The following is a 58,261-nucleotide window of genomic DNA, read 5'->3' as shown; positions in this document are numbered from 1 at the left end:
GTGTGTGTGTGTGTGTGTGTGTGTGTGTGTGTGTGTGTGTGTGTGTGTGTGTGTGTGTGTGTGTGTGTGTGGGGAGAGGGGGCACGCCCTACAGCTTGTCAGTGCTCACATATGGAGGATGAGGAGGAGGAGGAGGGGGAATGAGTGTGTGCATATGAGCTCGGAGAAAAGAGGAAATGGAAGAGTGAGAAATGGAATAAATTGAAAGGAGGGAGAGAGAAGAAAAGGACACTGAAAGAGAAACGTACAGCTCGTTCTTGTCACCACCATTTTCCCTCGCAGACTGTGCAGTTTGGACACGGAAAGCTTCATTTTTTGGGGAGGATATGGATGACTCAGATCTTACGATGTATAGAATAGCACTGAGTGACAGCCCACGCCTGTCATGCAATTAATAAACCCCCATCTGTTTAACTTCGATGCATCGTTCCTTGTGTTCAGAATATGGGTCCCGTGCACTTGTGTGTCACGGGTCTGAGCCCGGTTCTTCCACCCTCGTAGACCCTTAACTTTCTTGTCTCACCCACACTGCGCGAACCACCACAAACCTGATGTGGGAAAAAGATGGAATAGTCTCTTCTTACGTAAGAGATATTTTTGTCCAAAGTAAACGGGTCCTTCTGAATGCAAAAACCTTCATTAATTCAAGCGTCCAACTGTCTGATACAGCATCCCCCCCCTTTTTTTAAAATAAAAGCCCATAAAATGCTAATCAAGAGGACTATAAACTTCCCCAGACTGCACTCCCTCCACAAAGATCTGCAGTCACATGGGCAGAATTTAACAAAGGCCACCTAAGGATATGAGAACATCTATTACAGTAGCTGACACAAAGAGAGGATTGATAATTTAGTGTCATATGGACGGGGTTGAACCAGTTCACAGCCTTGTTAGAGGGAGGCTCTGCTGCTGGTGCCGCTGCTGCTGCAAGACGGCGGAGGGTTAGGGTGGGATGACGACCGGCTGTCAAATGGGACGGGTTGAACGAGGGTGTCAGAGAGGACCACGCGCACAGCGGCGCAATGCAACTCACACGTGTGATCTTCGGGAGACGAACAACACCATACTCATACGTGGCGCTCACGCGTTACAGTTTGCAGGCGTTTATGGAGCGTATACCATTCAATGTACGGACCCAACCCCCATCACCCCCACCCACACATCCACCCACGACACGAGACTGCACATATGATCCAACGCCCCTTTGTCTGGGATCATCGGTCAGTAACGGATTGGCACATTTATGTTCCTCATCTCTCTCTCTGTTCTATTTTTTTCCCTGCCTGCTCGAACTCTGTCACATGCATGCATGTAGTCATGTGAACGGCTGATAACCCACTGCCCCAGCCCGGACACACAGATTTTAACCCCGTTCTGTACGTCTATTACACATTACAGTAGTGTCATGACCGCCAACCACCCTCCCTCCCCCTTCCTCTCAGCCTCCGTGTCCTCAGAGCGCACCCCCACCCCCACCGACCGGCTGATCATCTGCTGTGACCGTGTCCTCCTATCACCGTGAGTCAGGAGTGTTCGACGAGGATGGGGTGGGAGGTGGTGGTGGTGGGCATCCTATTTGACTTCTTTTTTTTTGGGGCTTTTTCTGATCACATATGATTGCTGACAGGGAGAACTTTCCCACCCATTGGCGGAGGTGTGAGCAGTGGTGCTACAGCGCCAGACAGAGGGGACCCTTTGTCTCCCACCACCACAGGGAGGGATGGCGTACGTACGCACACACACACATATACGCATATACTGTACATTCTGGCATGGCTACAAACACACACAAATCCACACACTCCACTCAGCTCCACTATTGTGTTAACAGCATCCCAAAAAGTGACACATGCCAGAGCACATCAGCAGCTGAACACCTGTGCATGTAACTCTGCCAATTCAACACATTCCTGCATGTGCAGTCACTTCATGTGTACAGCATGTGTATCAAAGTGTGTGTGTGTCCTCAGACTCACCTGGAGGCACCCCCGGAGTTGGTTGTCGTGGTAATGCAGCTTCAACTGGGGTTGCAGATCTGTGACACCTGATGTCCCTCCTCCTCCTCCCTTTCACTCTCTCTCTCTCTCGCTGCTGTACCATGGGATCAGCAGCTACACCCTAGCACTGACAGAAGAGGGGGAGACAGAGAGGAGGGGGTTCTTATCGAGCCACTGGTGGATCGTACCACCAGCCGCACCGAGCCAAGGGGACGTAAGGGGCCAGAGCTGACAGGGAGGGCCCGGCCGACTGCCTCCAAACCTCCCTGCTGTCTGCTCCGAGATGGTCTCTCCCCGCTCTGATTGGACGACGTGCTTCCTCCTTCATCAAAATGTAAAATTCCAAGACAGAGAGAGTAGTGCATCGTTTGTGTGTGTGTCTGTGTGTGTGTGAGAAAGAGAAAAAGAGAGAGTGTGCATGTGAGAGAGAGACAGACAATGCAAGAGAAAAGAAGATGTGCATTTGAGAAATACTTGTCATGCAGACTAGTATGACTGTGGGCATGAATTTAAGTGTGTGTGTGTGTGTTGATTCGAATGTGTGTGTGCGAGTGTTTGCGCCTTTGCGTCAGGGAGACAATATACAGGATGCCATTGTCTGTGTGGGCGTGTGATAGAGGAAGAGGTAGTCGAGGGAGAGAGACACAAGACAAAGAGAGTGAGGGATAGGAAGACATCGTGAGTGTGAGTGTTTCAGTGTGTGTGTGTGTGTGTGTGAGAGATGGAGGGGGAGAAAAAGAAAGCAGTGTGTACGGCCTGAGAGATGTCATCATTAGTCTCTCTGCAGTGGTTGGTGTTGAGCTGCAAAGAGCTTGTCAGTCAGTTTCTGTCACAACATGTCACTGAGTGGACGCGTGTACACACACACACTTTCCCAGAGGGAGATCATGTCAAGATGGGGGCCAGGCTGCTCTGACAAGCACATCCAAAACCTCCCCGGTAACCTTTCACCCCCCCACTCCTCTGCCACACGCAGGATCAATCCCCAGATTCATATTCATATGAAGTGCAAACATCTGATTTTTGCAGGGGGGAGGGGGGCAGGTAGAGGCAGTAAAAAGGGCGAGAGAGTGGCAAGAGGCAGATGGCAGCCGGCGCTCACATACAGCCGAGTCTCATGAGAACTAACCGCTGAAATAGTGCTGACTCACTGCGCTCTGAAGGCCCTGAAACACACGCAGTCCAACCGCCATATCTCGTGTGTGTGCGTGCACGCAAATCTACCCCGAAAATGACAAAATCGACAGAGCGAGTTTGAGGAAAATGAGGCCACACAACGAATGGCGTTTTGCTGGCGTTCAATCGATCCTCGCGATCCCCTGCAGAGGGGAGTTTTACCCTCGCACATAAAGCAGACCTTTCCTTTTTCCCTGGCTTTTCTCTGCCTCTTTCTCCTGCTGCCGATTTAATTACCTTCTATATTTATCGGAGCTCAAGATGCTATTTTGGTTTCGAGACTCTTGTCACTGATATCGGGAGGCTACATTATTCAGAGTGAGAGCACTGGGGGCCATCAGACAGAGCAAGAGCACTGCTGTTAACCCTATGGAGAAGGATGTGTCGCACGATGTGTGTGTTTGCGTGTTTGTTCCCTTTTGCTCATAACATAAGGTGTGGTCTGTGTTTCTCCTGTCTCCATTTTGTGACTGCTTCATCTCAGATCTCTGCTTCAACCAGAGCATCGAGAGAAAGAAGACGACTGTTTCACACGGGACGCACTAACACTGTCACCGACGAGTTACCACAGACAAAAACAAAGAGCCGCGTCCATCCTTGTGCACACGCGTGCACACAGACTCGCACGCAGCGACAAACTCAGTAGGTATAGATCGCTGTCCTCCATATTTGGTTGTGATTTATGATTGCTCTTCAGCAGAGGCCACAGTCATCTGGGAGATGATGGCCATATTGATCTGATAAACAGTTTCATTTACTGCCAAAGCCTGCCATTTATACTCACACACACACACACACACACACACACACACACACACACACACACACACACACCGAGCAAAGACACATAGGTTCACAGCAGGAATAACCCAGCTTTCTGCTTCATCAATTCCTCACCTCCTCCTCCACGTCTGCTTTTCTGTTTCTCTGCTCTTCCTCTTCTCCTCCCCCCCAGGCCACCTCGCCCTCTCCTCTGCTCTCAGCACGCTTTAACCCGTTCCACTTCGGCCCTCGCTCTCGCTCTTTCTATCAGCACCGACTGTCGTTCACCTGGCAGCAGATGCCACGCTCCATGGCCTCTTTGTTTCTCCTACAAATTCCACAAGGCTTCACGTTAAGCTTACGTTATGGTTTGCCGATGTTTACCAGCAAACACAAGAAGACCAGACGGTTAAGGTTGGGTTAAGTTTACCATTACACGAAACAATGCACAGAATATGATCACAAATCAAGGAATAGATTTTAAGTCTATTTTACTGCAAAAAAGAGGCAGTGTAACTGTAACCCTTTGCACAGGTCACACAAACACCATAAACCTGAGGATTTTCAAGACACTATATCCAATGCGGATGCATGTAAAGGCACCAATGTCCTTTAATTTGCCACTTTTCCGGTACAGCGTCTGCTGATGATGTCTGATTGCTCCAATTTTTGCAGCGCTGATACTAGTACAGTGTACTGACAGCTACTGAGCAGCCGTCCTGTCTCCTGCACACTCTACCCAGGCAATACCCTCACCTAAACCAAACTAAGTATTCTCGGCATTTCTCTGCATCCACAAAAGCACAACTTCACACAATGTGCTAATCTGACTTTCTGACTCTTTGGTTTGTGTGTCAAAACAATTCTAGTCGCACAGACCAGCAGTGCTATTTAATACAACATGAAATTTATCCTCTAAGTTATGGTCACCATCAGTGTCCAGATCCAGAACATCTGGAACTCAAAATACTCAAAAGCCAACACACCAAGATCTGAATCTTGAACACCAATTGTGAAATCTGTGTTGCTCTATGATGCAGAATTAATAAGATACCGATGTTGATCAACAGCTGGCTGAGGAAAGTTTTAAAGGTCTACTGGCTCAACAAGATCTGCAATTACGACCTGTGGGGAAAAAAGCGAAGCAAGTATCTGTAGAGGGAGAGATGGGAAGAAGATGATGAAGATGGAAAGGAAGAAACCAACCAACAACATCACCACCAGACAAGCCCTGATGTGGAAGCTCCAAGGGAGGAGAAAAAGAGGAAGGCCAAAGAATGCAATGCATCGCAACAAGACCTTCGAAAGAATACAAGAAATTGATACACACCTGACATCAGATTAAGACTATAACTCAAAACTGAACACCTTGGAGGATCCCTTGTTGATGGCCTACACCCCAGGAGGAATGCTGGGCATAAGTAAACTGATTGGTTTGCTTATGTCAAAGTGCCGAGTACGACAAAAGTACAACTTTAGTGTGTAAGTGGCATCCTAACTAGTTAACCTTTATACAGTAAGAAGCTCTGAGAAGAAAGCACACCACGGCCTCCCATCATTACCCACTGAAGTGAAGCGGAGACTCGGCTATGTCTCGGCGTTTTGTAGTCTCTGTTGTTGTGCTAGCTGTTACATTTGGTGCAGAATCACCTGCGTCAGATTTACCTGATTTACATGTCCACGCCTCACCAGCAGCACAGAACCAAGACTCCTTTTTATGTAGGCCTGCCACAACATCCCCAGTTATAACTCCCTGGTGTTTGAGCTGCTGTTTTATGATATTCACTTCATCTTAACCAACTTGACTCGTCTTCATGAATGCATTTCATTTTATAGTACTTTTGCATTAACATAACAGGTTTTGCTGTCTCTGTGACGACTTGCTCTTCTACCTGCTTTCTGAGTGGTGTTTGGAACTACTATTCACACTTTTTATGCACATTAAAGTCTAAAAAGTTGGGTTTTTTTAAAAAAAATTGCATTTGATGTTAAAAACTGCACATGTTCAGTCTGCGTCGCTTTGAACTGAGGCCCGCTGTGAAATGAAATAGGGACTGATCTATCTAATTTAATTTTTTTAAAACTGATGTCAGGAATTAATCCAACATTAGAAGGACTAATGTTTTCCTGAGATTCACCACCATTTAATTGGTGTGAGGGGTCAGGCTGCCTTAATTAGACCTTCTGTTACGGTTAAAATAAGTAGGAGAGTTTAAGTGTCTGATGACAGCCAAAACATTTGTGCTGAGGCTTCGACGCTCTGAAAAGAATAAAACTGTGGCATGAAACTCTGCATATATGTAAACATTATACATCATCACTGAACAGCCTTCATTAAAACTGGTAAAACTCCTTCATTTTTTTATAAATAATGCCAAAACGAGTGGAACTGAAGAAAAAACACCACTGAGTGTACAATATATTCCCCCCACAAGCACATATACACAAGCACTAACCCATACACACACTAGAAGGCTTTCAGTTTCTAAATCAATCCCACATCCGTAGCTAATGCAGTGCTGGGCCCTCTTCAGGAAGCATTAGGCCTATTAGTCAAAGTGTGTACGCATTCCTGTGTGTGTGCGCGCGCGTGTGTGTGTGTGTGTGTGTGTGTGTGTGTGTGTGTGTGTGTGTGTGTGTGTGTATACAAGCCGCACATTCAGCAGTAGCAGATCTCGGTGGATCCTGTGGGGTCAGCAGGTGCAACAGGGAATGAGGGACCATCTTGTTGTGTGTGCGTGTGCGCGTTCCCTCCCCTCGATATCCTCCGGGCTCTTTATCGCTCTAAAATTATCCTCCATTTACTGGAAGACAGTGGACGGACGGAGAGAGAGAGAAAGAGAGATGTGGACACTCTAGTTTGAATGTCTTCCTGGATCACTTATGGGCGCAGAATGAAGAGAATAACAGGCTAGCTGCTTTATCGAATAAACTTATTTCATAAGTGCAGATGAGTTAAGAAGCCAGACTGGAAGGGTGGTAATGCCACAGCTAACCGGGTGAGACATTTCAGCTTCACAGAATAACTCATTTGTCAGATCAGACACAGCAGGGAAGCATGAACCTACTGTAGCTACACTGAAACGTCGTAGCTGCTACAGCTAAGCATACTCCCCACGGAACAACTCTGGCTCTCTTTTCACCAACACGTTGCTAACCCCAGTGGGATTGTTACGATTGAATTGTTTTAAATACCTAAAAATGAGAGTGACAGTACACTCTGCAAAGTGACTTGTGTTGTTGTTCTTCCACTGTAACGCTACAGTGAACAGAAGGAGTGAATACTGAAGTGAAAAGACTGTCAGTAACAGAGATACCACCTTGACCTGCGTAACAAAGCGTGTATATTTGCACAGAATGATGACCGTGGATTTTGTTCCCTGGTCTGTTATTGCTTTAGGGAGGGATCTCCTCACAGTCAGTATGGACAGGAGGAATGATTACAGTGACCTGAAACTGTCACTGTGTATAGGCGTGTGAGTACTGTTAGACAGGCTTGAAAAATGTGAAACCATCCTTTAAAGAAGTGAAACTAAAACTAAGAAGACTTCTAAGTAACAAATTTAAAGGACATTTATTTGATGCTCTGCAAATAATAATCCTATAAACTAATCCTTAATAGTCTCACAAGCAAAAACCACCTATGACTTTTGCTAGTAAGACTAGTAAAAACTGTCTGTAGTAAATTTATCTTTATCTTATTTCTATTTGTTGTATCACTGTATATAACAACAGAATGATCAGAATTATACACACATACACACAAAACCTAAACTGTAAACCTCAGGTCGTACGTATTTAACCTGTAGTTTTAGGAGACATGTAATAAATTATATCTATATATCTTGTTTGTAAGTCTAAATTTACACAGACTGATCGTTTAACCTCAAACTGCTGCCGTTATACCAGTGTTAACTTTGTTGCCCAATAATTTTCATCATTTATTTTTCATCGTTTTTCTTCTTACAAATACAAGATGGAAGCTAAATAAAAACTATGATTAGGTGTATCGGTGCTTTCGTCATTAAATAAAAATGAGATGAAAAAATTCCTGAGAGATGAGATCCAGTCAGAACTGATTAAGTTGTGTAGAAAGGTGCATGATCCAATCAGAAGTAATCTTTTTGTGCAGTAAGGTTAGACACGCACGTTTAATTTGCCCCCCTGGCTTTTTTTGGTTGTTGGTTTTATTTTCTGAGGCGGTACGACGAGCTCGGTGTTTCTCATGAAAATGCAACGAATTGTGAAAGCTTGGGAGGAAGGGAAGAGCAGACGTACGGACACATTTCACACTTGATGTCAAAGAAAATGAGATGCACTGCAAACTGCGTGAAGCAACTCTCACCGGTAAAAACACGACGAGCCTTTACACTTTGTATTTTAACTGAACCCACTCCAGATTTAGTCTGTTATAAAAAAACACATATTAAACATTACATTTAAAAACAGTTTTACATTAAATTTTGCGAAACATGCCGTAGGGTTCATGAAACAAACACAAATGGAGCACAGAACATAATGCAGCATTCATGGGAGAGTGGGATGAAATTAAGATGATAAAACAAAAAATCAAAAGAATTGGGATTTTGTTTTTAAAAGAAAACTTATAGATGCTAATAATCAACGTATGTGTGACGATGTTAGTGCAAAGTCTCGTTCAGATCAGCCCACCCATGAAGGAGGAGCTAGGGCACAGACAGACATATATACTGACGTATGCTGTGGTCGTTACAGTAAGATACTGGGCCTCGTCTCAAGCCCTCAGGTCATCCTGTCTGAAACCAGCTGCTTTAGCTGCGATCCACTCTACTTTAATCACCTCCATCTCTGTGCGCACGCACACACACACATATGGCAAAAATAAAGAAAACAGTATAACAGGTGCCTTATAAACAAGCCATGGCCTGCAGTTGAGATGCCGTGCAATCTGTTGAAATAAAGGACCGACAGCCGCAGTATCTCAAAATAAAACTCATCTAAAGCGAGCTCCAGTTACGCTCGTGTGCAGCTAAATGTTGATTTATATAAGAAATAAAGCAGAAGAATAAACACATGCTTACTGCAAGGATCTTAATTAAAGTGTAACATAATCTGGTTATGTAGAAAACTTGTGTCTAGCCTGGGTGCTCTTTAGGGTTCACAGGAACTACAGCTACCTGCAGCAGGCCTCCCATTAACCCCAGTTCAGATGGTTTGGATGCTCTCGAAGGCTTCATGTTGAATTAATAGAAATTCTGAAAAAATAAAATAAAATAAAATAAAATAAAATAGTGGTCTCTCTCGTAGGGATGCACGGATATATGCGCCTATAGCCCAGCACTGAGCTGAGTACAATTTTGATTGCGGTGCCCCGACCTTTTGAAAAATTCAAGGACAACATGTCTCTGCTGGACTATTCCTAATGGAATGGGAAGCCGTTTCTGGAGAACCACACTGTTGTTGACTTTTTTAATTTTTTTCTTTTCGCTGTGAAGTTTTTGTAATTTGATTGAGGTGCTGTGAGAAATCTGAAAACTTCAGCAGATGAGACGTGCATGAAAATCAAACAGAAATCAGTGTCATCTGCCCCTGATTTAAAAATAAACATCAAAGTCTGTCTGTAAAAACCTGTGTCACTCCACTTGGAGGAGTCACTAAGCAAAGAGTAATCATGTTAGTCTGTGTTTTAGTGGAAACTTGCAGAGCCTGGTGATATGGCTGAATGCTGCTCTGAGGCAAATCCCAAACCAAATGCCTTTTTTTTCCTGAGAAATACGATTTTTTAACAACAAAAATATCTTTCAAGAGCGCTAATTAGACTCAACGTCACAATCGAACACTCAAGATCCATCCTTATGTGCTTTCATCTTACATGCAGACCTCCATTTCCCCTTGTGACCCTCCATCAAGTGTCCTCGTACACCCTCTTCCTCTCTGTATTTGTCCCTGAGGGTTCTACCATCCTGAGCTGGATCAAGTCTCAGTAAAATCAATAGTATCCATGAATGCAGCTTTTGCATGACCACTTGAACATGCACAGACACTAGCGTTGCTTCACCTTCATATATATATAATTAGAAAAGTCTCTAAATGATTATTGTCATTATCCCCAGACAAATTAAAGTTTCTTTACATTATCTCATGATGGACACAGGTGTTAATATCAGGAACATCCATAGTAACCCCTGTGGTGGCTGACGGGGCCAGCACAGAGTTTTTTGATAGTCTGAGGATAGAAATGAGGATGGAAGACGGAGAGTGTCAGTGGAAAAGTGAGCGAGAGGAGAGGAAGAAGGAAACAAGTGCAGAAAGCGAGACAGTCAGACTGGCCATTATAAATCATATCCGCTGTTGGCGCCGGCCACGTATCCTAGCAACCAGACAGACCCTCCGCCTCTCCTCCATCCCCATCTCTTTCTTCTGCTAACAGCCTGGTCACTGTTATTACCCATACTGCACTGGGCTATGGCCCATAAACTCATGGCAGAGTTTGGTTTGTGCTTACAGTTTGCAGACTGATGTAAGGAGGGCTTGTACTGAGCAAAGCTGCACACAGTGCTCTCTCACTCTAACGCACACACAACATGTGACTGAAAATATTACGGTACCTTCAATCACTGTATTCTGTATGGTTTTATTCATTCAATGATTTGCAATATAATCCACAAAAGAGCACAAAACTATGGACAGGTTTAAGAAATAGATGAGAAATGACTCGTAACAAATTACATTAAGAAAAGCATACAATGTCACACACGAGCCTGTGTGGACAATAGCTATGCTGAACGTCAACTCTTTGGCTACATTTATATAAATACAATGTTGCTAACTCTGCCGTCTGTAAAACATGGAGGAGGCTCTGTCGTGGTTTTGGGGGCTACATTTGAACCAGTGGTGAAAATCAAAATTTATGGAATTATGAACACAGGAAAGTACAATCAGATCACTGATCCACCATGCAATGCAATGTGGTCGCATCTGATCAGCAACAGCTTCATGTTTCTGCATAACAATAACCCCAAACACAATGCCCCTGCAGTAAAAGCATACCTGGAAAAACACACAACAGTCATGGATTTTTTCCCCAGAACTCGTACCTCAACATTTTTGAAGCGGTGTGGGATCATCCTAACATAGAACGGAGCAAAACGCACCCAACATCCAAACAAGAGCTTTGAATGTCCTTCAAGAAGCCTGGAGAACTATTCCTGAAGACGACTTAAAGAAATACGAGTAAGCTTGCTTAAAAGAGTTCAGGCTGTGTTAAAGAATAAAGGCGATCCATAACAAATACTTCAAGCTCATCAGAATTGTGCCTTAGATGTTGTATTTCCATGTATGTTTACATATATTTATATGAACTACTGAAATTTCTAAGCACTATATAAAGAAATGGTGGGTGGCTTGAGACTTTTGCAAAGGTCTGTAATTAATAAATCAACATTTAAATTATCCTGCAATAAAAAAAAGCTGTAAAAGAGCAGAATAGCGCTCCTTTTGTATGTAACCTGGTAGTGTATCTTACTGGGACATAATTTAGCCTTTGTGCTCTTTTGTGTGAAAATTCAATAGCCTTTCTAACAGGAAACAATGCCACACATGTAAAGATGACTTTAACCTGAAACGTCATTAAGTCAACTGCAACTGAACAAAAATAATAATCAGAATTGTTCCTTTTATGTTGCTTTTAAAGATTTTTTCACACGTGTCTCAGCACTAAATATTTTACAGTAGTTAGCAACGCTTTGGTGTTTCTCCTGTTTTTGTACATTCTATTTTGGGACAATAGCGCACCTCTACAGCACAGGCTTCTTTATGCTTTAAGTACTCTGTTTTGGGGAAGTACACTTAATTGTATGCCCTTTCCAGTATAAACACATAACATACTCAAAACCTGCTTAGCATTACAATGTCGTATTGATTGGGGACTCAGCTTCAGCGTACCTGACTCCTGTGGTTACTTGACATCTAAATGCAGTGTTTTGGGATTTTTTAGCAGTATTTTTGTCAGGTAATTTAAATAATGGGTGGAAACTGGTGGAATTTTTTTTGCTAAACCTTAACATACAGAATAAAACTTGACTTAAAGACGCATCTAAATATCAGTGTAAAGATCTCTGGGAAACTGTCTAAATCTGATGCATCCACTCTGATGTCACAATAAAGCCGCACACCTGCAGCGATTTTACACTGAATTGTAAAGGTTTTGCCATATTTTCTGAAATTTCCTCTTGATTGTCCCAGGACTGATGAGACTGAACAGACTCTTTGTTTAAGTCAGTCTGGTGCCAGACCACGGGTTACTGATTTTGATCCTCAGATAAAACAAAAGGCTCGAGCTAGCATGACTAGCACTTGGCTGTGATGCTCGACGAGCAGGCCGGCTCTCTGCTGCAGCTTTATGCAGTCTCCTCACTAAAAGCTTCACCCAGTTACTGGTCTCCAGACAGTTACGGGCTTACCTCTTCTCTTTGGGCTTGGCTACTGCCTCATTGTCTACTGGCTTATGAAATTCTGAGTACTCAGCAGAGTGAACGGACAGTAACACACAGGGAGAATGAGTGTGCGCATCTATGGGAGCAAAGGAAATGAAGCACTCAGGAACCACTCAGTCAACCCATAGTCTGAGAGCAATCACAAGTGGGTGGTATGAGAGGAAAATTGTGTTTGAGGAATGAAGGACAAAGTTGCCAGAGAGTGTGTGTCTAACTGTGCATGTGTGTGTGCTCGGACGTATGTGTGTGTAAAGGAAGTACGCCACCTTGTGGACCAGGATTGACAGGACCCTCCTGCTATTGTCCATCTGTGAGAGAGAAAATCAAAGCACAGGTAGTCAAATGTTGGTTTTTCCTTATATAATGTACTGTATTTAACATGGGCAATTTGCTGGTGGGGGATCAGGGGTGGGTTTCCATTCTTTGGTCTACATATCTTTGCCTCAGGCTGCTTAAACAACAGCTAAACCTAAGCTAAAATTACTTTAGCACTGCAATGCTATACTGCAAACAAGGCTAAAATAAGAATTCAGCTTGCACCGAAAATAAAGACAATACTGTCTGGGGACCAAATACACTTCGATCCGTGAGAGAAAAGAAATGAAAACAATCCAGAGCAGAGGACAGCAGTCGACCAGCAAACCAAACTGTTTTCTTACTCTGACACGTAGGAAAATACTGTAATGACCAACTTATTTATTCATTTTACTGGTGATGGCATGTTGCACTGTTGCATTTTAAGATGTATGTTAAATGTTGAAGTGGTATGCGTGGACAAATGGCGCTACAGTAAATAAAGATTTGACATGTTAAAATAGCATTTAACCCTTTTCATTGTGCTTGACTGTGTGTACGAAAGGCCAGTCACACAGGCATAGAGACCACTCCATGACCGTGTGGCAACTGCTGCCTGTGAGGGAAAAATCTCCATTTTTCAACTGGTTGGTGACTGGTTCCTGGAGGTTGCTGGCTGTTGTTAAAACTGCACTCACAGGCCTAGAGACCAGTCAGTGACCCTCCTGGCAGCCATTGTCGCTAGATGAAATCAGACACAAAGAAGGTGTTGCACCAAAAAAACCTTTTGGAATTGCTTTGGTCACTAGCAGATTGATGGAGTTACCTGTAGGTTGCATGTTTGTATGTGAACACTCACAAACTACTCTTGGAGCTGTAGTGAAACTATGAAAACGGGAAACAGAGATCGTTTGCTTTCAAAGTAAAAGTTGTGCCTTTTGAAAAGTGTTGGGTGCTGAGCTGAGGCACAACTTTTACTTGAAAGGTAAACCTTTTCAGTCTCGTTTGCACTTTTCACAGCTTGACTAAAGCTCGGAAAGTAGTTTGCAAGTTTTTGCAGAGAAGTTGGCGTCTTCCATGTAAACTACAGGTAACTGTGGTAACCTTACAGTGACCAAAGCATTTACAAGGAGGTTTTAGGTGCAGCACCCCTTTTTGCAAGTGATTTCACACAGTGACACCCACCTACCTCCAGGAACCATTCACCAATGTTTTAGGGAATCTACAGTTTTTCTCTAGTGACCAGTGGCTATGTAACGTCTGATATAGTGGATAACTCTTGAGCTACGTCGACATGACATTCTGTGTGAAAACTGAGATACCTGAACTATTTTCATTTTTAAAAACTGGTTTTGTATCATTCAGTATTAATGGTGCCCTCGCACATGTGCAAGTTACCCATGCCATGTGCACCAATGCTGCTTCCAAACCATCATGTTGATATCTGCTTGATCATTTTTTAATCTCTTTTTTTTTAAGGTATTCTAGTCTTAACCTTTATTTATGACTGTATTCACAAATTGTGCTTTAGAGGTGTTCCTGAGCCTTTGCAGTGATTTCACATGTAGAATAATGGTGCTACCTGAGGGGCTGAAGATAACGGTCATTCAGTATGCATTTTATGGCTTATCCTTTGCTTGCATGGACCACTCCTGAATCCTTGAATGATATAATGTACTGTAAATAATTAAATCCTTTGTCATTTTACATCCAGAAACTTTGCACTTTAAATACATGCCCACACATGCTTTCACAGAGTGTTGTCCCTCAGTTATCTTTACATGTGAAAGAGTCAGCCTGCCTAGGACACTCTTTTTAAAACCAATTATGTTACTGACTTGCTTCTAATCAAGCCAATTAGTTGAGATGGTATCACACATATATTTCAGTCTTTTTGTTGTCCCTTTAGAACATTTACTTACATTTTACTCAACATCGGATAACATTTTGCTGAATTCATTAGCAGACTGTTACTCGATGAGGCTTTGCAAAACACACAAATAACCTTTAAATGTGCAGCTAGAACACACTAACTGCGGGATAATTTCTTGAAGGACACTCATGAACTTTTCAAGGCTAGCACGCCTATAAATCTATAACGCCCTCCCTTTAAGAATTAATGAGAATAACAGTAAGAGTAGAAAAGATAGTGAAGGGACTATTCCTGCAAAACCATAATCATACTTTACAGTCACATCCTTGAAGATAATGAACTTTTCATGTAATTTGCCTTATCTTAAATTATACTAAGAAAAAGGATTAGAAAAAAGTTCGATAGGGATCCAACGTGACTGATTTTCTCTGTCCATTTTAGCCTGCATGTACGCTTGAAGGGGGAAATAATATCCTTGGGTTTGTCACTACAATACCTAAAAACAGATGTATTTAAATTTTATATACAGATAAAAAAAAGGCCTCTGGCTAAAAGGGGGCCTGCTGTTTGATGTAATTTAAATAAACTACTTTTTACAGGATTACTTTTGTTATAGTAGCGATAATGCAGATAATAGCTTAATATTTAAAACAGGCTTTAACCTCCTAAGACCCGAACTCATCCACGCCATGCATTTTTAATTTGTCTTTGATATTTGGGCTGATTGGGGCCCGATGAATGTAAGAACAAAGAATTACCAGATATTTTTTTAACCTTATTTTTAAAAAAAAAATAAGAGCCACATATGAGGATATTCGTTTAAATTTTTGATAGAACAGTAGCAGTATAATGTCCTCGTAAGTGGATATCAGGCCCTTGTAGAGCAAAATTGAGTATTTTGGTCTAAATAACCCAAAATGTGATGTCCACATATGTGGACGCCAGGTCCTAGGAGGTTAAACAGTTGTTTCTAGAATTTTTTTTACAACCTAATATAATATTATATAATATTATAATATTATGCAAGTGGCATTAGTATAAACTTTTAAGGGAACAATACATATTTTTGGAAATGTATGTAATTAAGGTAAACAGTTTAAACACTCTCGTGCAGGCATCTCATTATTTGCAACTTGTGCTAATTAGCATGCTAATTAGCATGCCAAAGCTAGCTCTAACAAAATCCGAGTGTCGCTGGCAATTCTTTAAAAACGTTTCTTCCTTGGTTTAAGCGTTTTATAGCCTTCATTAGTTCGGTTGTATTAAACTATATGAGATGCTGTGCGAAAGAAGCACATTAACAATATAAGTTACACAAAGTCAAGAAGGTGACGTAGCCAACCTGAGTACAGAGGTTAAAATCATGATGTTACCTTCAATACCGTTGGAAAAAACAAATATGAAGCGCTGAAAATGCCAACTCCAAAGAATTAAATAACCCCAAGAATTAAATGAGCGGAGGGATAGCTGAACTCTAACTTATTATGAAATGTACAGCATTCTAATTAAGCAGCATGTCGTTATTATGTTAGGCAGCTATTTTTATTTTCCGTCCGAATGTACTTGAACGCAGCACCACAGACCGTAGTTTTTCAACAGGTTCGTAAGCTCGGGAGGAGACCCTCACTGCAGGCTACACAATGCGAAGGATGGCGGAGGAGCTACAACCTGCCAAGGAGCAGAGGTGAGTTGTTTTCGTTTCTTTCTTTCTTTCTTTCTTTCTTTCTGCTTCAAGTTGGACATGCTAGTTGTTTTTGTCGTTTTGTTTGTTCTCAGCGTGAATGCTGTTCATTTGTGTGACAACAAACACAACTTTGTTCTCTTCGTGTGAACCCGCATTAGTGTATTCACAGGTAGATTAAAAAAAATAGATCCATCCACACCAAACCTATAGGAAAACGGTGTCGTGTAAATATACAGGCCACCCGCTTGCTGGCAAACGTCCAAAGTGAAAAGTTTTCGAGCCCGAATCTTCCTGTTAATTCTGGCTGCTGTGTGAGTGACTTCCTATACAAAACTTTATTGTAGGAAAAATACTTTTAATCTTAGGGTGACCAAACGTTTTGCACTTGTTGAGTTGTAAAACCCTATATGACTTCTTCTTCTTTTTCTTTTTTTTTAAATTTCACCATTTATTAACCGCACAGAGAAGGCATCGTTAAATATGTCAAAGTTTTCTTTAAGCAAACAGTATTATTAAAGTTCTTCATGACTCGGCCAAGTGTCCTCTGTTTTTTTTAAATCAAAATATGGTCACCCTATCTTATCGGCGTCTGCCTTTGTCCTCCAAATGTTAAAATCGTGCTGATTTAGAATGCATTTGACCATAAGTGACCCAAAATACACAGAACAAAGACATGTTTGGGCTTCTTAATGGACATTGATTGCATGTTGTTGTCAAGTACTGCATACCAGCAGCACTGATTACAAAAATATCATATAGCCAAAGGTCAGTTTATTGTTGGGTTTGCACGTGCTTTATGTGTCCTTCATGCATGTTTTTGTGTATCCTTTCTGTCTGAGTCACAGTTCCTGGATATCAAGTTGGCTTCCCTCCTGGTGTCCCACCTCTCCTTCTCAACTAAAAGATGCCGAGGAAAAAATCCTCAAGAGTGAGTGTGTCTGATGTAGCTGTTTCCGATCTGTAGTTTATGTGTTTCATAAAGTCAGAGTTAAAACAGTTTCTCTATCCCTGCCCTATAATCTTTTCTGTCTGCCGCAGCTGTGAAGCGGCCTTTCTCCAGGCAGCATGTTCGGATATCGAGTGGCAACTACCTGTGGACCTTAGCTTTCTCCACGCAGCAGCAGCAGTCAGCAGCCCCGTGTGTCCCACAGCCCCCAACCCAGCCCACCACTCCTTTGGTTCTGCTGCACGGCTTCGGAGGTGGTGTCGCCCTCTGGGCTCTCAACCTGGATTCTCTCTCCAGCAGTGGACCGGTCTACGCTCTAGACCTGCTGGGCTTTGGCAGGAGCAGCCGTCCCCAGTTCAGCACCGACCCCAGGGAGGCCGAGGATCAGTTTGTGGCAGCCCTGGAGGAGTGGAGGGAGAAGGTGGGGCTTCAGGAGATGGTGCTGCTGGGACACAACCTCGGAGGATACCTGTCTGCAGCCTACACGCTGAAATACCCACACAGGTGGTGTGTGTGTGTGTGTGTGTGTGTGTGTGTGTGTGTGTGTGTGTATATGTGTGTGTGTGTGTGTGTGTGTGTGTGTGTGTGTGTGTGTGTCTGTGTGGTGTGTGTCGGACACAGTTCAGGTGGTTTCCTAGTTTAGCCACTCTCTTTTTTTTTTTCTTTTTTTTTTTGGCACCACTTGCAAACTAAAGTAGCAAGCCCATATATGTAAAAAAAAAAGAAGTAAATGTGTGGAGTTTTAATTTAATTTCTACATTTTAGTTTGTACATTTGATCAGGTAACTGCATGTGTGTGTGTATGCAGGGTAAAGCATCTGCTGCTGGTGGAGCCGTGGGGATTCCCAGCACGCCCAGAGAACCCCAACCACAACTCCATCCCAATGTGGATCAGAGCAATTGGCGCCGTCATGAGCCCCTTCAACCCTCTGGCCGGTCTCAGACTGGCTGGACCTCTAGGTTAGCACACACAAACACACATTGAACACACACTGAACAAACACATATTTGTTTCTCTTACGCATCTGTGTATTTTGAATGTTTTCAACTTCTAAGTGACAAATTATTATCAGCAGCGATGGGGTTGGCTTAAAATGTCCCAGTTATCTAAACCATGCCATACCACTGTTCTTGCATCATTTCAAAATTAATCCCCCAGGAAAGAAAATAATTCCTATAAAAACAATACGCTTTAAAAAAATACAGTAAGTATTTTAAATACTTCCATCCACCATGCACTTCCATCTTTATGCTTACATAAGCTCAGGTCTATTGGTAGAAGGCTACGGAGGTATTGCCAGATGTTCATTTCGCTAGCAGTGTTTTCCAATTCTCGCAGGGAATTCTGAGACAGTTCCAGGCCAGATGAGATGTATAGTCTTAACTTTCGAGTTCTGGGTCTATCCCAGTGTCTTCTGGCTGGGAATGACCCGAAAAAAAGAATTTGCACAGGAGGCATCGTAATTTAAATACACATATACCTTCTTTCACAAGAAGCCCCACCCACCTGCTGTTATATATTGGTAAATATTCTGTCTGTGTGGGGCAGCCAATCAGAAGATAGCTGGGCTAAAGAGAGAGGATCTAAAACTGTTTATGGATGAACTCTGATCAAAATGACATAAATATAGATTACTTTGAACCGTGAATAATGCAGTAATTACTCTGGAAAAGTCAAAGAGCAAAAAATATGAGGATAAAATTGGCAGTAACGCCACCTTAAATGCCTTTAATTAATTCTATGGCAACCCCCCCCCCCCAGCTTCTTCTGAGTCGGGGGAGCACCAAACATCAAACGTCTGCTTGAGGTGCCATTGTTCTATTCAAAGGTCTGAACTGTAACTAAATCTCCTTTTCTTGTGCGTCTCTTTTAGGCCCGATGCTCGTCCAGACCATCAGGTCAGACTTCAAGCAGAAATACTCCTCTGTGTTCAGTGACTACACTGTGTGTGACTACATCTATCATCTGAATGCCCAGACTCCGAGGTGACGAACATTTTAAACCATCCGTGCACAAATATGTCCATTCTCAGAAGATCTTAGGAGCTTGTGCATTTTTCTTTTCTATTTTTTCATTTCAGTGGCGAGACAGCCTTTAAGAACATGACCGTTCCCTACGGCTGGGCTAAGAGGCCCATGCTAGACAGGATCGGCCAGATCCAGGTTGAAATTCCTATTTCTTTCATTTATGGATCCCGGTCCAGTATTGACAGCCACTCTGGATATGCATTCAAGAAAACCAGGCCAGATGTGGAAATCCGAGTAGGTTCTCTATTTTACATTTTGCACCTTTAACTTTGTCAGTACAAGGTTCAAAATACATTTTAAGCAAGATTTTAAGCATTTTTATTGCCTAAATCTGCCTGAATGTATGTCAAGTTACTTTTATTTGCCTTGTGGAACGGTGGCACCTTTATCTCAAAACTATTTCGCATCCACTGTGTGTGCGCTTGTCAGGTGATCAGAGGAGCGGGCCATTATGTTTTCGCAGACCAGCCTGAGGACTTCAACCAGACGGTGCTTCAGATTCTCGCCAGGACGGAGGAGAAATGGAAAGGGGAAGGAACAGAGCAGTGAGAAAACACACAGGAGAGCCAGAGAAGTGTTATACTGTAAGACTCTTCATCAGTGCTGGATTGAGGATTCATCATTATCTATCTAATACTCCATGAAGCCCGGCGTCTGAAGTCAGACGGTGCCACAGGTTTATTTATCCTGCCTCAAGCACATACAACAATTTTGTAAATAATTGTGAAATGCAGCCAGTGTTGCATTTGTTGCTAAATGTTTTTGAGATTGTGGGAAGAGGAGCTGGGTCTAACATTTTTCCTAGAACTTGTTGGGAAACTCTTATCAAAAAAATGAAGAAATGTCATCTCAAGGGAATTAGTTGTTTTCTGTATGGATCTAGACAAAGTAAACAGACTGTTCCTTTTCTGACCCCTCACCCGCTCTGTGAGAGATATGAGGGAGAAGTAAGTGGGGCAAAGGGCTGGATGGGATTTTTAGGAAACCTTTTCACTTCTAAGAAGAGCCGCTGTGACTGTGTGGGAAGTGACCAGCAGGTGGCAGCACAGTAACAGCGTGCGTGCATCAGCGCCTCTCTGTTTTGCACACTCGTGCCAGCGAATCCCACACAAAGTAACCTCACATGCATATTGAGTTGAGTGACCTACTCAGGAGACCTGGACAGTGATGCTCTAAGAGCAGTACGTCGCTCGGCTTGCTGCTAAGTCACAACTGCAGTGACAGAATAGGGTCAGAGATGAGTGCTGGACTAAAAATAGGACTTCTGTTCAAAGACCCATCAGCATGAAGGAAACATGTTACTGTGAGACATTAAATTTGTGAATGTGTGAGTGTGCAAAAATACTATTATCTGTCCTTTTGTTTGCTCTTTTTCCGGTCGTATTGTGCACTCCATTTAAATCCATTTTTAACCCTGTTTATTGTATAACTCAGTAAATTGGAGAAATTCAAGCTTCATCTTCTTTTGTAATTTTCTGCATCAAAATACACACTACACAATTCAAAACACACACATCAGCCGCAACATTAAAACCACTGACAGGCGCAGTGAACAACAATGATTATTTCAGTTTGCCTGGAAACCTTAGGTCCTGGCATATATTTGGATGTTACATGCACAACCTGCCAAAACACTGCTACAGACCCAGCTATGGCAAAGAGATATTCTCCCCAACAGGAAAATACACCCTGCTGCACCTTAAGAGGTATTCAGGAAATGCACTGAGAAACAGCACGAAGTAAAATAAAATTGCACTGAGCTAAATTTATGGATTTTATTTATCAACTTGCTTTATATTGAAACATACAGATCCTACAGTGCAAGGAAGGGAAGATGGGAGAGTGACAGAAGAGAAGAAAAAAAGCACAGCGATCAGAAAAAAATACAAATTATGAGAGAGAAAAGTCATCATTTTGATAGGCAGATGATGGGATACCATATAAATGCACCGAGAGTGGAGTTCAAGTGCTTAGTGCATAATGGGAAGTCCCCAGGAAGCCTGAGTCTATACAAGCATGATTAATCATTCAGTTTTATTTATAATTTATTTAATAGTCACAACAGCAGTCACCTCAGGCTGCTTTATATTGTAAGGTAAAGACCCTACAATAATACAGAGAAAGCCCTATGAGTAAGCACTTGGCAACAGTGGAAAGGAAAAACTCCCTTTTAACAGGAAGAAACCTGCAGCAGAACCAGGCTCAGGGAGGAGCAGCCACCTGCCACCACCAGTTATTTTCAGATAATATGGTTCTGTGAGATCTTTAAGATATAATGATGTCTGGTTATTCAAGACTTTTTATAGAAAGTCCTTGTTAGGACTCCTCACTCTTCAGGGAACTTTTTGGATGACCTGATAACAAGGAAGTACACATCGAATTTAGAAGTAAGAAATGCATTGACTAGTTTTCCGCATCACTAATTTGGGTGATATTTTATCAGATGGAAAAGGCGGCTTCATAAAGGCTTGTTTAACACTGAAATTAAAGGACAAAGAATCAAGATGTCCCCCAAACTCCACAGATCTTATTAAGCATAAGCAACGTTGTGCAAAGATGATTCACGGAGGCGCCATCTACCACCCCACAGAGGTCTGGTGTCCGTGCCCTGATGAGTCAGGGTTGTTTTGGTGACCCCGTATCTTTGATTAGAAGCTAAATATAAAGTATAGCCTGAGTTTTGTTTACAAGAAAACTTTAATGCTGTAGCGGCATGCTGAAGGTGAAAGTTTGCACTTTCACCTTCAGCATGGGTAGAAGGTGGGAAGCATGGGAAGAAGATTTCCCTGCTCAGTAACTTCACTAGACTGAGCAGGAGATTATTTGAATGTTATTTCTGCCTTTACCGATGTAACCCCTCTGTTAGCTCTGCCCGTCTCCATCATTACTAAGACATCAACCCGGCCCACCCGAACTGTCTCCTGGCAACAGGGTAGCCACAGAGACGGAGTCGTTTAGATTGTGGACCTGCAGGAAACGATGCTGTGGTTGGACGGGGTGATTATGGGTTGTTTGTTTTTCTTGAAGACGTCGGATGGCTCATCATCAAAGAAGCGAGGACCGTTCAGCAGGGGCTCCACGTGCACTGCTTTTTTTTTGAGGACGCACACACACACACACACACACCATGAGCACAGACCACTGTCCTCACTTGCTTAATAGACCTGGAGGCTTACTCATCGTGTCTCTGTCTCTCTCTGTCACCCACTCAGTCACATGGACATGAAATCATTTCATTACAAAAAAGGGAAACAAGTGAGAGAAGTGACAGGAGCTTTCATACTGGGTTTGGATATAATTGAAAGCCTGAGGGCCTGAAATAACTGCACATAAAAGGTGTGCGCCTACAGAAGTGCACACTGTGCCACTGCTGCCGCCAGCCATCGGCTCTCGGTGTCTCTTTAATCAGCAGAAACACACACAGGCTGGAGCTACCAAAGCATCAGGAAAATTGGTGTTTCATTTATTTACAAGACTGCAGTAATGTTGCATATTATTCTGACTATTTCCAGGTCGCACAGCTGTAAGTTTGCTCAATGCTCGAACACTTTTCTGCATACATTTCTTTTTTTTTATGTGGAGTTAATCCATCAGACAGTTTTCCAGGATGATATTTTTAAAGTCCAAAACATCTGCTTAGCTAAATGCATCAATCACCACTTTGACAGACAATTAAGTTAATTTTTCATGTGGCAATCAAACAATGTAATTAGATGCATGCATCATTCACAGGCAGCTCCACTCCCCTTCGAACAATCCGAACAATAATAGTTAGCCCATCGGTGACTGATGATATTTACAGTCCGGGCGTTTATTTTTAGCCACAGAAGTAGCAGCCAGACAGACATTTGCACAACAGAAAAGATTGTGCGGAGTGAAATCAGTGTAGAATAAAAAAGGTAATATCTTCCTTCCTTTCTTTCTATCTGTCTGTCTAGGGAGTTGAAGTATCAAAGATCTGAAGGGTGCTCTGATTTTTTCCCCAGAACTCCATAATGTTCTCAGCCTTTATGCAGCGAGAGCACTTCACAGCACATCGCGGCTCTCACGTTACACGGAAAGCGCCAGAGCTTAATGATCTCAGCACTTAAATTCTGACTGAGCGCTTCAGGGAAGACTAACAGAGCCAGAGCCCCGAGTTTGCCATCTGGATGGTTGTTCTCTGCACGCGTGTGGCACAAAAGCTGGTGATGTGATGACTTCTCTTCATCTTGCAGAAGGACTGAATAGAATCCAAAGAGGCATTAAAACTTTTTATATTAAGGATCATCAGCAGTGACATCACTGGGACTGCTGCTGAAGTAGCAGTGCTACTGATTCATAAAATCCTGTAGAGGTGGTAATTTATCTCTCTTCACTGAAACTATTGATCCTGCAGAACTAAATTTGGACTCAGAGCTACTTCCTGTCACCAAGCAGATTTCCACGCTCGTCCCAGCTGCTGGTTTACTTTGATTTTAAAGCACAGCTAAGCTTTCTTTACCCACATATATATGCATAATCTGTGGTTATTATCATATATTAAATAATAATACTAAATTAAACATTGATTATTTATAACCCCATGTCAAAGCTGTAAACATATGTATATTTATTTGGATCACTCTGCTTCTCTGTAACGGATTAAGTGGAGGGACATGATTACAATACACCCCTGACCTAACCTGCCATCCCCATGTGTGTAAATTGGTGGAGCAACATTGATACTCATTTTAGGCCACTCCCCTGATAAATAACAGCCAATCACATACTTCAGAGGGCTATACACTGGTCACCGTTTGCTTTCTTGGGTACATCTTGCTACAGTTAACAGGTTGGACTCTCCTTTTAGCTCAAGAAGAGATTCAACAAGGTGCTGGAAACATTTCTTAAATATTTAGGTCCATGTTGAAATGGTAGCATCAAGTCAAAGGTAATGTGTCTAAGGATTGAGATCTGGTGACTGTGGAGGCCTTTAAGTACAGTGAAGTCACTGTCATGTTCAGTAAACCAGTGTGAGATGACCTGAGCTTTCAGACATGGTGTGTTATCCTGCTGGAAACAGCCATTAGAACATGGTCAGCCACAATACTTGGGTAGGCTGTGGTTTATAAATGATGCTTAGCTGATACTAAAGGGCCCACAGTGTGCCAATAAAATATCCCCCACACCATTACACCACCATTAACAGCCTGAACCTTTGATGTGGGGTGGGATGGCTTCATGATTTCAAGTGATTTACTTCAAATGCTGACCCTACTTTTTAAATGTGGCCGCAGAACTCGAGACTCGTCAGACCAGTCAGTGCTTTTCCAATCTTCTGTTGTCCAATTTTGGTGAACCAGTGCGAAATGTGGCCTCAGATTCCTGTTCTTAGCTGACAGGAGAGGAAGGCTGCACACCTTGAAGCTATTTGAGTTACTGCTGCTTTCCAATCAGCTTGAAGCAGTCTGTCCATTCTCCTCACCTCTGACATCCACAAGGTATTTTCACTGCTGCTCACTGGATATTTTCTGCAGTAGATCAGCAGTTACTGAAATACTCAGACCGACCCATCAGGCATCAACAACAAAACTATGTTCAAAGTCTTCTTTCTTTCCCTTTCTGATGTTCAGTTTGATGTTTAGCAACGACAATGTCAGTTTTATTTATATACATTTCATCAAACTCAATGTGTTTAACACAGAAGATAAAAACCTATGCAGGTGTACAGTGTCCTTAGGCAGTGAAAAGGGCAAAATAAAACTTTGAAAAGTAGTAAAATAGAAGTTAACATAAACACTCATAATATTGAGTGTAGGCCTGTGAAATCAAAACTGGTTTTTGGGGTCATCTTGACCATGTCTACATGTCTAAATTGCTGGCATGCTGACATTGGCTTTAGATATTAGATAACAGGTATGGCTAACACAGTGGGAAGTAAATGTATATACACTTTAAAATGCCCTTGACTTGCATAAGGGGACTGATTATGCCCAATTCCAGTTCCCTATTTTTATACTTTGACTCTAGTGGAGTATTTTTTCCCGATACCTGGTTCAAACAAGCTTTCTTCTGATTGGCAGTAGGTGGGTGGGGCCTCTGGGCTCAGGTTTAATCCATGTTTATTATGAACATCGACCATTGCAATCGCAAAGCCATTTAACCTTTACAGACTGTTTGGGTCAAATGTGTCCATTTATGACATTGGATTGCTGTAAAAATAACATAAATCTTTTGGCTGTTCCAGCTGTTCCAGGTCAAATTTCATCCATGTCAGTGTGTGATTCATTTGTCCTGGATTTTATTCACAATTACAGGTCAAAACGAGAAAAACTGTGATTTTAGTAAAACTTGAAACTGTGAAACTGCATGTGTCATGTCTGTGATATGCTCTATTGGACAGTAGTGACACAGTTCAGGGGAACTTTTGACACTGTCGTGTGAACTGTGTTCCCGCCCCATGTGCCCAGGTTCCCACGGAAACAGGCACTTGATGTTCTTTGAAGGATCATGGAGAAATCTCAAAACACAGGAAGAGTAAAACAGCACACTAGCGATCATGTATGGTGAACATGAGGAAAAGCAGTTCTGTGGAGGTCAGAAGGTGCCACGGTCGAGAGGCAGATGAACTGTTTAAACCGTGACTTGTAAAAAGCTATTTGAGAGGCCACTAAGACTAAAAAACACTATATGAATGCAAATATATTTAAAAACGTAATCTATTTACGCTGAGCCAACTGAGATTAAAACACATATTTAAAGAGGAGTCGGGAAAGTCATGAGATTATAATGAGGGTGGAAAACACATGTGAAAATCCCACACATGCTAGGTTTCCTACCACTGCTCAGAAAGCAGACTATTTAAACATTGTAAATCAACCTATAGTTCAAACTTTGGCATAGATTTTGACCGGAGCTACACTGTGAAGGCATGAATAGTATAGTATGTAAGGGTTTATAGTGCACTTGTCAACTGATGCAAGAAAAGTTTTGATCTCTTTAATGCAATTTTACTTTAAATTAATGCTTTGATGAAGAAACAGTTTTGAACTCTTCTATATTTTTTTAGTTTTAGCGATCATTTCACCATATTTCAGTCACACTGCTCTCGTTTGTCTCTTCACTGTCCACAGACACTCCGTCTTCAATAAAGATCTAAAAGCAAGTCAACAACTACAACAAATGGCAGGGTTATCATTTATCATTTAGGGCATGCCTTGGAGTTGGTAATTTTTCAATTACCAGTTGCATGCAGCGTCCTCCGGTGTTTCTCAATCAGATCAGCCTTTAAATGGCACATCCACTTGCAAAGCAGCAATGGTCAAAATGCAGAACTTGAGGCCTCAAATGAGTCCACAACAAACAGGTAACCCTGAGTGGCTACAGCCGTCACAGTCTATGAATTTGCTTCCAAACATCATACCTAAAAATAAAGTTTTATATTTTTAAAAATAGCTTGATTCTTAGCACGAGCTGCACTCTCTGGTGCACATGAGACTTTATATATCTGTTTTATGCACAGCTTAGTTCTCACCATGACTAATAAATTGGCCTGGGTTTGTAAAATGAGTGGAGTTCTACTTTAAAACTGAACAATGAGTGTTTATCATTCCCCTGCAGGTTCTTTATACCATGTGTGAAAACAGACCACAGGCTACTATTGTTAATTATGTTCAGACACAAAGGGCTTTCTTGCCAGAATTTCTGCCTTCGGGTTGAGAATTCTCTGTGGGTTTGGGTAACATCCAACAGGCCTTTGTCATAGTTAAGATCAATTAAAACAGCTTTCATAACCAACAGGATGTGGCTCTAGTGGAGGTCTGCCATCCCCACTGATGTCCTTGCAAACAGTAACATCTGCATCATCAACCCAACTCTAAGCATCTTTGGACTACTCTTCCAACACTTAGAGCCTTATCTCTGCTTCCAATGTAGCTTCCCCCACATAAATTTCCTGGATCCTGTTTGCGCCTCTGTTTCTTGCTCATAAAATTTGAGTTTCACAGGTTTATTTGTTGTTAAATTGCGAGAATGCCTGTGGCACCTTCTGTGTAATATCTGTGATAGGTTTTCTTTCTCAGTAGCGATTTCCTCCCGTTTCCCCTTTTCCATGCTGTCACGGCTAATGAAATTTGCCTTTAATTGATTCAGATTGAATTTTCCCCTCTCGCTCTCCCTCCTGCCTGTCCTGCCTGGCAGTCCTTGAATTTGCATGGTTGACATGAGCAAACAAAACTGCTAAACTATGAATACACTTATCAAATGAACACACACAAACACGTTTGCGTGGTTAGTTTTGTGACGACATTAACTGTATAAGACTGTAAAATTATGTCATGTAAGACATTCTCTAGCCCAAACCTTTGGCTTAACTCTAACCTAAATCCCACTGCTCAGTGCTGTAGAAAACTGAAACTGGTCCCCACAAAGATAGCTGAGCAAGTATACACACACACATATACACAGACACAAACACATCACTCTCAATGTCAGATAAAAAAAGATGGCAAAACAGCGTGTGTGTTCTCAGAGATTAACTGCTGTGTGTGTGTGTGTGTGTGTGTGTGTGTGTGTGTGTGTGTGTGTGTGTGTGTGTGTGCTGCTGGTTGGGAATAGTCACAAAGAAATTAAGTTTCAAAATAACAGAGGAGTGCAGTGTCTCAGCAGGCTGCACTTAGCCTAAGAGGTGTCCGTCTGGCTCACAGAAATTGTGTGCTGCGTTGTGCGTCTGTGCATGTGTGTGTACTGAGGGACTTTGTTTCTTGCAGCAGTTTTATCAGCCGCTCCGCTGACAGCTCGGTGGCAGGAGTTCAGCCTCACCATTCAGCTCCTCTGACAGTCAGATTAAATGTTGCGCTGACAGATACAGCTTTCAGTCTGCAGCTTAAGCCGCGCAGAGACCGTACATCGTAAAAACACACGGCCACACCCATACCGAACGACTCGTTTAGTAATCAATTGACTGCTGTGTTTTGTTGTTGCTTTGAATCAAGACTTTACACACTTAGCTCCATAATTGTTTTGTTCAAAATCACATTCAACAAAGGGCAGACTTTCAGCTTAAATTCAATGTGTTTAACAAAACATTTACATTATGATGGACACACTGTTTAGTCATTTTCATACACAGTCCTCCAGAGACACAAAATAATTTGATAAGCTAACATACGTAAGGATTTTTAAAATAATATTTAGATGAAAACCCTTTGCTGGCAATGACTCCCTGAAGTGTAGATCTAACAGACGTCACCAAATGTCTGGGTTTTACTCTTTGGGATGCTCTTCCAGGCCTTTATTTGACCCCTCTTTATTTGCTGCTTGTTTGGGGGTCTCTCTGCTTTCGGGTTTGTATTTAATAACTGAAAAGGATGTGCTGTTGGATTGAGATTGACTTGGCCATTGAAGAACATCCCAATTCTTTGCCTTGAGAATCTCTTTAGTTGTTTTTGCAGTGCAGGCTTCTTGCTCTCGAGTATAACCAGTGGTTTGTACCTTGCTGTGAATGACCTCACTCCTAACATACTCCTATGTCCTAGAAAGTGTTCTTGAATTGGCTTGATGTTGTGAAGTTGCTTTTCTTCTCCATGGAAATGATTCTGTCATCATGCCCTTTCGTTAAGTCATTCTGGCCTTTTGATGTTGCTTTGTGGCCATTCTTTTTGAGATTGTGCCAGATTGCTGATTTGGCCTCTACTAAGGTTTTTACTCTTTTTCTGATGGGTTTATTTTGGTTTTTCAGTCTCATTTGCACTCAAATGTCTTTCAGCTTCATAAGTGAAATGATGGTAAAGGAACAAGCCTCAGCTGGCTGTGAAACTGCTCTTTGGTGAATTGTCCAATTATTTTGAGCCTCTGAAAATGGAGACTGTGTACAGTAACTGTAAATTCCTAAATTGTTAATGCAAAAATATTTGTAAAACCTCCTTAATTAAACCCGAAAGTGTGCATTTCAGACACTTCTTGAGTGTTCACATGTGCAGAAAGCTAACAAGAGAGTGTAGAAACAAACATACGAAGGTGTGAATGAGCTGTTGGCTGTGTCAGCTTGTGTGATGTATTACACCACTCAAAACTACAGTTCATGTTAGAAGTGCAATGATGTATTTTTAATACTAATGAAACAATAAGCTGGAAGCGCCTCGATGTATTGCACCCCAGATGTGGAGGCAGTTATAACACCCCAGCAGTTATAGACCCACATCTGATGGTTATAAATTCAATAATTACTCCCTTTTAGCTCTGTATTGTTGAGAAATATCTGTCTCTTTAGTAGCTGCATGCTCCACTAAGTTAACACTGTTCACAAGCTGGTGGCTAACTGAGTTTGACTGCTGTTTAGTGCTGGGCAGGTAAAGTACAGTTGGCGCTTAGCGTGCTTGCTGCAGCCAAGAAATGACACTGTGAGCTGTGAAAGAAATGTGCTACAAAAAAGAGGGGGGGGAGTGTATTCTGGCAATGCTGTTCATCATTAGGAGCAGACCCTTTCAGTCTTTTTTCCATTCTAAATGTTTAGCATTTCAGCTTCAAGGATGGGGAATACTCTCATTACAAAGAGTCACAGTAAAGGTTATCACCAGATAATCTATCTGCTGCTGTTAGTGTAGATAGTTCCTCTCAGCAAGTCAGCCTGGCTGATCCCCGATATACTCTTGAAAAACTCATTCAAGTTTGGCCTCTACATCATGATTATCATATTCTAGATGTTTAGTGATTTCAGTATATTAAAACAAACTAGTGAAGGAACTAATAGAGTTTGAATATACAGAAAGATATTGAGAGAAATCAGATGGCAGTGACGTCTCTCACTGCTGAGAACGATGTGGGTGGATGATAGGATCTGAATCCGGCACGTGCCTCGGTGCACACGTGACATCCTCACTCTGGCACACTCTCCTCGCTGATCCATTCACTCTTTTAAAAAAAAACAACCTGTATGACATTTTTGTCACCTGCTCATTTGCGTGTACGTTGTCCTACATGGCTGCTGTGGCAGCTTGTTCGTGTGTCACTGTTGCTGTGCTTGGCATCACTGCGTGAGTGTATGAGTGTCTGTGTGTCTGAGCCTGTGGGTCGCACGGGTTCACGCATCGACCCGAAAGCTCATCTGGTCTGATCTGATTTCCTCACAGCTGGCTGATGTGGAACAGTAGCCCAGATGTTGCAGAGATTACAACTCCCTGCTGTGTTTGTGGAGGGGTTGTGGCCGTTCAGGAAAATAAACACAATGGGACAATTTTTAGCGCACACAGGCCTACTCTGATGAATCAAGCCTCTTCCACAGAGACAGAACTCCCTGTTCTTTCTGTTTCTAGACATCAGATAACAAGCACAAAACATGTCGCATCAATTGTGCACGTCCTATGGTGTGGCTATATCACCTACCTTGGAGAAATTATGTGTGAAAAGTGGAACACGTGCTAAAACTGAACGATTAAACCACAGTCGACTTGGTTTGGCAGCTTTGGAGGCAAAAGTCATAAAAATAAGTACTACGTGAAGCAAGAGTCTCAGATGTTGTGCCACTCTCCTGAATGGTTTGCACAGCGCTGGCCAAACAGTGCATTCACCATTGATTTTTATCGCATCTTTTGACCTTAATTAGCAAACAACATGGCTGCATAGTAGTTATTTAATACTTACTGTATTGTAAAAGATGAGCACAAAGCCGAAATGGAAGTGTCTAAAATCTCCAAAAGTTGATTCTGTTCATCTGGACGCAGCGCTTTGTGGGAGAAACGTTTCGTCACTCATCCAAGTGACTTCTTCAGTCTCAGCTCAGGGAGGTCAGCTCCTTAATCGTAATTATTCAAATTCTCATGACCATTGATCTACAACCACTGATCAAAGACCACTGATCAATGGCCATGAGTACCATTCACAGAGAGTTGGGGAATGGCTGCAATCACAGCATTGTAAGGTGGCGAAAGATGTACCCTTAGGCCCCTCCTCGATTCAGAGATGGTCTTTCCCTTTTCACGTAAATGGCCTCCTTGACTCTGCGCTCAAGCCAGCGTTCCTCCCTGTCCAGGATGTTACATCCTCATCATTGAAAGAGTGTCCACTGGCCTGTAGGTGTAAATAGACTGCAGAGTCCTGGCCTGACGAGGTAGCTCTTCTGTGTTGTGCCATCCGCTTTGCCAGAGGTTGTTTGGTTTCCCCGATGTATAAATCCTGGCAATCCTCCTGGCACTTAACAGCGTACACTATGTTACTCTGTGTCGGGGGACCCGATCCTTGGGGTGGACCAATTTTTGTTGCAGCGTGTTTTGGGGTTTAAAAGCCACAGAGACCCGGTGTTTAGAAAAAATGCGTCTCAACTGCTCCGATACTCCTGACACATACGGGATCACTACAGGTTTTCTCTTAGGCAGAGGTTGTCCTTCTCTGCTGGATTGGCTGGAGCTTTCTTTTGGTGCCATCCCAGCTTTGACAAACGTCCAGCTGGGATAACCACATTTACTCAGGGCTTTCTTGATGTGATGTTCTTCTGCTTCTGTGTCAGTGGGGATGGTGTTCGCTCTGTGTTGTAGCGTCCTGATGACACCCAGTTTGTGCTCCAGTGGATGATGAGAGTCAAACCTTAGATACTGATCTGTATGTGTAGGTTTACGGTACATGTCAGCTTTTAGATGTCCCCCATTACTGATGGAAATCTCACAGTCTAAGAAGGCCAACTTGCCATTTTTCATATCCTCCCTGGTGAACGTGATGTGTTGGTCCACTGAGATAATGTGATCCGTGAAATGTGGAACGTCCTGAGACTTGATTTTCACCCAGGTGTCATCCACATATCTGAACCAATGGCTTGGTGGTGTTCCAGGGTAGGATAGCAAAGCCCTCTTTTCTACTTCTTCCATGTACAAATTGGCCACGATGGGTGAAACTGGGGAGCCCATGGCACACCCATGTTTCTGCCTGTAGAACTGACCCTTGTATGTGAAGTAGGTGGAATGAAGACAATGTTATAGGTGACAGAGTTGATCGACTCTGTCACCTATAACATCTCCAAGTTTCTGGCTTCAATCCTCAACCCGCTGGTGGGCAGCTCTGAAAACCACATCCAGAACACCCTGGATTTTGTTGAGAAGGTGAGAGACGTCATTATGAAGGCAGATGTAACCATGGTCTCGTACGACGTTACATCTCTCTTCACTTGCATCCCAGTCACGGAAGCGTTGGAGGTAGTCCGTAAGAGATTACAGGATGACACCAACCTCAGCAACAGGACCACTCTCAGCATCGACCAAGTGTGTTTGCTTTTGGAACTGTGTCTTCATTCCACCTACTTCACATAGGGAGTGTTCGCCCAGGGCGGCAAACAGGCTAGGACCGCCACTGCTCCCAGCCCATTGTTCCTTCAGTGGGCTGGTTTCAGTCATTATGCAAATGTACTGTTTATAAGATTGGGGAATCCTGCAGTCAGCTGAGACTGAAGAAGTCACTTGGATGAGTGACGAAACGTTTCTCCCACAAAACGCTACGTCCAGATGAACAGAATCAACTTTTGGAGATTTACTTTCCTGGATGATTGAGAATGCATCAAGAAGTGTCTAAAATATTCATTCTTCTGATGACCAGCAGAGGTCGCCAATTCTTATATTAAAAAAAAAGAAGCAACGCTGTACAAAAGCATGAACTGTATCTAAAAGATGGAGATCAGTCATTGGCTTTTTCAGTCTGCATTTTTGAAGCATCAGTCTTATCATTCTGGCTGGGGGCATGTTTATTTCTGGGACCCAGAAATGACCATATTTGGACAAAGGGTGGCCGAGATAAGTTATCACCTAGGGCTAGTGAGCTTTCCTAAAAAACAAAATATTTATAAAAAATATGCAATAATTTGACTGACTGAAACCCAGACTTCCTGGGCGGGCTATACCACCTATACCACAAAGCTAGCCATGTAATTTGTCAGATAATTTCGTTTAAAATGCCCCATGGCAGAGAGATCCAAGTGAGTGACTGAAATAAAACAAATAAATAAAATTTCATATTTAATCCATGTAACTTTATGGCTCATCAGTAGCCAAGCCTTTATACCAGGCAGTAAACACAAGCTTTCAAGCTTTATTTGGTCATTTTTAACACAGGCTGTCTCCCTTTTGGAGTGAGACTCAAGTGGTCATTAGAAGAACTGCAGTTTTGCCACAACCTTGTTGGCTTCATTGTTCAGCATTGGAGGCTGATGCTTGTACAGAGGCCAAGTGGAAAATTTCCCTATTGTTTGCATGATTTATTGCATGTATACACACTTTGCTCAAGACTTTGTCAAATCTTTGTTTCAAGTCCTGCTTCACACAAGTGTTTATTTTTACTGGCCCACTGGGAGTACATTTGATAGGGATTATGCTTGAGAAAATGCAGGAGGCTATATATACAATGGATGAGTAGTATTCTTTTAATATTTAAAATTAAAGCCGGATAGTCAGCCTGAAAGAGTCTGCAGTCATTTGGAGGGCACAAGAAATCTCCACAGAGAGCCCTGTGTTCACTGTGAGGAGAAAATGTCTGCCTCATGGACCCAAGTGGATCCTCACATATATTATGTGAAAAGAAACAATGTTTCACAGGACTTTATGCAATCTGCTGAAAAACTAAGTCCGTCCTTACTAGCCAGGTGCTGCTAATCAAATTTACTTGACTAACAGATCCTTGGCAAGTGTGAGCATAATCATAAAAGAGGTTTTAGCAGTTTGCATGTCTGGAGCATTCAGGTGTGTTAACACAATGTCACAGTCTTCCCACGAGTGGATGTCCCAGCAAATTCACCCCAAGATCACACAGTGCAATGCTCAGAGTCTGCAGGCTTCAGTTAGCATGTTAAATGTTAAAGTCGATGACAATAAAATTAGAAAAAGACTGAAAATCATGGCTTGTTTGGCTGTGCATAGACAACTTATTTTAAAAACTTTACTTCAGAAACTACATTCAACCACACTTGCTGAATCAGGTTTATAGTAACTGCCATTAGGCAATAAAGACAATATCTATTAGACCTCATTAACCAACGGGTGACATCACCATGGCTATTATATATAGAACCTGTGCTTTAAACCTCTGATACACTGATGGCAAAAGAGAAAACATTTACAACATTCGAGAAACAGACATGAGACTCCATTCACATCATTTTATTTTAATAGATCTCTATCATATACATACAGTACAATATGCTCAAGACAGATCTTATGGCACATATATTATTGTTGTACATTTTGCAGTCGCTGGTATTGCTGTGAGGTTACAGTAAAGTGACCATTTGAATCTGTTACTTAGGTAGATACAATAGGTGGCTTGACCTCAGTGGGTTAAGAGTAAGGTTGCTACAGCAAAAACACATGCACTGTCAAGTTATATATTCCGCTAGGGGTGGGTCACACATCCAGTTACACAGGCTGACACTTTAAGGGGCGGTGTTGTTGTTTTCCATTTAAACCCCTCGATTGTTGTTGTTGTTGTCTTGGAATACGCTACAACAGTGGCTACTGTGATCCTGGACAGCTACGGGATGAACATGGTTTGGGTTTGCCCCAGTTTTAAATTTTTCTTCCTTCCACCGGACATAGAAACAGGGCCACTTCACTTTAAAAAGCTGCCATTGCACATTTAATAATTTGATTATGTGGCGGTGGAGATTTCTGATCTCTTTAAACAGCTTTAGAGCTCTGGGTTCAACCGAAACCTTGGATATCCAGTAGGAATGACGAATAATGGTGCGTTAGGATCTAGTATTCAGGTTTCTACCGCAATACAACATTACCGTTAATACTACAGGTACAGAGTACTGCTAGGTATATTCACATATGTACAAACTCTGCCGTTCACCTGCAGAGACTTGACGAGCGAGTGTGCATTTCCTTTTCTATAGAGCATGTTCGAGATAGAAAAATAAAACAGTGATAAGACTACAAAATATTGTGTGCCACCGTCATCATTTTCACCCTGTATTGGTCCTTGTTTCAGTGAAAACACTTAACTCTTTCAGTCAAAGCATTAAAATAAAAAAAAGATAAAATGTCCAAAATATAATTTAAAAATTATATTAAAAAACAGCATCAAAACACAACAAAAAGATGATATGTAACATGATACTTTAAAAAAAAATCCACAGCTTTCCCTTCGGCTTACCAGAGTGCTGACGGTGTGAATGTTGTGCGGATACGGTATTTCAGAGTGTGAAAGTGTGAGCACCTTCGGTATCATCATTTAAACACACCTGCCGGTTAGGACCTCCCCCCCTTCTGTGTTTTGTTGAATCTGCTGAAAGTGCTTCACATACTTGGCATTGCACCCAGTGTCCTCCGTGGAGACTTATTGTCGCTAAATGTGCAATTTTTTGGCATATGGACCTCCCAGTTATTCACTAATGCGTGTCAAAACAAAAGGGAAGAAATAGAAATGCAAAAACAATGCGCATTCATGTGGTGACATCACTGAAATGAAAGCAGAATAATAATGGTCGCAGGAATATGAGCGGAGGAGCGTGGAGGTGTGCTCTAGATGACCTGGCAGCAGCTGTGTGGGGTTGGCGTGCAGAGCAGACCCTCCTTGGGGCTCCGGTGAATGTTGACGGACAGAGTCTTGTCGCTCAGAGGCATCTGCAGCACACGGTTCTTCATGTTCCTGTGGTTTTCCCGGGCCAGGTCCAGCTCTCCCAGCCTCAATCGGCCCGAGCAGGGTCCCTCCAGCAGCGGATCTGCCAGTGCGTCTCCCAGCGGGGGCTGGTGGTACAGGTTGCCCCTGGGCGAGGGGCCACCCAGGAGCGAGACCTTATCTAAACTACCAGTGGATCCGCCCATGCACATTCTCCACATGGGACGGTCCTGGGCATCTCCACCAGCACTGCCGGCACTGCCAGCAGCAACACCTCCACCACCTCCCCCTCCTCCCCCCGTTAAGTTGTGGAACTGAGAGCTTAGGCACAGGCTCATGAGCTTTAGGCTTTCCACCAGACCGCTGGCAGCCTTGGCTGTGCCTTTACCTTGGCCTGACCCTGATCCAGGACTGGCACAGTTGGAAGGACTGTCCTGTCCTGCCCCCGTTTTCTCTCCATCCTCTTTCCTCCCTCCTCTCTCAACCCCATGTTCATCTAGACTTGCTGTGTCAGGTTTATAGTGACTTTCTGTATCATCATCGCTAGTCTCTGAGCTAGGAGTGAACGTGGCAACTGGTGCCAGTGCACCAACAGTTTTAGGTGAGGACATGAGTGTTGAAGGTGAAGGTATCCTAGAGTTCAGATTGAGGCTGAGGCTGGGTTTGGGCGGGCCAAGTCCCTGCAACTCCCTGCTCTCTTCCTCTTCCTCCTCGTCCTCCTTATCCTCCTCGTGGATCTGGTTGAGAATTGGAGCACTCATACGAGATGTCAGCCGATTACCGGACAAAGACGACGATGAGGAGGAAGCTTTGCAACGAAGCACCACTTGAGAAGGCAGTGTACAGGGGGGCAAACATTTGTCTTCTGCCCCATCTTCTTCCTCATCCTCTTCCACGCTGAAAAGGCTGGGACTCCGAGGTTTTCCAGGACCCACTGAAGAAAGAGAGCCCAACCTAAGGGGGTTGGAGTGGGGCTTTGCCAGAGGTCTGAGCCCTCTCTCCTGGTTTTGTTGTGGCGCCTGCTGCTGCTGGCTGGATGCTAGAGTGTGATTTTCCTGCCGCTGGCTGACATCTAGAAGAGCTGTTTTAGGCCTGGGGCCTTTGTGGAGGCTCTCAGCACTACGGGCAGGGGACTGCGGCCCTCCAGGGTGGGAGATAGCTGGACCCCCTAAACCATCGCTGACATCCTGGTGAACATCCACTCTGGTGGGCCAAGACTGCCTGCAAAGGGCCAAATACAATGTTGAGAATTAATAAATTACATACGATTCTTAAGTTATTTCAATGGTGGCAAAAAAATGACATTTACTTTTTTTTTTCAAGAGACAAAAAAACTGATAAATAAATAGAGTAAATACCTAGCTGTAATCAGCTAGAAAGGTTAGCATAAAAACTTATAGCAGCTAGCCTGGTTCTGTATAACATAACTAAAAATATAAAGCTAAATAAAACACTGAAGATTCCTAATGAACCCCCTTATAGCATATATAAGATATATGAAGTACACAAATATACCGTAAGCTACCAATTTATCAAAAGTTAGCAATTTTCTATATTTATAATCTCAAACCAAAGCTATCTGCTAACTGGCTCCAGGCTCTGTGCATTAATTAAAACCTGTGCATGCATTAAAACCATGTAAATGTAAAAAAGTGATACCATGTATAAAATGTTGATCTTCAGGTGTTTGTTAATGACTCTCTTCCACCTCGTGTTACTCACTATTTTACGTATTTTAACAGTTTACACCAAGCTAAGCTAACGAGCCGCTAGCTATGCTTCACTGATTTGTTCTGAGACTCAAAGAAAATTTCTCAAAATGCTGAATTATTTACTTCTCTAATGGTAACAGCCACATTATTTTCTCCATTTATCCTACATTAGAATAAGAGTGGTAAATGGCCATGCTGTTAATATTTAATTCTGTTGGAGTGGTTGAATTTAAGTTCAGTGCTATATTGCTAGGAATTTATGAGAGATGGTTGAAGGCACTTTGGGAAATATGATGCTCCTCTCCAACTCTGACTGGCCTTAAAATTGTGATGCAAGACAATAGAGCTAAATATGTCGAATCCACAAAACAAGCAGTGAGATTATTCTTTAATCTATATTACTTTTTTCTTCTAATCTCATTTACTTAATATTTTCATAGAATTATATAAAATTCTCTTTATTTTAGAGGTTTAGTGTAACTTCATAGTTAAATCTTCAATGTTAGATTCAGTCTCTCAGAAGAGAAAATAAAAAGACGCTGCTTCTGTTCTGTTGCAGGATATTTCTGGTAGCACATCCCTCACAGTGTTGCTGATCTGCAGCCTCTCTTCTATTCTCAGTGTGTCCTTCAATCCCTGCTGAAAAAAAAAGGGCTCCGTCTGTCCATCCTCTGTCAGACTTGTTTTGCGTAAACTGACAGTACGCAGCACTGCAGAGGCAGCATTCTGTCTGTCTCAGGAAATGTTTGTGTATGTGCGCTGGGGTGTGTGTGTACCTGAATTGGGCCTTGCTGGGGCTGGGTGATCGTGTCTGGCTGTGTTGCTCCTTCTCTTGTCTCTCCCTCAGCATCCTCTCGGCCAGCAGGAAGTAGGTAGCTGTGATGTGATTGTACTGGTTAGACTCCAGAGCCCTGTGACGGAGGAGACAGAAATCAAATTGAGGTCCATAATGCATAAAAGTATGCACGCGCACACACATATATGGAACACAGATCAACGCCTCACCCCACCCGTGAGTGGAAAAGGGAAGTGACGGGAGTGGAGATTTAATTTGACAGCTCAGGATTGACTGCCAGCTGCTTGTTAATGCCAATTAAACTGCTGAAGACACTCAATTACACTTCAGTGGGACGAGTGAACCATGACGAATTTTCGGAGATTACACAAGATAGAACAGCTTTGCATTGATTTTTACTTATGTGTGATTGTACGAGAGAGGGACACATACTCAGTTATGGCGTCTCTGTCTGCGATGCCCCCGAGCACCATGCGTTGGATGATGGAGCCATGCTCCTCCTCCGACAAGCTGCGATGGGACACCAGAGGAGTAGACAGCTTTGTGGCTGGGGAGGGGTCGACACCTTGAAGCCACTGATGGCTCTCAATCTGCTCTAGGGTCGCTCTCTTCTTGGGGTCTCTCTGCAGCATGTGGCCTATAAGACTGGAGGGAATCACAGTGGAGGTAAGTACTCCTGACGCACCAGAGAAACAGCTGGTCGTTGATGTAGGAATGTTTAAAAGGCAGAAACTGGTGTTACGAATGAAATAAGAATGGATGGTAATAGAAAATTTTAATTTATTACAGTTGCAGGGTTTTGTCCAAACCTGGCCATGTTACCGAACAGACTTACAGATGGGACAGAACTAAGGTATCTCATTTGTCTGGTTCTTTATTCTTTTTCTAAGTACTTATTGTTTTTATATGTGTAAAATAGCTCATAGCAACAGTAGGCTATTAATCTTTATCAGCTAACCTAACAGCTAACCTCCTGGCACGAGTTCAAGCCTCCAGGCCTGTAATACAAGTAGGTGTACAGCATGCAGAGCTTCCAACAAACTGTGCATGCTGTACACCTACACACGAGTGGAACAGGGTGTTGCCTATTCAGCTGCTAGCCGCACAGCTAACAAACGAGCCAGGATTATGAAGCGATGCGTTTTCTCTTGCAAATTATCAATGCACCTAATCTAGACTGATTAGAAGTTAGCGCTAATATCTGACTGCACGTGTTTCTCCTCCAAACAATAGCAGTACTGAAAGAACCCTGTTTGGGTCTGCATACAAGCTATTTATTTTTTGCACTCTGGCTTAGCAAGATATACTAAATCCACTGGCTAAATCCCCCAAACAAATAGGTAGAAGTGCTGTTTTATCAGGCCCACGTTGGCAATAGATTTGGATGAGGGTTCAAATAAACATCACAAAAACTGGGCTACGTGCCAATACTTGGGGTGCTTTGTGAAAGTCAACCTGACCCAATGAAGCCATGTTCACTAACAGTATGTGTCTGCAAAGCTTCAGCCGTTCAAAATGTATTCTGCAACTATTTCGCCCAGCTCTGCTTTGACTCATCGTTAAACCCTCACAATGTTAAAAATAGAAGTCCAATTTTAAAGGGTGCATTAGATACACTTAACGCAGCACTGCATCTCTGGTGGAGCAGCTGACTGCAGCACTGAGTGAAAGCAGGACAACGAAGGGAGACCGCACCTCTCTCTTTGCTCTCTTTTCTTCACACATCTACAAACATGAAATATGCAGCACCTGCAGAGTACTCTGTCCATCTTTGCGGCTATGTGGGTGCGCTTGTTACTTACTCTCTGCATGCATGGGAGATGTGCGACGGCACCGTGTATTTGCAGTCCATGATCATAGTGAGCGTTTCGCTGTCATTAGCCTCCTGAAAGGGGGGCTGACCACAGACCAGCATGAAGAGGATCACGCCCAGACTCCAGATATCTGCAGAGACACAGAGAGAGAATGTGGTCTGTTTATAATGAACAAGTCATTACGGTCAGAAAAAAGCTGTTGTTTTTGTAAGAAGGCCAGAAAATAAAGATGACTGATCAACTAAGTGAAGCCCGCATGTTCTGTCTGCTTAGCGACCTAGATAAAGAAGAACCCCCCCCCAAAAAAAAAAACAAAAAACAAGAGCTGTCTCTTCCCCAAGTTCAAATGAAGCATGAATCATATTCGATCAGAGCCATTTCCATGAATGTGTGCCAGCTTAGGACACATCTGTCTAACCGAGGATGAAGCTCAGTGCTGCTGCCTGCCGCCAGCGTCATGCTCACACTTACACTGGTGCACGCGCTTCCACACAAACGCGCCGTCCAGGGAAAGTGGGTTAACGTGTTCATCCCTCAAAGCTTCATACAAATGCTAATTTTATGGAACGCTTTCCTTGGTCTGATTCAAAAGAGCAACTTTATTGCTCAGGGCTACCACTGCTGCTCGGGTCAGCAGGATGGTCCACTGACACACATTCTGCTGTCATATACAGACTGCGAGCAGAGGCTGTGACATAAAAGCAAGCAGACTCGGTCTTAGTCACGGTTTTGACCCATTTTCAGCAAATTTCATAGTAAGCTTTGTCTGCTCTTAAGATTGACTTAAGTAAAAAACACAAAATCCATGTTTAATTTAGCACCTGTATCATTTCTTAACCATAAAATGATTTAATCACACATCTATAAAATGCATTTGACCATTAAACTAGTGGAGTGCGATACTTCAAATTTTGACATTAATCCGATACCCACAAAATACAGGGCCAGTATTGCCAACACCAAAACTGATACTGATATTTTTAACTTATAAAGTCAGCTTATGTAGGTGAGACCATTGTGTCATGATTAGATGAATCATCATCAATTTGCAATTTTACTGAGGTTTTTACTTTTTACAATAATTAGTTTAAACAACAAAATACACATTTCTGCTTTTCATGCATTTTGAAACTGTGTTTTTTTGGACCTGAAATGTAAATGTGCTGTCTTTAAAGCACTTCGGGTCGACATGTGTTGTTTAAATGTGCAATCAATAGGTTGTAAGTAAAATAGATGTGACAGTCAACACAAAATGGCATCTTCTCATTTCCAGAAAAAACAAATTTATTAGGTAAACCAAATACTGAACTTGGAGGATAGGATATCAATATGATATCAGTACAATATCGACAGTATTGATACTGTGGATATTTGGATCGATCTGCCCACATCTACATTAAACCCCACAAACATGTTCCATTTTACTTTGAAATAAGTCACATTATGAAAGCTAAAGAGATGCTAGTTAGCATCTGGTTTTCAAACTGAAATAAATTATTTTATGTCACTAGCAACTGTGGAACAAGCTGCAAGCTGTTCGCTCCTTTTAGATTACTTTTTAGACTTTCCTGAGATAAATTTGGGCCCTTGTCAGCTATGAGATACTCTTTGTTCATTAGCTAGTTCATTGTGTTTGTTAGCTAGCTAGGTGCTAATTTTCACTATTAGTGTTTAGGCATTACATCAGTGTTTAGAAGAGTGGTGACCTAAGGAACTTGGAAAGAAAGCAGCTAGGCTTCTTTAAGTTTTGAAGACATTTCACTGCTCAGCCAAGAGACCTCTTCGGTTCTAAAACCAAAAGGTGGAGAGTCTCAGGTATTTAAATCCTAGCAGAGGTCGAAGATGCTATGCAATGTTTCCATTTTTGACCGAGAAGACAAATGGTTTGAAAGAGGAGTAAAGGAGGCTATTTATGACTGTGAACAACCATCATTTATCAGTGGGCATGGCTTACAACACCAACTGTCTCCCACCTTCAATGGAGTCTTAAAATTCCTTCTCAGGTGCCTCAACCCCCACTCACATCTTGCATTAGCTGATCTAGCTGATCTGTGGCAAAGACCCACAGCTTTTTTCACACCTTGGTTAATGTGATGGCACACATGACTAATAGCGGGACAACCACCACCTAAGGGACAGCCCCCACTAGGGTTTTAATACCTGGGACTCTCCACCATTTGGTTTTAGAACTGAAGAAGCTTCTTGGACAAAACTTAAAGAAGTCCAGTCGTTTTCTTCCCAAGTTCCTTAGACTATCATGACCTGCATGACTGAGAACTTAGACAAGAGTGGTGATGATAAATGTAATAAAACCAGCTTTTGCAGTGCACAGTCATTTTGTGAGTTCCTGTGTGACTAGATAGCAGGTAGCTAGGTCCAAAACAAGCTTGCTAGCACTCAATCCTCGCGCCCAAATATGCCAATTTCTAGCTAAAAAAAAAAAGACAAAAAAGCAAACCGTAAAAAGATAGTAATGAAAAAAATTTAAATGGGAGTGCAAAAGCAATGGGTGATGTCGCTGTAGCTATGTCCACCTTTTATATACAATCCATTGTTTTCTCAAAGGAACAGCACATGGTACAGCATGCTACAATTACTATCTGAACAAAACCTGTGCTCTTCTAACTCGGAAGTTTGAGAAGACCCAAAAAAAGGAGGTAAACAGATTGGAAGTGGGTTTACAGTGCTCGGGACCCCTGGTGATACGTCTTCATATCACTCCAGTTTGCCAGGATACGCAGGAGAGTTCAATCTGGTGGAGTAAATGTGGCAGTTTACTGTGGGTGGTGAGGATTTATTGCTTTGAGGCAGTGAAAGAGTGCTTCATACTGCTGATGGAGGGAGCAAATGCTGCTGCAGTCCCCACTGCCACCTTACCCCCAACCAACGTATCCTAGCAACCGCGACCCTGCTCCCTCATTACTTGCGTCAGCGGTCGGCCAAACTTCCTTCCTCGATAACTTTATTTATAAACCAGATGGCTCACACATCTCTGGATAACACTGTTCGCGTCAGCGCACATCAGCATCTCTCTCGCTAACAACGCCGACTCTTTATTGGTGACAGCTGGCAGTGTAAACATCCTTTCTGCTGCCCTGAACACCGTTTTAACAATGATAACCAACAGGATAACCAGTCCCTGTCCCAGGGTTAACCCTGGACACTGAGTGGGCCAACTCAAGCATCCTGTCCTACTCATCTTTATACAACATCTTCTTCTAAATCAATCAATCAATCAATAAACATTTCCATTTATGTATGGTCATTATGCATAGATATGCTTTGAAGTATGCATGTACCCAGAATAATCACTATTAGGTAAGTTATTTCTTTTTTAGGTGCAGGTTGTGCTTCATGAAGAGGAAGAGGAAATCTATATTTAACTTTCCATTTACTGAAGACAAAAAGGAGGGAGCCCACACACCGAAGAATATTTACAGAGAGGACTCATTTGTCCAACAAAATCATTTAATTTTAAGTTTTTCATAGAAGAATACAGTTTCGCGCACATATCTGGGTCTCAATTTTCCTTTTAATTTCACTTCTAGTCTGCCATGACCCATTCATTTTTCAACTTAAGGCTGAAATCGCTACACTGAGTGACAAAAACAAGTATTTTAAATACAGAGTGATTGTTAGTTACATTTATACAGCAGTAAGGTTTGATGGGCATTTTCACTATGTTCTGATATTTCATTAAGTGACAAGCAACAATAAACAGCATACTAACCTCTAATGAAAAACTGTGAGAGCTAAGAGATGAAAAAGTTAAATTTGAAGCAATGTGACACCATTTATAAATAATTATAGTTTTTGTGTGGTTTGCTTGAAGCTTGGAGTGTTTGCCTCCTGCAAATTGGCTCCTTCTGCACAATCTGCAGGACTGACTCATGTTTAATCTCAAAATATTTTCAGCACTTCCTGAAAAAAAACAAAAACCAATGCCAAGCAGGCCCGAAGTGAGAAAGCCAGGCGAGGACAGCTTCTTATCTCTGCAACAAACTGGGGCGACCGCCACATGGCAAGTCACCGGAAAAGCTCAGTTGCCCTACAGACTGTCAGCAGGTAGCCTGGCAGCAGTGTAATCCCAGCCCAGGTTTCCTCAAAGACCTGAACGTCAGGACTGCTGGCCTCCATTTAGCCTGTTCGCCCATCAGACAGCACTGCTGATACAATCACACAATATTACATCCCGGCTGGGTGGATAATCCCTGCAATCAAAACATCATCATCTCAGCTGAATGAGCAATAGTGCACAGGCAGTATGCACGGTCCAGAGAACAAACGCACACACGCCGCAAAATCTCCACTAACAAGTGCTCAGACAGGCCCCACACATTCAGCAACTCACACATCATCCATACGAAAACACACACGCGCAGTCAAATAAGACTATTATTGCTTTCAAAATATGGACGCCGCTTGGCACAAAAGAGAGTGAGAGGCAGTGAAGGCAGAGAGAAGAAAATAGCCACTGCAAATCCACTCAGTCAGAAAAACAGAAAATGCTTTTCTCCTGCTCCTGACAGAGAGGCCTCTGGGTAGACAGAGGGACTCCTGATGCCTTTTTCTCGCTCTGTCAGTTTCCCTCTTACTTCCCTTTCTTTCTCTTGCCCTCTTTTCCCTCACTCTGCACAATTATGTTTGATTTGTTTTCCGTTACAATATAATTCAATATCTTAACTGCACCTCAGCAGCAAGAACTGGAAGCACCATTGATGGAAGAGACGATGTTGGGGTGGGGTGTTGGGGGGTGGTGGTGGTGACACTGATGGTGAGGTGAGTGCGCGCTCCAATTACAGAAGAAGAGAGTGCTGAGAAACCAATTTCAGCCCGATCTGATATCAGATTTTGTTATTCACAGAGAGGCAAATGAAAGCAAACTGCAGACAGAAATAAACTGCATGTGCAGGACTGCAGGGCTGTGGATCATCTCATTTCCAGGCTTCAAGGTATGCTATCATGCTCTGAACTTTGAACAGCTCCTCTCCTTCTATCAGCTGCCTGATAATACCGGCAGTGTGCCAAGCAGGTCTACAGGTTCCTTACAAACCATTGCAGGCCATATAGCTTGGTCAGAGCTATCACAGCTGAGACAGTGATTGAATGTGAATGTGAGCTGCTGCTTGATACAACACTGCACTAACAACTCAGACGGTGTCCTGTTTTAGTAAAGCTAAAGCTGTAGGAACTAAAATAAATCACCACAGATGTACCCCAGCAGCTACTCTCTGTCACTTCTTCAGACTTACCCACAGCAGGAGCGTCGTATTCATCCCCCAGCAGTATTTCAGGCGCTGAGTAGGCCAGTGAGCCGCAGGAGGTGTTTAGTTTTTTCCCAGGTTGAAACCGGTTGCTGAACCCGAAGTCAGTGAGCTTGACGACACCCTGCTTCTCGAAGAACACCACGTTTTCAGGCTTCAGGTCCCTGTGCACCACATGTAGCCGGTGGCAGTAGGAGATGGCATGGACAATTTGGGCAAAGTAACACTTGGCCACCTTAAAGAGGAGAGACAAATGTAAAAAAATACAATAAAAATGCTCCAAAACCCAGAAAACAAACAGCAAACTAAAAAGAAGTTAGCAAGAGTTAGCTTGAGAAAAGTTTGGAATAGATAAAGAGTCAGGATCTGCAGAATTAGAGCGGGAAAATTTGACTCAAACTTGAATATTTAACTCCAACAGAATGCTAATGTTAGTGTGGTGTTTGCAACTTGTTCCTGTTTTTCTGAAGTGGCCAGAAAGTACATGTAGCTAGCTAGCTTAGCAAGAAGACCGGAATAGCTAATCAACGATCGCAGAAACATGGCAAACACTTTGTTTTTCCACTTTTGTTTTCTGATAAAACAGACAACATAACTATTATGCAGTTAGTGAGTTTTAGAGGTGCTTGTATAAAGAATTTTTATTTCCTTTAGACACGACCCCATCTCTTCTTAAACACGTAAGAAAATATGAAGGGAACTTTGAACAACCAGTGTCAAACATACAGTGATTATTAACAACTATATGTTTTTATAAAAGATTTATTACAAATGTGATTATCATCTTTCTTTCACATGTCACATTGAACATATGTTGCCTGTATGCAATGTTGTGATAAACAAAATTTGCATCCGCAAAGGAATTTTGTTCAACTCGCCGCTAAATATGGAATAAAGACTCCTTTTGCCCTCCTTTAGTTACAGTGTTATTGCTTTCAGCATCACTGTTGCTTACTTATGTCTAGAATTTATTAACTTCCAAGTATCTGCATATATAATGCTTCTGGCTACCGTTGAACTGTTCTTCACTAGATTTCCTCACATTTTCATACTAGCTAGAAATAAACCAAACCAATGCAACCAAATTCTGTTCTTTTAAAAAATGCTTCCCTTCCCATCTCCAGATAAACTAAATTAATGTGTTAAGGTTCTTTCTTCAAGTACCCAAGATCAAGTACAGAAACAAAGAAGTAACTCAAGGTTTGGTAGACTGCATGAAGGACACCTCTGCATGTTCATTAGCCCCACTAACCTCCTCACTGAGGCCTCCTTCATGTTTCATGATGCAGTCATACATGTCTCCTCCGTCGCCCAGCTCCAAGATGAGGTAGAGCTTTGTGGCTGTATCGATGACCTCGTAGAGGCGTACCACGTTGGGGTGTTGCACCATCTTCATGCATCGCACCTCCTGAAAAAGGTGACCCCGTGCGACCGGGTCCAGCTTCGTCTTATCGATCACCTTCACTGCAACCTGAAAGACAGAAGTTAGAACTGATCAGAACAATAGCAGCGCTGGTAACGTCAGCAGCTGTTGAAGCACTTGCACAGAAACAGTGAGACTCTATTATCTTCACTTAGAGGTGCTTAGTAGAGCTAGTACAGATGTTCTGATGTCCACCAAGAACAGAATCACACTATCAGAAATATTTAGTCTCATCAGCGCTCCCAGTCACCCTTCTGTGGTATGCCTGTTTCTAAGAACAAGGGTGACGTCTTTAAAAGTATTTTTAAACTTTTTTTTCAAAGTGAAGAAATCTAGTAACTGCCAACAAATGATTGAACTTGCATATACAGACTTGGATGAGCATACCTTTTCTCCAGTGAATACATGGCGGGCCAGTTTGACCACAGCAAAGTGTCCACGACCCAACGTCTTGTCCAGGTCGTACAGCCCTGCAATCTTCCCATCATGATGGCGCTTCAGCCCCGCCATGGCGGTTGGCGGATGGGGAGGTCGGAGCTGCCTTCTGTCACCTGCCGGTCTTCGGCTGTCAGTCCTTCATCTTCTCCTGATTAGGCTGAACGTACGTGAGGTTGGTGGTGGTGGTGTTTGAGCTAATTCTGGGCTAACTGTTGATCTCCTTGTGGTAGATTTGATAGCAAGATACTCAACTGGTTGTGGCAAATATTTCGGGTTTTGAGTGCTCCACTCAGTTCAGTCCCACTTCGCTATGATCTGAGGGTGAGAACAGGGAAAACAGTTAGAGATACAAGAAACCAAAACACAGCCACTCATGATAATAGTCACTTACTCTGCTAAAGAATGGATCATGAACCTGTCTGATGAACTAATATTTGCTCACCATTACTGCTCATTACTTTGGCATTAGCTGGACCAAGGCCACAGTATCATAATAATAATAGCTCGAATTGCAGAGAGTGAGCCAAGAGTCTAAAGTCCAGTTGTTATGTAAGGTTATCTTTAACAGTGCTTGGAGAAAACTTGAAGAGTCATGGTTTGTCATGGTCAGCATCTCATTGTGCAAAAAAACTCAAAACAAAGCATAACTAAAACCAATATCATTATCTTTGTAGGTATTTGTTCATAAACTAGTGTTGGATAAATTATAACTCTGAACTAAGAGTAACATCAGGGAACAACGAGACCATGAGTGTTCAACAGCCCATCCTATCCAAAACTCTATATTCTATTATAGACTATGGGATTGCTGTCTGCCAGAGTCAGAAAAAAACTAACAGACTGACATATTTTAAGGTATAACTAAACAGCAAAATCAACTACATTTATAATATCAAATTTTTTTTAAAGTGTCTTTATTTGCTATGAAATTTAAAAAAATGAAAACAGAAAATAGCAATAAAATATGGAGAACCCAACACAGTACATTAGGAAATATAGTGACAAGTTTATATTTAGAGAGGATATTTGAAGATTGACTTTTGATCATGTTTTGACTCACATTTGTACATTACATTGACTGTAGTTTTTGTCCAACAGACAAACACTACACCTACTCTGAGTTGCATTTACTGTCTCAGTGCTGTGCAGGATAAAAGGCTAGGACATATGCACTGTTATTTTAAGGACTCAAAAAACTTGTATTATTTTTTATAATTAGGTTATTTCTTTGTTTTGTTTTTCCTTTTACATATTGTAAGAAATTGTGCCTAAAAAGCCAACAAGGAAGTGCCTTAAAGTGGCATTTAATAACCACCAGGGGGAAAACCCAGTGGTTGCAAAAAGACTTCTGGTCCTACAGCAGTCAAAGGGGGAAAACTCCCTGAGCCCTGACTTGTGGAAACACTTTTCCTGATTAGTTTAGAGTCTCATTCAAATCCAAATGATCATTAAAATGATCTCATTTTGGTTTTTATTGAGCAACTCCAATGAGAGACTGGACTACAGTAAGTTCATTTTGGAAATCATGATCACAACGGAGGATTGCACATATGCTCTCTGGCTAAGGTCTCAGCTAGTGAGGGCTGGGTTTCCCAGTCAGATCTTCCAATCCCTAAATTAAAAAACCCAACATGGTTATAGCAAAAATGCTTATTTTGAGACTTTCATTATTTTTCAAACAATATGTTAATTGAGTTTTATATTACAGAACGAGCAAAGAAGAGACTTTAAATTTTAATGGGTTACCTCACGGTAGCGGTGTCCATCTGTTATACTAATCACCAAATTATTTTTTTTACAATTTTACAAACTTCATTAAAGATTAAAGCATCTGCCACATCATTTTCCGTCACTCTAGCAAGCCACTCAATTATTTCTGCTGATTCACATTTGCTCAGAAATTATACTGTACAGGCTACATTTTGATTTTCTATCTGTCACCTTTTGCCTGCCCAAGATGACAAACTAAACTAGTTCATCTCAAATTCTGATACGCTTATGTCAGATGCCCCTGCCCCGATTGCCACAAGCTTCTCTCGTCATGCAGTGTGTTGCTTCACGGCCCTGGATTACGAAACAATGCCTGCAGGGGAGGCATGCCATTCCGCTTCCAAGAACCTGCATACCAGGAGCATGGCGACGACACAAAACACACAATTTGCAGGCCAAGAACATTCCTGTGTACTGATCCTCGCCTAGGTGTGTCCAACTCACCTGAATTTAAAAGACAACACATTTCCAAACAGGTGTTGTCAGGGGACACACCTATCAACTAAATACAGTAAGAAAAGCAAAATAAAAGCCGCTCTAACCTAGTAGCAGTCTGCGGTTGCTTAAATCAGACTATGAAAGCCTAAAACGCTCTTTGGGCTTTTTGGGAGAAATGTACCTGTGAGAAAAGAGTGAGTCATGTTTCTTATAATAGGAGGCTGACATCTTCATCTTTCTGATTTTTCTTTCACTCACACACACAGACGCAAAGTAATATCAACAGAGCTCAACTCTTTGCCTCTTTGACAACGACAACATGTAGGTGTTAATGCTTCAAGACACTGAAGAAAAGAAAGGAGACACACAGACACACACACAGTCCTCTCAAGAGCGCACACACTGATGCACTTGTCTGATGATAGGGCAAGTTAGGTGAGGTCAATGCTGTGCGCTGATAAGCAAACCTGGGCGTTGACATTAGCCCATCTAAATCTAGACCTCATGTTTATCTCAGCAGACTGAGACCAGTCTAACGCCTGGTGATGGAAACAACAACAAGGTACAAAAATGCACTTTTGGTGAAGTTTGCTCTCTTTTTTTAATTTTGTTTGTTTTTTAACAACAAAGCCAGCCATCCCTCTAGTCTCTGCGACATGTGAACATGCTGTACAACTGTATACCAGTCATGCATGCAAAGACATTGGTTGTGTAACCGGTCCAAGGTGATGGTGGAGTATTGATTTACAAGGTTTGCGTGCGCGTGTGTACTTGCGTGCACAAAAGTACACATACGCAGATTATGAGGCCAAGGACCTGTTATAATTGCTGCTCCAGACTCCCAGCCTGTGAGACTTGAGATAAACTGGAAGAGGGTGTGGGGTCATCAAATCTATGGTTAATAGTAAAATCAGTTTCCTGGTACATTTGATTAAAGTATAGACCAATAGGCTAAATATAAGCACCATTGTTCACATGCAAACTCTTTGATAGTAAACAGTTCCTGCTTCAGGGTCAAAGACACGCAATTTAGCCTCCAACGCAGCTCTGATAAATCCCTGACCCTGATGCTCTACTTTATCTGCATTAATTTCCGTTTTTATGTTCCTGCTGTGCCAGTAAATGACAGTAGTTTTATAACAAACTAATACAGAAATAACAGGAACATTAGAGTGCCAGCAATCCCTCATGCATATAAGAAGTACACTACAACACCATGAGCCTCCTTCAGCTCTGTAACCCGCACTTCCATGTCTCCTCTGTATGTTATTGAAGGTGTATAATAAAGTTCCATCCCTGTAAACTAGCTTCCCTATACCACGGGAAACACTTCATGCGCCCCTCACACTGGATTCATCAATCTCAGCGGTTTTCTGTCTTAAAGCTGTTAGATGACCACCCTGCCTTTTATCTCTCACATTTTTATTTTTTTCCTACACCCGCATAGGTGCTACTGCCCATATGGGACCAGCCAACTGTCAACATGCCTGCTGGCTGAATCCACAACAACATGACAGTGCGGAGAAGAGCAGCCTGCGCAAACGGCGCACATACGAGAGGCGAGCGGACACGGGCAGCATGCTAAAATGATACCCGAAAGATGCGCAGTGAGGGGAAAGTGCCCCCCAGCTCAAACCCAAAGGAGGCCCAGCTGACTTAACACACCTTTACTACACAAGACCCACCCCCCCTCCTCAAAACACCACCAGCATGCATGCACGCAACTACAGCAGTCCTACTCACCACAGAGGAATCTGAAGCAGCGTCCATTCTGGCACATTTACACCTGCGGGAGCGCGCGGGGCTCCGGACGGTGAGCCGCAAGGTTTTAACGAGACCGCAGTTCAGTGAAAATCCCGGTACCGAGGACAGCACACCGGCCACGGATCATTCCAGCGAGTCCCCGTGTTAATGTGTCACACTGTCAACTCAGGATCTCTCTCTCCCTCTCCCTCCCCGAGCTTTCAGCTGCGTGAAGTAAACACAGAGGGCAGGCCGACCGAGGGCGTGTGGCTTTCAAAATAAAAGCGTAAAGGAACTAGTGTGGGAAATGTGCGAAAATAGATAAACAAATAATACAGAATTTAAAAAACATATTCAAAAACTGCGGGAAAATAATAATCACTCGGGTAAATGTATTTAAAATACATTTAATAGTTTCATTAGTTCATTCTCTGACTCTCCCCAGAGATTAATGTGTTTTTTAAATCCCGTCTCATCTTCCCTGAGTCTGGTTCTGCCTGAGGTTTCTTCCTGTTAAACACTGTCCCTTCCCAAGTCCCTTCTGCAAGGGGGTCGTTTGATTTTAGGGGTTTCTCACTATTATTGTACCTTACAGTATAAAATACCTCGAGGTGTGTGTTGTTGTGGTTTGGCGCCATATAAGTCAATCTGATTTGAATTGAACTTTCTGGATTTGGCACAGTTTGGGGCTCGAGTGTTTGCAGGTTTTTCTCGCTATATATTTTTTTTAATTTAAAATTTTTCCAAATCTTACAAAGTTTGATAATATTTTGAGGAAGAAATCTGTATCAGGGCAACTAAACTAGTACATTCACACGGACAAGTCAGCAAACGTGCTTAATCCTTTTGCATTATAGATATGTGACGTACTAAAATGCATGACAACAAAAATTATGTTTTTTTCTTTAAAATTTCACAAAGTATTAAAGAAAAAAAATACCATTAACAGAAATCTTTCTTTTTTATTGTCTCCCTTCAGATGTTGAACATTGCCTCCGATTTTTGCTGTTCTAATGGAAATAAAGAGGAAACCTGACCTAAAATGGAGCTTTACTTTGGTTTTATTTTGAAAGACATTAGAGAGCGTTTCCGGTCTTGTCACGGGTAAATGACGGCTCCATGATCACTGCGCATTGGTACCATTCATCTCTGACGTCAGAGCTACGCTCAGAGAAAAGCGTGTTTATCGGGCCCACGATAACAACACTAAATATACTTTATCTCATTTCTTATTAACTGACCTGTGCTCCTGCTCTACAGCCCGGCATTAGTCATTTAACGCTTTCAGGGTGAAATATATCCCGGGATGTTTAATGTGGCTCGGCCCCAAAACAGAACAAAGGCTCGTTATCATCGTTATTTGTGTTTTAATGATACTGTAAAAACCAGAGCAGCTGTGAATCGGACCTCCGATTGCAGGCCTCCTCCAGTCCTCGGGCGCATTATCTCCGTGTCCCTGCTCTGTGCACCCAACCAGCTGGGAGACGTTCAAGCGCGCTGTTATGTAATATTTACAAGCTCCTCTCTGAGGTTTGAAGAGGAACCTGTTTGGCTGATGACAGCATCTCCCAAAATGGTGGCTTATTTCAGCCAGGACTGGGGAGCTCTATAAAAAAGCTCTTTAAAAATAAAAGTAGGGAATCTGTTTCAAAGAATTGGTGCAAAGCTGCTCTGTGCTTTACCACATAATTACCATACTAAACATCTCACAGCTAACAGTTATTTAAACAAATGATTTACTGAGCAAAATGACGCACGTCAGCTTTGCATTTAGTGGCTCAGATTTAAACATCTGAAAAACTATCACTTGTTTTTAAGTAAATATGAAGAGACAAAGAGGCTATGCTCCACTACATCAGCCAAGATTAACCAAGACTGCCATCTAGTGGCCAAGTGACAAAATGGTTCTTGGCGCTCGGTTTTTATGTTTGTTTGTTGTTGTTTTTTTGCCTTACACTCCAACGATCACTTTAGCGACACGTTGAGGCTAAATTAGGAAGCACAAAGTAATTAAAAACGGAAGTATTTACGTTAAATGATTAGTTGACTGTCAGTTGTCATATTAAGTGTGGTTGGATAGGTTAACCTTGATCCCAGGTATAACAGATAGCCTATAAGTAAGACATATACAGATTAAAGTACACTGGGCAGAAATGACCTTTTGTACATTTATTACTCTTATAGTGATTACACCAGTGTCGCTGGGATGTTTATAGTTTGTAATACATTGACAGGGATTGTGATGGGCTGCTTATGAGTTACTAAACAACTTTGAATATCAAACACTTCATTTCCTGCTTTCTGCTTCATTTTTATGCACCACTGTGTATTACAAGTATGTTCCTGCATCAGCTTAATGTAAAACAAACTTAGGCATTGCTCACAGGTCCATATATATTTGACTGCAAGTTATAGTCCTGCACATCCTGCATTTTGCTCATGTTAACAGTGTTATGACTCCAGCTTGGTTACAGACACAAGCCTGGATATTATGGATCTTTGATCTTTTAAAAAACATTTTATTTTGAATTCTTAAGTTTAAAGTTTGGTTGTTCATTTCAGTACTTTAAGCATTACTGTAAAGGAGGCCATATGCCCAGATGAAATATTTAAGGTGGTCAGCACAGATATTAGAATTACAAAAAAAATAACTTTATGAAAGCAGCCAACTCTGTGTTGTAGACATCCCGTCTCAAAGCTTCAAATAAGCTGTGATTACAAATTTTACCCAATACTTTAAGAACATTTACTCTATTACTTTGCTCTATGTTTTTACATCAGTTACTTTTCTGAGTTCACAGAAGCTTTGGAAACTTTAGGGATAATGTCCTCATATCAAAATTTGGGTTTTGGTATTTCTATGTACCAGCAGCTCAGGTTTAAAGGTCTAAAGCAGTTTCAATCTGATGATAAAAGAAGAGAAGACAACAGGAGAACAATTGAACAGGACATTTATTTTGTAGAAACTGTTCACTTCTTTGCAGCCTCCTTCTGCAGCTTCTTCACCTCATGCTTGATGATCTTGTTCCTCTGCAAAGGAAAAAAAAAAATAACAGAATGCATTAAAAAAATATTCAGTGACTGCTGGAGGATAAACACTACTGACCTGCACCCTGCTTACTGGCACAATCACTAACTAAATCACTATCCACTAACCTCAGAAGCTCTAACCATGTGTGTATATAGTGACAGTGCAGCCTCAAAGAGCATGTTTAACAGGCAGGAAATATCTGAGAGGGTTCCAGTGTTTGAACCTCAGGAATAATCTGAAGCCACTCTGCTTGCTTACTTGGCTCACATATTTGAGGCATTTTGTGTTTTTGCCACACTTACCATTCTCTTGGCCTTCATCACCTTGTAGCGGTCGAAGTCAGACATCTTGGCCTTCTGCAAAGAAATCCAAGAGGCAAGGGTCAGAGAGCGCCTGGGGGTGGTTTGCTTTTTTGTGTGACTGACTAGAATCCATTCAGCTGTGGCAGACGGCCAAACAGATGAAAGTAAAACACAAGTACCAACACTGAATCTCCATCACAACAACTTCCAGCAGGCTCGAAACCTTTCCCATCACAGGCTCCGGGGTCTAAGAAAGTAAGGGCAGATACTTTCCACAACCCTTCTCAGGCTCACCGAGACATCCTTGATCTGGATCTGAGACTGTGTCCTAGTAATGAACCCATTTTATATGTGTCGCCATATATATAATCTTCTGCATTGCTGTGACCAACTAGACTAGAACAATCTGTTACAAAGTCACGCAAAAATGAAGTGTACACAGCAATTTTGTTTAAACTTTTGTTTAGTAATGACAGATGACTGAGCAACTGGCTTGACAGATCCGACCTTAACCTCTAAGGTGCACAGTAAGTGAGCTACAAGGTAGGGCTGGGCTATATCATACCGTTCACGGTAATACTGGTGTAATTTTGGGCAACCATAGGAAAATGAAATATCGCGATAGAGTATGGGTAAAACGCGCATGCGCAGTGCCTATGTTTACATGGCGGCGACGCAGAATGAGAAGAGCGAAAGCGGATCGTTGAAGGAAATGAACCAGAATTGGTTTGTAAAAATCTGCAACTTCAGTGGTGTGGCACTGGTTTAGCTTTCGTCCATCAGATACACAACAAAGCACTATTTGTGGTAGAGCATGCTAGCGGGCCGTCGTTATTACCGTGTTTGTTGGAAAATACGGCACACTTAAAATCAATCCTTTGATTTTTCTGAAAGTCGACAGTGCCCCTTATAATCCCGTGTGCCTTATGTATGAATTCTGGTTGTGTTTACTGGCCTCGAAACGATTTTATGTCGTACACGGCGCTCAAAAATCTGTCAAATGTTTCAGTACGACTTTGCTAAGCTACGAACCCGCACCGCTTGATGGATTGTCGGAGCATTACAGCTATTGTAGGCAGGCGCCTCGCGGAGTGATACGTCCTGTGCTTCAACATAATATTACCGTATTGTGTGTGCATAACCTCTTTTTAAGTGTTGTGGATATTATACATGGTTATGCTGAGGATATGACGGCCAATTTCCACTGGAAATGTCTTTTGGTTAAACTGTCAGCAAGGAATTTGCACTGTTACGTTTTTATATAACTTTAATGCACATAAAAAAGCTGCTTGTTTAAGTGAAAATACATTGATGGGGTTTTTTGCACTAATAAAGTTGTGGAGTTGTAAAGTATTTTGTCTGGTGTCAATTATATCGTCAGTTATATCGTTATCGCAAATTTTCAGATGTCTATCGTGATAAATATTTTTGGTCATATCGCCCTGCTCTACTACAAGGTATCACAACATTGCTGTTAAACCCTCAGAGGCATTTGTGTAATCGCATGTGTTCAGACGTGAACCTTTTGGAAACAGTTCTGTAAGTACCACCCAAAATACTGTGATAGTTTTTCTTTGTGTATTGTATGTGGTATAGCTTCATTTGACTGAAAAAAAGTTGTGTATGAAACTGGTGCTGGCAGACTGGTCTATGTGAACTATGTGGTAACCAGTTCAGTATTTTCTACAGCTATTGATAAGGTGGTGAGCTTCCACCACCAACTGAAGTCATTACCACTGCAAACATCAGAACAGACAAGTACAACAAACAACTGGAATCATATTGCAAGAAAGCAGCATCTTAGACCACACTGGTCACACGTTTAATGAGATTATGTCTTCACCATCAATAAATCACAAATAATGAAATCACATCCATCAACCGAGCAGACGAACGTGAGATGTTTAATGATGGGTTTTCACATCCGCGTCCTCCTTTCCCCCCCCCCTCCAAAACTATTTTGGATTTGCCATTAAAACCATATTAACGACTATTTCATTCAGTGTTTAAGTGTGCCCCTTTCTCCCATAACACTAATTTTAAAACTTTAGAAAGTGAAACACGGCCTTACCTTCTGTCTTGCCTCGATCTTCTTGGCCCAGCTGCTCTCAGACCACTTCTCGTTGACTTGGGCCTTCTCCCAGGCTTTCCTCACAAACTTCTGGCGAGCACTGTGGACCACCACAAATGTTAAGTACTGATAACATGGGTGATCATTACTGTTTCACATTATATACACCTAAAGCAGCACCAAAACACAACCAGATTCTTGCTCCCATCGGCGCTCTACAGCCCTGTTCATAGCTGGAATATCCATTACTAAATATGATCACTATCCACACTCACCTGTGGGGAATTTTGATGACATAGTCTGTGAGGTGCATGCACTTGAAGGGCATGGACTGCCTCCTCACCCCTGTGCAGGGACCATCAACAAGAGCCTAGAAACCACAAAAGACAGTTCACATCAATAAGTCAAATGTAGAGGCCCACACTGACCTACCAGCTATAATCCAGAGCACTCACTCTGTTTTGGTCAATGACATCCACGATGGCCACCAGCTTGCCAGCATGGGGTCCGAACGAGACGTAGGCCACACGGCCGATCTCAACGAAGCGCTTGAACACCTGGAGCAGAAAGAGAGAGCAGAGCACTGCTCACCAGAGTGCCGAGAGGCTGAGGAGGAAGCTGGGCACCTTTCGTTTGGTTAGATAGGTGCTTTACAAGCTTTGTTAAATAAATTTAACGTTAAAAGCAGAACATACGAAAACTTTTATATATATATTTATATAAGGGGCATTTAAGGAGACTGTGTGACTACCCGGCGATGCATTGTACCAATTAGCTAACGTCAGCTAGCCACTGTTTCTGCTAACTACGATAGGCACCGAACACAAGGGTGCGTTTAACAGTTTTTTATAAGTTACCTAAAAATCACACTACGCCCAACCAGCGAGATTTATGTTACGCGATTTAAGTCTACGAACTGAGCGTGCTTCCCCTCTCAGCTCTCAGGCCCACTCAGCCTGATAGACCACGTTGTGTTGCGGGTAACTGCCGACATCTTACAAATACCTCATTAAAAACGCAAAACTGACACAGTACTGTACAAAAACTTCATAGATGTGTGTATTAGTGCCTTAAAAGTACACACGGCCCCATTTTTTCCCACAGCAATTACATATTTACATTTAAAAAAAGATATTAAATCTCTGACGCTTTCATGGCGAACTCACCATGATGGCAGTCCGGGAGCAGAAAGGACGTTAGAGCTTCCGCCTGGCGCACATACGGCTTCCGGTTCATTCTGGCACATGCGCAGTGACGGAGTCACTTGGAAGTGACAGAGAAACTTTCATGCGTTTTCCGAAATGCAGACATAGACTACAATGTTATAAAAAGCGTAACAGAAGAGCATCAGATTAAGGAGCTTCATCCCTTTGAAGATTTTCGGAATTGTTACGGTGTTTGCTTTACCCGCGTATCATTCTCCTACTTAGAAAAGAATAGAACAGAATAGAATATAATAAAATAGACCTTTATTGTCATTGTAGGGGAGAGCGGGGTAAGTTGTCACACTTTTCACACTGACTGACTTTTACTGAACACCATACATCACAACGTAATAAATGTTTCACCAAATGAAAGAAGGAAGTCTCGGGCACATATGATGTATTCATTACATTTTCATATCTTATCTCATTACGGAGTTGTAGACTGTTGAATGGAGAATGTGCACTT

The 58,261-nt window shown here is 42.3% G+C and overlaps 3 protein-coding genes and 1 long non-coding RNA gene across 4 annotated transcripts in view; 1 reads left to right on the top strand and 3 right to left on the bottom strand.

Moving 5' to 3' along the window:
* The window catches only part of LOC106633617, a 10,068-nt gene extending 7,911 nt beyond the window's left edge, over window positions 1-2,157 (bottom strand). The window contains exon 1 of the long non-coding RNA XR_001336968.2: window positions 1,977-2,157. This is a non-coding gene — a long non-coding RNA (uncharacterized LOC106633617). The remainder of the gene's footprint in view (window positions 1-1,976) is intronic.
* Window positions 2,158-16,087: 13,930 nt separating this feature from the next.
* LOC102292537 (1-acylglycerol-3-phosphate O-acyltransferase ABHD5) lies at window positions 16,088-20,686 on the top strand. Its single transcript, XM_005940856.3, has 7 exons — window positions 16,088-16,260; window positions 17,106-17,188; window positions 17,299-17,710; window positions 18,015-18,166; window positions 19,081-19,192; window positions 19,288-19,468; window positions 19,664-20,686. Exons 1-7 carry the CDS (start codon window positions 16,217-16,219, stop codon window positions 19,781-19,783), a joined length of 1,104 nt encoding a protein of 367 aa, XP_005940918.1. The 5' UTR covers window positions 16,088-16,216; the 3' UTR covers window positions 19,784-20,686.
* A 13,624-nt stretch (window positions 20,687-34,310) lies between these two features.
* On the bottom strand, window positions 34,311-51,436 carry LOC102292219 (SNF-related serine/threonine-protein kinase). Its single transcript, XM_005940855.3, has 8 exons — window positions 51,187-51,436; window positions 47,185-47,550; window positions 46,627-46,845; window positions 45,363-45,609; window positions 40,099-40,240; window positions 38,729-38,941; window positions 38,277-38,411; window positions 34,311-37,009 (listed from the first exon to the last, which is right to left on the bottom strand). Exons 2-8 carry the CDS (start codon window positions 47,305-47,307, stop codon window positions 35,692-35,694), a joined length of 2,397 nt encoding a protein of 798 aa, XP_005940917.1. The 5' UTR covers window positions 47,308-47,550; window positions 51,187-51,436; the 3' UTR covers window positions 34,311-35,691.
* A 2,684-nt stretch (window positions 51,437-54,120) lies between these two features.
* rpl14 (ribosomal protein L14) lies at window positions 54,121-57,839 on the bottom strand. The gene is made up of 6 exons (XM_005940854.2): window positions 57,757-57,839; window positions 57,046-57,147; window positions 56,866-56,960; window positions 56,591-56,690; window positions 54,520-54,573; window positions 54,121-54,216 (listed from the first exon to the last, which is right to left on the bottom strand). The coding sequence occupies exons 1-6, from the start codon at window positions 57,757-57,759 to the stop codon at window positions 54,157-54,159; spliced, it is 414 nt and encodes a 137-aa protein (XP_005940916.1). The 5' UTR covers window positions 57,760-57,839; the 3' UTR covers window positions 54,121-54,156.
* Between the last annotated feature and the right edge of the window lie 422 nt (window positions 57,840-58,261).

This window comes from Haplochromis burtoni, unplaced genomic scaffold (genome assembly GCF_018398535.1).
Source record: "Haplochromis burtoni strain Fernald_Lab_line unplaced genomic scaffold, NCSU_Asbu1 Contig_297, whole genome shotgun sequence".
NCBI lineage: Eukaryota > Metazoa > Chordata > Actinopteri > Cichliformes > Cichlidae > Haplochromis > Haplochromis burtoni.
Note: the sequence above shows the minus strand (reverse complement) of the source record. Positions and strands in the feature narration are given on the sequence as shown.

Coding starts and splice junctions, on each gene's coding strand:
- LOC102292537 (XM_005940856.3), top strand. CDS start 16,217: ATGCGAAGGATGGCGGAGGAGCTACAACCTGCCAAGGAGCAGAG. Junction 17,189..17,298: donor CGAGGAAAAAATCCTCAAGA/GTGAGTGTGTCT, acceptor TGTCTGCCGCAG/CTGTGAAGCGGCCTTTCTCC. Junction 17,711..18,014: donor ACGCTGAAATACCCACACAG/GTGGTGTGTGTG, acceptor GTGTGTATGCAG/GGTAAAGCATCTGCTGCTGG.
- LOC102292219 (XM_005940855.3), bottom strand. CDS start 47,307: ATGGCGGGGCTGAAGCGCCATCATGATGGGAAGATTGCAGGGCTGTAC. Junction 45,610..46,626: donor AAGGAGGCCTCAGTGAGGAG/GTTAGTGGGGCT, acceptor CTCCTCTTTAAG/GTGGCCAAGTGTTACTTTGC. Junction 38,412..38,728: donor GACAGAGACGCCATAACTGA/GTATGTGTCCCT, acceptor CCTCCGTCACAG/GGCTCTGGAGTCTAACCAGT.
- rpl14 (XM_005940854.2), bottom strand. Junction 56,691..56,865: donor GTCATCAAAATTCCCCACAG/GTGAGTGTGGAT, acceptor GGTGGTCCACAG/TGCTCGCCAGAAGTTTGTGA. Junction 54,574..56,590: donor AGATCGAGGCAAGACAGAAG/GTAAGGCCGTGT, acceptor ATTTCTTTGCAG/AAGGCCAAGATGTCTGACTT.